At 44.4% G+C, this 72,089-nt stretch overlaps 2 protein-coding genes and 2 pseudogenes across 2 annotated transcripts; 3 read left to right on the top strand and 1 right to left on the bottom strand.

Moving 5' to 3' along the window:
* The window catches only part of LOC149328748 (uncharacterized), a 4,360-nt pseudogene extending 1,149 nt beyond the window's left edge, over positions 1 to 3,211 (bottom strand).
* A 32,520-nt stretch (positions 3,212 to 35,731) lies between these two features.
* Positions 35,732 to 38,325, top strand: LOC149328747 (uncharacterized). The gene is made up of 2 exons (XM_089559077.1): positions 35,732 to 35,814; positions 36,032 to 38,325. The coding sequence occupies exons 1-2, from the start codon at positions 35,732 to 35,734 to the stop codon at positions 38,229 to 38,231; spliced, it is 2,283 nt and encodes a 760-aa protein (XP_089415203.1). The 3' UTR covers positions 38,232 to 38,325.
* Positions 38,326 to 47,360: 9,035 nt separating this feature from the next.
* Positions 47,361 to 54,256, top strand: LOC149328746 (uncharacterized; annotated as a pseudogene).
* A 13,229-nt stretch (positions 54,257 to 67,485) lies between these two features.
* LOC149328745 (uncharacterized) lies at positions 67,486 to 71,849 on the top strand. The gene is made up of 5 exons (XM_089559076.1): positions 67,486 to 67,569; positions 68,951 to 69,123; positions 69,632 to 69,690; positions 70,181 to 70,246; positions 71,668 to 71,849. The coding sequence occupies exons 1-5, from the start codon at positions 67,486 to 67,488 to the stop codon at positions 71,847 to 71,849; spliced, it is 564 nt and encodes a 187-aa protein (XP_089415202.1).
* The last annotated feature ends 240 nt before the right edge of the window (positions 71,850 to 72,089 follow it).

Raw genomic sequence — 72,089 nt, 5'->3', positions numbered from 1 at the left:
TTATTATAAAAGACCTACCCGCAAGGGCGAAAACGAATTCTCGAAAGTTGCTCGTGCCTGTCACCCACTAAAGCAGTATAACAAATTCCTGGTTCTTTAGTTGACCATTTTAAGAGCTTTCGCATTACTGGCTGGAAAAGCTATAATGCATCACTGGGTAAAAAGCTTTTTTCTAAATTCAGCTTTCCTTCGAATCAGATATTCACGTGTTCTATGAAAAAAAAAAAGCTTCCGCGCTTTAAGGTTTGATTCTGTGCCGCTTTGGAGCATTCCTTAAAAAAAGTCAGAACTCCCACGACGCACTCACAGGTCTCTTCTTTATCTCTATATTCGTATCTGTTGACGTGCGCTGGCTGCCCAAGAACACTGCTCAAAAGAAAGTCCTAATGCCTGAATATCTTTCGTTCAAGGTGTACACTTGTCATGCGTAAGGCTAATATAATATTTTCGTACTTACTTATGTTAAGGTAGTATGCCAGACCATTGTATGGCTTAATGTACTCAGTAAAATACTCCTCCACATCTGAAATAGAAAAAAAGTAATTAAGGGCTGTAGTTATGCAGCGGTCACTTAATCTGCCAATACTTCGCTATTCTCACTAATTAATTTATATATATATATATGTCTAGAGCTTTTATCTTTGGTACTCTCAGCTCATAAGTGCTTGCTACATCACCCAGCAGAGCTTTTAGAGATCACGTTCATGAAACTTGGCAGGCGCCTGTGTGGAACCTGTTGGTCGCACATATTGCATAAAAAATCTGCCGCGCTTCATAGCACACCTCAAATTTGTGAACAGTGGCAAAATACAGCACAAAAGAAACTCTAACTGCGGCGTAAGAGAGTTAGAGTGGGCGCAGTTAGATATCTAAGAGCAGCGTTTCGAAAAAACTTTTCTGTTAACGAAGTTTCTAATTATAGATATTTGCCTCTGAACTTCACGCTAAGGTACCTTTGGACAAAAAACCGCTAATAGAAGCTTGGAATGCAGCTCCATTAACTTACCGGGGGATGATATTTTGATCGAAGACGTTTCCTCGTCGTATTCAAAAACAAATTTACCTCTGCAAAAAGAAATTAAAAAGTCAGTTTTTACCCCATTATGCTGATCACCCACGTCAATGCCGATGCTGGGATCAGAATTTTCAAGTCTGGGTGCTTGAAACAACAATGCACTCTTTAGGAAAGCAATGTTGAGACCGCTATGGGCATAACAATAAAGGTCTAAGAAGGGAATCATTCTGCAGTTCTTAGGTGATTGAGGTATAATATGTAGACCTATCCCTTGGGAACACAAGCAAAGAAAGCTACTATTGGAAGTATAATCAGTCTCGGTCACAAGTATATATTTTAGAATTTTCTCTCTGTGCCAGCACATATATGGTTCAGGTCAAGACGTTTCTTTGCCTAACATATGTATGCAGGAAGATGTGGACTCCGCTAGGTGGCTCATTTATTCCCGCAATGTCAGCCCGCAAAAAGTTTCAATGAACCGAGAAAGGTGTATCTTACATTCACCCGCATTGAGACCAGTAATATCAGAAGGCGTCTCCAGAGTTGAAAAACACTTACGTGGCATATTGATTCACTGTTCCGTTTGGTGCGTACCACGTCGTGGCGTTCGCTTTGTCGCTACTGGGATCTGTGCCGTCCCCAAAGAATTGTAAAATTCACCGTGCCCTCGGGTTCAAGAGTGACTCCAGTCCGGTAGCATTCATACGTCAAGACTGGTCTGAACTGTGATTCCTGCGTAGACAAAGGCGAACATTTCAGGGCACCCTGAGTTTGGGCCAGCAGGAAAACTTAAGAAAAGCCCAAATGAAATTCCTTTGTGTTTAATTGAGACCGAAAGGCTCATAGTCCTCCTGCGTTGTATTTTCTGCTGAGGAGCACAGTTCAGGCTTAAATTATGGCAATTAAGTGTTGTGGTTAAATACGCAACGTTAGTTTCATTTAGTGACCGTCAATAAATCCCCTTTGCTTCTCCTACGGCCATTTTGGCCATTATGTTGGTGACTTCGTCACTCACCGAGCAAGGGCTAAAAAATGTTTTTTTTTTTGCGATACACTGTAATCGCTTCGGAAATAGAAGATAATACTTCAAACCAATGTGCTTTGCTCAAAGGGCTGAAAGAACTGTAAACGAAAGTCCTTAGAAAAAAAGTACAAAAACCTTTTATTTTATGAGAAAACTATCAGTCTGGTTATGGTGGCGAGCAATGCTTTATTGCAAATAAAGTGCTGCATCAGCGCAAAGAAGAAATAGCAAGATGAGAACGTTTTCTTATTATACAACGATGGCCACTCCTGTGAAGGAGTCATGAGGTCATACTGTTGGTATTTAATACAAAGTAAATGTTCTATATCTGCACTTCGACGCGCTGTCAGCACGGACAGGATAAATGTATAAGTAGTCGGCCACAGAGGAGCGTAGACCCGAAAAATGCTGCTTTATGGAGGTCACACAGGCAGGTTCAGCGCCGAGCAAATGGCTCTTTATGTCACGGCCCGTATGTCGGCAAACTGAACCTTTGCGCCTGGCTTTTTTTGCGCCTTCATTGAGCAGCAGTGGCGCGTGGATTTACACTTCGTTTTCGCAACCTTTATCGCTGACATCACTCTGACAAAACATCAAGTCGAAGTTAGAAAAAATCTTCATTCCTTTCGCGAAAAAATTACGAGGTCGCTGGAACTGAGCGAATGGTCTCATGTTGTTTCCTTTCACTTTATTTCCCAGTTTTTTTCGTTGAAAAAAATTTACAAATTATTTCAATACTACCACAGACGATTTAGGCTTTTCCTATATCATTTCCAGTATTCTGACTAGTAATTTACCTCTAATTAAAAATCTGAGTAATTCAAATTTTATATCCAAATTCTAACGTTTTCAAAAGTTTAAAAACATGACACTTGGCAATATGGGAAATCCCGTGCTAATAACTACAGTGTAAATTCACCTTTGGTGTACGTACGATGTATGTGTGCCCGTGTGCGGAATTCTAAAGATACACAAATGACAAGAATACATTGACCTATGCTCGGACCAGCAAAAAATGAATATTGTGCACTGTAAAACACTACGGCGAACAGGCGAATGTGTAAAGTGAAAAAGCACGCGCTTCTTACATCGTAAAAATCCTTGGTGTACTGGTCACCAAGTGCGACTGCACACAGGAACACAAAGGCGACGAAGTCAGGCAGGCGAGTCATTGTATATTGGCTTCGTCCACAACAGCAACCTGTCTGCAATTTCACTGCAAGAAAAATAGATTTTTACCACCGTTACATTTCCCCTGTCTTTGAGCCTCCATACCGATGAAAAAGGCGATAGAACTTTCATTCTTCTGTCTAGGTTTTATTATAATTCCTGATTTACACTGCAAAAACAGCCGTTGCAAACGGCAACTAGATTCAAACTATGTGGCTGGCTCGTCACTCAGCGATAACAGCACCGGTACGAAACCCACCGCCGGCGCTTATGACTCTGCATCCATATCCGGCATGTTATCAGGCAGAACTACTTTGTTTTTTGGCCTGGATGTGCTTTCTTCCAAACAATTTATAGCACTCTCGGACCGCGGCCCCTCTCTAATGAGGATTTATTAGGATGTTATCAATCTGTTTGAATTTGTTTCTTTGCTTTTCGTTTGTTTGTGGGGTTTAACGTCCCGAATAACCTCAGGGTATGAGAGACGCCGTAGTGAGGGACGCCGGAAATTTCGACCATCTGGGGTTCTTTATCGTGCACGCGTAGTACACGGGCCTCTAGAATTTCGCCTCAATCGAAATTCAATCGCCGAGGCTGGGACCCAACCTGCGTCTTTCGAGTCAGCAGACGAGCACCATAACCACTGAACCACCGTGGCGGCTCAATCTGTTTGAGTTAACCGACACGTGCCGTGAAGTATAGCAATACACAACACAATCAAACAGTACGAAATGCTCCTCCTTTGGCGGCTGCATTGGTAAATAAGCTAAGAAACAGCGCCCGCGAGAAGCCTTGTCAAAGCTATTGTTTTTGGTGGCTGTAGGCTTAGTTAATGACTGCTTTATTGGTTTTTTCATCGCAAAGAGACTGCAGGTAAGAGGGACACTGTAGGAAAGCGCTTCGGGCAACTTCTACCACCCGGGGGTTTTTAACGTGCTAGGACATCGCAGAGTACAAGGGCTATGAGCGTTTGGCCCCCATAAAAATCTGACCGTCGCGGCTGGGCCCGAACCCGTGTTTTTTGGCTCAGCAGTAGAGCTCCATGAACAGTGAGGGTCTGTGGAAGCTCTGTTTAAATAACTGACAAAAATTGAGCCGACGCGCCTTCCTTCACCAGCGAACCATAACTGCCAGCTGCAACAATACCTGTATTTTGACGAGATGGGCACGGCTCTACATACGCTGCTAGAAGTGCTAAGATCAAGCTTGAGGGTAAAGAAGGCAGATGCATATTCGTCTGCTTCTATTGGTTGTTTGTGCGTTGAGCTGCAATATGTCAAGAATATAGACGTGTTCCCCATATGCTCAGTACTTGCTTCATTGCATTGTTATCTCCTTAAAAAACCGGCGATGCCCTGTGTTCTTAAAATAGAATGAGTTCGATCGGAAAATAGTTTAAGATTGAGGAGAATGCCCTTCAGGCGCACTTCAAGTTACCTTGAGAAGAAATCCCCACAGAACTTTTTTAGTGGCCTGCCTTTTGTAAGCTGGGCAAATTAAGGCCCGACTTCTGGAGCTTCCAATATTTTTCTTCTTGCCGAGTGAATAGGTACGGAATCGCGGTCGCGATTGTGCTTTATACGTTTGCGGTGCCTGCGGAACAAAATTATTTCCCGGGTTTTTTCGCTTTGCAACAAAGAGCACGCAAGGGGCACGCCACTAAAAGTTTGCACAAGTGCTCAAGCCTCTCCTGCTAGAGAATGTTGCGCATTCCGAGGATATTTTTTTTCATTGGAAGCAGCGCTTTAACGACAGTACGGGGAGTCCCTTTTGCAGAGATTTTGTTAAAATTAGTTATGTGATGTTGCTTTTTTTTCCCTCAAGCTGCGTTCCCGAGAAAGAGCCGTTACACAAGGTATCTTTTCATCTACATATGGTAAGGTCATACACGCATTTTTCAAACATTTTATGCAAGAGAAGCCTACAGCCGGCCTACACCAAAGGCCTTTACCTCAAGTTCCTCTGATGCAATGTAACTGCCACTTGGCTTGTAAATTAATTTCTTCAACAACAGCTTGCATACATCAACCTCTAAGTATGCAGATAAAAGGCACATGACTAACTCAGGTTGGAATAAAAGAAAGCAATTTTTCCTTTCTGTCTTAGTGCCGGCACTCGCAACTTATTTACTACATGTGGTCTATTGCTTCCATAACTGTTTTTAATAGGGATACAGGCTGCTTACTGTAGTTTTTTTATCAGGAGGGATGGAGTTCGGCCACCTCAAGAGAGAACCAGGCAGTACTTTGGAACCAGGCAGATTGGAATACCGAAACAGGCTTTCAACAAAAAAAAAAGAAATTTTCCTTTCCTCTCTTATTGCCTGCACTAGAAGCCTATTTACTATATGTGGTCTATTGCTTCCATAACTGTCTATAAGAGGGTTATAAGGTGGTTGCTATAGTTTTCTCATCTGGAAGGAGCGAGCTCGGCCACCCCAAGAGAGAACCAGCCGGTACTACCGAAATGATTTTCACACAGAATGTGTTTCTATCTCTGCGGTGACACACGACGTGCAGTATTATACAGATTTTTAAGGCAAAAGCAAGATGGTTTCGTTTTCAACAGGCGCTTACGTGAATAGTGAATCGCCCAGCAAAAGTTGTTGAAAACTGCGTTTCGTTCGACTTCCTCATTAATCTGTAGAAGTTTCAAAAATTTAGCAAGCCATATGATAAGGAATGTATATGAAGACACCTAGACGAGTATTTGATTTCATCCGTACAAGTTAGGCGATAATTTACTGAAAAAGCTCCGTGTCACACAGTTATGCTCCTTGTAGCTTTTCAAGGAGAATGTATGCAAATAGAGGCACTCACCTCGCTTTTTCTTGCCAACTTCAACAGAAGCAACCTGCTTAACTGAAAATCATCCAGCCTACCCCTTTATATATTTTCAAAGCGGAGCACATCTACATCACGTGACCTTATCCTGTCAACAGGTTGAAGGTCGCCTACTGCTCAGGGTCATTCTTTATTTTCTTCAGTGTTCCCTATCACCCGGTAGCTTAAAGTATAAAAAATACAATAGATACTGGCTTCATGTTTTCCCCTGTATAACCGGATATTGCCCTTGCTATTGGCACTGCGCTCATATAACTTTCTTTTTCATACATGATGACAGATGTTCAGCGCCATCGTCGAAGTACTTTACAGATGCTGGCAACAATAAGTTATTTTTTTCTGCAACAAAAAGAAAGAATTACAAGCCACCTTTCCGCAATACATGGAGGTGTACTGGTGAATTCACGAGCGAAGAAAATTCCTAGGAACAAGTATAGGAATTCAAATTCTTTATTTCTGCCTTGTAAAGATACAGACAGCGGAGGCGCAGAAAAAGCTGAGAGACAGCTTGACTAAGCCGCAGCCCCCTTTCGCTTGGCAGCAGCTTGACAGCAAGGCTTTTAATACAAAAGGCAGTTGCAAAGCGTGATAACAAGTATACAATAATGAGCAGGTACAAGAGAAAACGAAAGAACATTATACAATATTGACACAATATTCACATTGGGTAGACACAGGTAATGGGAGCAAAGAAAAAAAGAGACAGAAGAAAAAAAAACACAAAGCAAAAATCCTACATGCTAGCATACATGCTAGGAGGCAAAAGGAACCATGGAAGTGCACCAGAAAACAGTTCTACTAATGTAGCTTCCCTTGTGGAGAAATAATAAACGCAACACTGTTGTTTCTAGCAAACGCAGCGCAGCCGCGAATTTCAGATGCATCGTATGAAGTAAGAGCGTAACACGCTATTATTGAACATTTCTTTTCAAAGCTTTCGCCGACGAGTTTGCAAAGTTACGAAATCATGTGAGCCACAAAACCTATAGATGAATATGAATTAAAAAGATCACTCTATTACTTATTTGCCTGACCACAATCCCGATGACAATGCCGCCTAAGACACCAAAGACGCTGCCCCAGAGTAGAGGTTTTGCGCCTGAAGTGAAATTAACGCTACTCATTCTGTAGAGGAATATTTTATTGCGAAATCATTCATAAGCCCATTACGAGAAAAACCAACGGTGCGCGCGTATTGATGTGGTGGTGATGCAGAAAACCAGTTATCTACTACTAATTTTGTTGCAGAGACGTGACTGCAGTAAGGCCCTCTTGGCCCTTTCTTCTCACAATACTAGGTGGCGCCCCTATTCCTGGGCCCCATTTGAAAGCAATGCCACCCGCGTCCGTTGAGCCAAGGCACTTTGTGTCTTAAGGTCTTGACATCCCAGTAGGGCCGCCTCCCAGCCCTCTCTGGTGGGGTTGGTTGTAAAGTTGGGTTTCATTGGCACATCCATACCATGTGAAATATGTCAGCCACCTCCCCACAGAACTTGCCCGTGCCATCAAAGGATGGGTTGAAATGATTAAGCACCGCCGGACACAGTACAGTGTTATTGAGAATTTTTATGACGAGGCGCTCCTCAGCGCGGTCCAGAACTTTACAAGGGGCCAGGTAGCGCCGGTGCCCCTCCTTGTAGTAATCGATGATATGTTTGAAGGAAGGGCCAGATTCCTTTATTGGAAGTATGCGTGCAAGGACAGCAAGATATAGCCCGCGAAGAGAGTTTGCGGGAGGCCTGATCGGCATATTCTTCTCCCTAGAGTCCCTGGTGACCGGGGCCCAAACCAGGTTACGTCGAGTCGGATCTTATCATCGGCAGCCATGTTGTAGTCTGCGCCAGGCAACTGGGGACCCCATCCCAGCTCGTAGTTCCGACAGGCCTCTCGCGAGTCGATGATTATATGTTTCTACTTGGGATTAGTGAGAGCCAGAGCAACGGCAATCTCCTCCGCGTTTTTTGCGCTGTAGGCATTTGAAAGAGAGCCCGTAAACTGTGTTTGTGTTGTGTACAAGTGCGGCCGTGCACCACCCCCCTGGTATGGGCCGGCAACGTCCACGTAACGCACGTGCTGTTGGTTACCATAATATTGTGCCAACACATCCGCGCGCGCCAGGGGACGATGCTACGGTCTACTCCACGATTCTGACACTCTCTCCCTTTCCTAAATATCGTAGTCATGTTTGATGTGTAGCTGGTCCAGGAGGCAGCGACCGGACGTAGTCTGTGCAAGACGCCTGTATTGGTTGACTAAGTGGGCTTCTATAAGCTCCCGGACAATTTTCATCACGCCCAAGGCCAGAAATCTCCGGTTGGACGTGGCGACCAGGGAGATCGAGAGCCCGCGTAATGGCTTTCCGATAGATGACCTCCAGTTGGTCATCATCGCGTTTGCGCAAGTGCAAGTAAGTAGTTGAGTAGAGGATTCTACTATTTACGAAAGCATAGGCAAGCCGCAGTGCATTCTTTCTTCGTAATCCGTCTCGCTTGTGGAAACCCGGTGGACCATGCGGCCCACCTGGTCTGCCACAGTCCGAAGTTTCGCCAGGATGACGTCGGTCTTGCGTTGGTGGTGTATGAAGAGGCCAAGGACGCGGATCTGCTTGGCCTCCCGGATCGGTCCCGAAGGGAGACTGATGAGAAGCGGAGTTGTGTCCCGAGTGGAGAGACGTCCATAAATTCCGATTTAGCTGGGATGCACTGCTGTCCGCAGTAGGCCGCGTATTCGTCAACTAGGGTAGCCGCTGCTTGTAGGCCGGATTCCATGTGGCCCAGGTTAGCTTGCGTGGCCCAGAATGTAATGTCATCCGCATAAAGAGCGTGATGTATCCCGGACAGAGAAGGCAGTTTGAAGGGAAGATGAAGCATTGCCAAATTGAAGAGGAGTGGAAACAGAACCACACCTTGAGGTGTTCCTCTTGAGCCGGTAGTGTATGGTCCGTTTTTCTTGCATGCAATTATAGCCTTGGCGGTCTGTAAGAAATTGTCCGATGTAATGGATTGTTCTCTGGCCACAGTTCGTGGGACTGACGTGGTCCAGGATTGCTTATTGTTTGACGTTGTCGAATGCGCCTTTAAGATCCCAGGTCAGGACCTCCTTGCCGTTGAGGGGGTATTCGACAGGATCTAAGATGTCGCGGTGGAGCTGCAGAGGTACATTGTGTGCTCACTTGTGAGGGCGAAATCCGAACATGGTGTCCGCAAAGCTGTGCACCACCGAGGACCCACGGGGAGCGAAGAGAAGACAAAAAGGCGAAGAGAAGAGGTAGCTGGACACCCCGTCCTAGCTCCAAGACCTCCTCGTGGCCTTCAGCAAGGTGAAGCGGAGCACTGCTTTCCGGTGCGACAAGGTTACGGCCAGGCTCTTGGCCAACCTTCCCGACGCATCCTACGTCGCGCTTCTCAAATACATCAATAGCATTTGACACGGAGAGACTCCTCTCCCTCTCGACTGCTAGGCGGCTCTCGTAGCCTTCATACCGAAGGCCGGCAAACGTACTGATGTCAAGAACCTTCGCCCCATCCTACTCACGTCTCGTGTCGGCAAGCTAATGCAGACGATGGTGCGCAGTGGGCTCTCCGGTTTTCTCGAAACACAGCGCAAATTTCTGTGGGTACTAGCAGATGGTGTAGAAAATCCTAGCAATGGTAAGAAAAATAGGATGACGTCAACAAGTGTCCGTATGACGCACATATCAAGCCGAGCAGCGCCACATCAGAAAATCATGTTCAAGTCATTGTATATACTCCTCTCTGACCAACCTCAGTAGGGCGCGTTTTGTCCAGACAACATTCGTACAAATATTGTGGGGCGACTGCTCGATGTTCAACTATACCAGCGGTGCCATAGGACCTCTCGTTGCATAAAGGTTGCCTCAGCTAGTCACCTTTGAGGCTTGCTTGCGACAGAGATTGGAACCGAAGGTATATGCACCTTCAATTGTTGTCTTCCGGGAGTTAAAGCGTGGTTTCGGTTGCAATAAATCACGCCTTCAGCACCTTCTTTCTTTTCTGAGAAGAGTTGGCGTAAAATTCACAGAAACAAATTTTTCGAATATAGAGCCCAATTTCGGCTTCAATTTTGATGTAAATATTGAATTTCTTTAGTTATGTGATTTAGCTCCAAAGCGCTCGCCTTACATAGCGTCTGCCAGCGTGGAACCAGCGGTTTTGCCTTTCCTCTGTCGAAAAGCACTAGCCGCGAGCCAGAGTCAATTCCTCCTTACTGAAACCAGCACCACAACCACCAAGCCATTGAGGCACCATGACAAGTGCTTTTTGATTACAAGGACGCATCGGTACACTGTAAAGGAACACAAATTTATATCGAATTCATCCATGTATTTTTGGGCTCCACGTAGATATTTGCATGGCACGAAGGCCAATCTCATTAAAAATTTTAGCCAAGGCTTTCGAAGTTGTCAGATATTTCTACGCCTCAAACCTCAAAGAGATATCTAAACTGTTACCAAGAAAAAGATGCACGTGCTAAATGTTAAGGCACCCAATAGAAGGCTTTTGTGGGTTTTCGCGCGTTGAGTATTTGTGACAACCACGAGTCCAGGAAATGTTTGCAAGGCCCTTTTTATACATCGTCAACACAGAGTGTGCGGACTTTTCATTAAAATAAGCCCGTAGAGAAGTATACAAGTCAAAACCTTCAAAACTCATTTTACTCTTCCTTGCATAACTCGCTAGCTACGTGGACATGTTTTCTTTCAGAAGTTCTGTATCTTAAAAAAATCGGTGCTTCCGCCTGAACAGCGCTTTTTTCGCTGTAGCGTTCTCAGCGACGTCGCGCGTCAGAATTCAGCTATTACATGATATTTAGTATATTGTTTAACTATAATTGGTAGTACAATTTTTAACTGTTTACGTAAGTTTCTGCATTCAGAAGAGGCATGTAGCCCACCGTAAGTATTATGCATACCAATTTTAGAATTTATAAAATCCTGGTTATCTCCCGCGCTGTGCCCTCAAAAATTTCTATGATTTACGTTATCTGTAGAAATTGCTTTGCCGCCAAGCTTCACAAAAGCGCATGCAATTTCCACGCGATGTAGCCAAAATTTTATCGGCCACAGGGCCGATGGTAATTGCGTCTTCGAATATTATAAGAACTGACATGGACGCTCTTACGGCTCACTGCACGGCTCTCATTAAATAATTAGACAGAATATTAATTAAGACTTTCGAGAAGATTCGTTATCGAGCCCACCTTCTACCACGTCTTAGGTGGGCAGCGACGCACCAACCTATGCTGAAAAAAATCGTCCCTCTAATTTAAGGGGCTATTTTTGAAAATTGGATAACATCTTAGGGTAAACACCGTATATAAAGCTGTTCCTGGCGTAGTGAATTCTGATAATGGTCAGCTTCACTATGGTATATTTACGACGCACCAGTAATACCTCTATATAAAAAAGAAGCACAAAAATCTGTTATTTCCTAGGCATGAGGCTGCCCGAGATTTACTACTGATAGAATACATTCTTACCTAGAAACAAAATACAAACGTTTTCCTGTACCCTGCAAGGAATTATTGTTCCTAAAAGTTTGGAATATATTCGCACCTTGTGATGCATTCAAAGAAATTATTGATCTAAGGATCGTGTTGTCAGAGTATAGCTAATTTAAGCTTAATAAACGGCTTTTATTTCCAATGAAAAAGTAGTTAAGACATGCCGGCATTTCTTGTAATCAATTTCTTGCATTTTCAGCGAGCACATGTATTGTTTCGCCACCCGCTGAATAATGTCTTTATGCCACAGGACCTAAAAATATTTAGCATGCCCATCATGTAATTCACTTTCCGGTATTACTGAAAACGCCACCACCAAGAAATCTGTATGCAAAGACTGTATTTTTCCGCCTGACTCCGGCAGTAGACCGTCAAAACTATTAGCCGAGTAATTACTTTTTTGTTACATTTTGGCACCAGCCACACGCTCTGTTCCAAGAGAAGCATTCACAGCAAGAAAAAAAGTCTTGAACATTGTAGCCCTTATTTTCGTCAATCGCACCAATCGTCTCTCAAGCAATCCCTCGATGAGCTCAACGTGCAAGTTTGCTTCGATTTCGTAGGCCTAGAAAATAATCATTTTTCTGCGGTATGTACTGAGCACATGAAAACCAGGAGCATCAGTTCGCCGGAGGTCATGAGAACGGTTGCATAGTCTACGTGTTGGCTTATCGGGTTTCCGCTGTAGACCCGCGTGTATGTTTGTTTTTTCTTTTTAAGCTGAGGAGAAACGAAGGATGGGGTCATAAAAGTTGGTTATCCCTGGGTTACCGGCATGCGGTCGTAAATGCTTTTTTATGTGCGCGAAATATGAATTTCTCCATTGTTTTACCCGATGCTACTGTTTTCCTATGCAACGATGCTTCTGTGCTTGAAAAAATGCCGAGGTACAAACGCATGTTAAGTTCGTCAGCCATCTGTGCAGAGCGCATCACTTTGTATTTGCAGTTTTTTTTTAATATAACGCACAGTTTCAAAACAGCCGTAACATATGGCGTGCAGTGGGGTATTATCCCCATAAAAACGTTCTGCCAGAAGAGCTGCGTCATGGTGCTTCTCTATCTTTTGAAGGCGCGCGAAACTAAAGAACGCTAAAGGCATTCTGCATTACTTTAACACAAATGGCAATCGACGGTACCTTCCCATGCATGTCGTGAGAACAGTGACTGATGGTCTCTGTACTCTCATGAAAATTTTATCTATAATCACCTTCCTTTCGACTTCTTGACAGCAATCATCTCACCTCATCATCTCACCCCCCCCCACCAAAAAAAGGCTGAAGAAAATAATTAAGATCCTTAAATACACCACACACTGTAAAAGAATGACTTCACAATGAATAACATACATGCATATATATATATATATATATATATATATATATATATATATATATATATATATATATATATATATATATATATATATAGGAGAAGCCGACAGCCACAGAAACCAAGGGGCGCAGAGGATTTTTAATTAATTTATTTTTGTTGCGGTGTTGATCAATTTATAATATTACTGAATATATTATCGCTTAAAGCTAATTGCTTAGAAAAGCAGCAGAAAAAACAACCACATGCCGACGGTGGGATCCGGTGGGCTTCTCGTATTTATAACGAGCCCCTCATTCCCCTTTCCATATATATATTGTCACGTTGTGGTGACGGCAGTCCAGCGGTCAAGAAAACACCAACAAGACTTTGAAACGAAGCTCTGTATTTGGGCTGACTTGCGCCCGCAAATAAATTGATCACTCGGCGGCGGCGTAAGCAACAAATGTGCTCGTCAGTCGTTGAAGTACGAATGCCTGCTGCTCGCGGCATCGTTCAATTTAAAGCCGGCTAGGAAACTTCGAGATAACAGGTCGAGATCATCTAGAGTAATCTGGAAACACGCGGACGAAGCTGTTCATGGCTGTGAGCAATCGAGATTAGTCCGGTCGCTTCTCGCGTCAGGAACAAAAATGATAACACCCCTTTTCTGCGGCCTTGCGCGAACGAACGGACGCTACAATGATACGTCGCAATATATATATATATATATATATATATATAATTCACAAACACTATTTGTGGATATGTGCGTGTGTTTGAGCGTGTACGTGTTAAAATGGCCTGCCCACGGATAAACCCCCTTTTTCTGTAACACAATTTCACTCCTATAGCAGTAAAAACTACCTAGCACATTAATTTATGTACTATCTTTACCTGTACAGTTGATCCAAAGTCCATTGCGAATTGCACGCTTATCTTGCTTCATTTCACCCTTAAATTTATAATAATAATAATGATTTATTTCCTTAACCATACAGTATTGGAGGGGTTGGGAAAAAAAAAGCCGTTATCGCTTTACAAGGTTACCATCCCCTGTGCAGTAAGTGGGCAGTGGCAAGCGAGAGCACTTGTGAGAAAAAAATGCCCACAGACAAATACACAATAACCAGCGTGCACGTGTGATAATCAATACGAGTTGAAGCAATAACAATAAAAGCAACAATAAAACAGTGTTATAAAATTTATAACAACAAGAGCATTTCTACTTTGGTTTCTCAGCGCTGCAATCACGAGAGTCTTACTGCACCGCACTAGAGAACGGCCATTTTCCGCGCTGATATGTCTCTTCAGGTGACCTAGCGGAATCTGAACTTTTGTATTTTATATATAAAAAACTGCCGCTTTCGGCCGTTCATTACGCCATTGCCTCTGCATTTATTTTTGTGCCATGTACTATTTTGTGCTACACATTCCTTGTTTCTGCAACTGGGTTGACAGGCAAATATTTTGTGCTACTTTCGTTCGTGTTTGTTCTGTTCGGCTTAGTTTCGCTTCACTTATGTGCATTGTGTCTTTGTCTTTCATTGCTGAATCAGACATTGCAGCTGGGCCCACTTCTATCGAACCTGTGGGTCACGTTGACCAGGTTATTGTATAAGACGTTTGCTGTCAGTACACTTTCCAAAATACAGCAAACGATAAGGAGGAAGATGCGATCTCTATTCTTATAAAAAATTTCCTCCGGTTCCACATCTGCTTCTTCAAAAACAAATTAGTTGTGCAGCCATTTGGTACAACCAAGGCACTGGCTGCAAGCATGCTGCGTTGAATAAAGGTAGTAGCTAACTACATTTAAAGTTTTGACAGCACCCAATGGCAGCCAGCCAACTCACTTTCTTCTATATAAGATTCAAGGCAGTCGGGAAGTGGTCGCAATTTGAGTACTTTGCCTTCATATACGAATGACTGTACGTCCGCATCAATACCAGCAGACACCGGAAACAACGTATTTTCCAGCCAGTAGGACAACAATGCTATGTTTCCACAGTTTTCACCAGTTTGGACATGCGGATCTTCGACACCATTCTTTGTGATTCTCAGGTGCGTCAAACCTGTCATATGAAACTACTTCGCGATGCACTGTGCAATCCGCTTCGATGTTCAAGCCGAAACGTCGGCATCTGCCTTCCCAAAACTCAAGAGTATTGAAAGACGTGCTTCTTTGCATGTAATTAGCCGGCTAATTGGAAATGGCTGGATTCACTCTGGTTCTTTGTAGGCCCGACTTTTCCCTAACGCCTTTGCAATACGGGGCCTATTAGCTGTGCTGCTACACCTTCCGTGCCTAAATGATTCCGATGTGCGATGACTGGTCTTACATATTGCACACCGTAGCACAGGAGCATATTCTTTGTTGTCAGGGAAACAACCAGGTGGTGCACCATACCATGATTCATAGCGAGTAGATATTGGTCTATTCTTCGTGCGATGGTGGCGCTCAACGTGGCATTTGGCGAAGAAATTTGAAATCACTCTAATCTCATTGCAATCTCTCTTTAAGTTATACTTACGGACACACTTCTTGACTGAGGAAAAACCGTTGGTCATTGTCGAGGCGTCTGCATTCTGCCTGTAGATTACGATAGAACCCCAGAAACGACAACTGCTTATTGCTGCTATTTATGCACGTGCTATTAATTGTGTAATGCAACGCTTGCTGTGCTTTGCAGCAAGAAGAGCACCTACTGAAAAGCCTGCATCTTTTGTTCGCAGATGCGGTTAAACAGTTTATCCAAGATTCAATACGCCCAGAATTTACTGGTGCTTCCAATTTAGCCTTTAGTCGCTTCAAAGTTACTCGCACCACAGGTTTCAAAAAGTTGTGCGGCAGCACCGCCAGTCTGCCTCGCCATTAGAGGCAGTTCATGTGCAGCATTGGCATTATCTCCCTCGAAACTACTTGGTCGAGTGCATGCTCGACCGTCTGCTAGCCTCCCCTTCACCAAGAAATTGCAGCCATCTGTGCGCCAGACACGTTAGCGGCGGCCACCAGCAATAACTGCTTGAAAAATTTTCAGACAGGCAGTCAGAACGAAGATTTACTGTTAATAAACGCAGGAAATCATAGTTCACTCCAAAAAATAATTGCGTCTTTAGCACGCACTATTTACCACTGTGCGCCGAAATATTATCCATGAGGCTTGATTTCACCGGTAATGTGTACAAACTTGACACTAAGAACAGTTATCCATTTCATGCTTTGAAAAAATAGTTGCAACGATTTGCTTTGTACTTGGGTCATACATTCACTTACCTGTGCAAGGTTGCCACTATTTTCGTTTGCTCTAGCTCCTGTTGAGTTTGAGAGAGTGCAGACTCACGAAGAAGTTGTGCTGCATTAAATGGGCGCTTTTTGAAAACATGCTCGGATGTGTACCTAGCGTGCTGCACTGTCAAAAGGAATGCAGATGTGCTGTGCGTTTTGAACTGGTTCTTCAAGTGAAACGATATCGAAGAGAACTTTCCAGGCGGTGGGGGTTGAGGTCTAGGAGGGTAGGAGACACTCTTCTGTCCCTCGGCTTTGCGGAAGTGAATTTTTTTTCAGCAAAAATGATGGGCTATGATGGGTACTTTTGCGCTATTGTCGACTAGTGTGGCCTCATTCTTCATTGTGTCTGGGACGTACCAGCATTGGGCTTTTTACAATATGACTCTTTGTTCTCATTCATAACAAGCGACCATTAGTTGTGGGTGGGCCGGAGCCTATGCTTTTTATGAGGCGCCTTGTTTTTCCATGTTGTTCTCACGGATTGCTTATGGGCTTGTAATTCTTTTCATTTTTTTTTCTCTTTACTCTCTTCGCTGAAGAAGGCGGGCCTGTTCCTTTTTGGGCGGCCATTGGCAGCCTGTCTATTTTTTTGACCGTTGTGCCCTCAGTAGACAAATGTTGTTTACAGAGGATGCCCCAAGGTACCACTGGGCAGTTGAAGAGTGCTGTATAGCTTGCTGCACTCCAGGAGACGGATGAGTAAGTTGAGGCTTTCTTGCAGAGGCTAATAATGCGTGCTCTCCCGACTGCAGTGCTACGGGTGTGAACAAAAGCTAGCTTCCTGAAAAGCTATGCAGTGTGTAAGCTCTCTTTTTCATAGCAGCTTTTTTTTTTGTTGCGCAGAATCCTTCCATAAAAGTTGAAGTTTTGCTCCTCATATATATTTCTGTCTACACTACTTGTCTTTGTCAGCTTATTTGCGCTCAATCTATTACCATACGGGGCTCAGTACTTCAATAAAGTACCATGTATCACCTTTAATCTGGTGGTTTTTGCGTTGAAAATTTTGTCATATACAGTAGTGTACAAGACAAGTTTTTAATGCTGCTTCAAGTGGACAAGCTTTAAAGAATACTCAAGATACTCAGCCTCCGCGTAATTTAACATTAAGCACACACCCTGTGAAAACAAGAGCGCACTACTGTGAAGAGTTCCATAGAGAAATATAAAAAGAAAAGACGACATATTGTTACTGTGGGTATTGTGGTATATGCAAGGGTTATCCTGATACACAACTGTACAAAAAAGGTACCGAAAGCAACCCGCCTTCAGACTGCTTTGTAGCATTAGTCTCAAAAGCAGTGCAGCAGTAAGGAATAAATTTTGTGGTTCTTTAACGCATCAGATATTTAAAGGCATATTTATTTTTTTGAAGGGCGATATTGCTACCAATGTGGGCTTTATGTAATATGCGTGCCGTGCAGCACTCATGACACCGATTTAGTTCTACGCGACGTTTTGCTGAAGAGAGCCGCATTCGGGCATGACAAGCATTTTCCTGTGCCAAGCCCACAATCTGGCTGCATCTGTCTGTAATTACCCAACACGGGAAAAATGGGGGCAGCTGCAGATATGCGAGCAATCAACATCTGCCACAGCCGATATGTTGTATACCGGGGCTTCCGTTGAACAAGCCAATTTGGGCGTGACTTTTGATTTCTCAGCGTGGAGCCCGCAAATTTGCCTAGGCGGCCCCCCTTAAGCCTGTTTCTGGTGTAGTCTGCTTAGGAGAATGAGGGCTCGAGTTGCCCTTACAATGTCGATGTAGTACTCCTGTACCAGGAAGAGACATAGGCAAAACTAGGGCTTAAACACATATCCCTTCAGAGACCCGACGTAGTGAATGAGTGTTTGCCGCCCCTTTATTCATGGTGCCCTTAGGACCGACAGTGCGCGGCACTGTGTATTCCTTGGCAAACATAATGTGTACATGAGCATTTTTCCCAACCGTAAAAACGTCGTTCACTGTAAACATGGTAGTCTCCAGATAAGAACGGAGGTCGTCATTTCTTGGCACACGACAGAGCTTTTACGACCGGATAAACATAACCCGACTACAGTCAACTGCAAGCTACCTAACTTCACTTCAGATAAAATTATAAAAAAAAATTATACACGTAGATACTAGGCGCAAAGCCCGAAATGCCACCATATGCAGTTTGAAAAGGTCGTCATGAACGGAGGCGAACCCGCACTCCTGGCTTCAATGTCCTAAGTACTTGCTGCAGGAAAAAAAAAAGACATTTTCGGGTACTTGTCCTCAAAGCTAACTGCACGTGAGGAGAAAGCAGTTATCCATAGTTAGATGATGTGGCAGGAAAACATGATGCATTATTAGACGTGCTAGGGCTACAATCATATGGAATTCACCTACATGTATGTGCGTTTCTGGAGATGTAGAGTTTGCAGCTAAGGCAAAATTTGACAAAGCACAGGGAACAAAGCGACAATTTATGGTTGGTACCTTACCGAGATTAAAGATGGTAAATTGAAGGTTTTAAGAGGTACTTGTTTCCGGTGTCCTTTGCAGAAATAGCAACCGATGATATCTGAGGCGTAGATTTTAAACGTTGTTAGATCTATTTGCATCAGGAAATATTCTGGGGGTGGCGGAATTCAAATTACGGTACCCGAAAAATTAAGGTAAAGTGCTACCATGCTGTGCAGGCAGATTTGTACTTTTTATGAAAATAAAAGCAGTTGTTTATGTCAATATCACTTACACATATCTGGAGGTAACTTTTCTGAAGAGAAAATATCTATGTGAATCAATCTCGAACGGCTAATATACAGAGACCTAGGCACACCATCTAGACTTTTCTTGAAATCTATGGCGTTGCTAATCTGCAATTCTTATCTTAGTAAATGAAAGGGTTTTAGGCTTGATTCCGCCATAAGATTGTTCTCTAACTGAGATAGACCTGGAGATGTCTAGTAATTTCATAGAACATATTTTAGCTTTCCTTGGTAATCAACAGGTGTTTATGTGCGCTTTATATGCTTAGCTTATTGGAGGTGACAGTATATTTAGATCTAGTACGCCAATGTGACATTTGCTTTATACGTGAACAACCAATCAGACACGGTAGAGTGGGAATTTCTCATGAAGATACACGCTCTTATACATGGCTGCGAGCCCTCAGCAACGAAAGCTACTCAGAGTCAGTGTTCTCAATCAATGAAAATTACCTTGCGCAATTTTTTAGTCTCAGAGTGCTTGTAGATAATAAGCGCGTGGAAAACCAACCAAACACGAGTTAGCTTTCCCGACATGGCGCACTTTAATAGTTGTTTTTGGAAACGCTTATATATGTCTTTCTGTTTGATTTTGTAAAAAAGTCTAAGCACCACAAATAGTTTTGATGAAGTGTATATTGAGGGTAATACAATATTCAAGGTCATACTGAGGTGTAATCATTCCAGTCAAATATACCTTTATAGATACGATTTATGTTGAAGTTTTTGCTAGGTATTTTGTTGCGCTGCTCCAAGCAACAAGCACTCGCCGTAGCGGTTCAATTGCTTTACCATTAGGCTGCTTGTCACAATCTGGAGGAATGGACCCCCGGTGGCGGTGGTACAGTTTCGACACACGAACATGAAAACACGCCAGGGCCACGTGTCCACAGCGCTCACGGCCAAGAACAATACATGGTCTGAATTAACTCGGAGCCCTCTGTTATGGCTTCCGTCTTATCCTGCGCACCTACATGTCATTGCCCTCTCATGCCACAATATTAATCAATCAGATCACTGCATCACTGAGGCCGTATTGATCACAATGCCTGACAGGCACACAAGCGTTTCCCTACATGACTCGCGTCATGGTTTCACCCCAGCAGTAAGACAAATTTTAATTGAAGCTTTAGCTTTGAAGTGAACACGTAAGCCATATCCATCCTTCTCAAGGAATGGATTGTTTCAGATGAAAGCTAAGCCGAGTAGTTCCTTTATACTTCCATTCTTACCGTTAAAATTTTCGTAAAAAAAGACAGCATTGAATTCTTGCACAGTCGAAAACAATACGTGATTCATTTTCGAAGCTTAAGAATTGGATAAGAATTGTTTGTTCTTTCCTTTCAAAAGACAACTCTCAAGAGTTAAGCTGCAATGAACAGCGTTCTTTCTCAGACGACACGTTGAAATTTCTGGCGATTCAAAAAACTTTTCTCTCACCATGAATGGTATAAAAGATATTCTACGCCCTCCAAGCTTCCTTCGACACAGCCGGGGTCATGGGCCTTCCCATCTGAAAGATATAACATACGTAAACCTAGTAAGGCGCAAAATGGGAGATGAGTCACCATAACCCAGTAGCTATGACCTAATCAACTCAAAACTGTGCAGACAGGTTTATCCTTTCCACTCTCTTTCGCGATATTAGCGTCTGTCTTTTTCACGGTAAAGCCGGTTTACCAAGCCTACAAGCCCACCGGAAAACATTTAGACTATACAATCTAGCTTCGGTTACTACCTAGCACTGCACTCATCATGCAAATTCAGAAGTCATCTCCGCCAAGTGTCCGAACAACGACCAACCTCAAATGCTTTTTGAAAGGACTGCCATTGACTAGAACGATGTTCCTGTGACATATTCCTTCACTCTTAAGTGCAGCCGTTTCAAAACAGCCATCCAACGACGTTTCTGTTATATATCCCTAATCCACCCCTCAAGGAAACCTCCCACCCTTGGGGTGTCTTAGGTACAGGAAATAAAAAATAAAATAGGAATACCAAAACAGAAGAAAAGTGAAAATTTTAGCCCTTATTTAGCGCTAACTACGGCTCATCAAGAGCGATGTTGCTTAAACAAAGATGCATCACCAAAAGGTCGGAAATAACCTCAGCAGGCTTTTATCTACAGGATGTAAAGAGGTCAAAACAACATCGGCACTGGTCCACTACGAACCGAACCAAGGCCACCTTGGCGCGTCAGTAGGTAAGGAATGACGCAGATTTGGTGACCAGATTATTAGGGTTATGTCTGACAAAATGAAATCAATCTCCTCTATCAGTACACCGCACATTCGTTGGCTTTTCTTTCTAGTACGGTGTGCTTGCTGAGCACGCCGATATAAACACTTGAAGCTGCTACAGCTAACGCTCTTAAGTCGAACACTGCAGCAGCGTCGGCGGAAAATTTTCTCATAACTTCGCACAGCGCGATTCAGACGCTCATCAGATTTAGGCAGTTGAGTAGCTTTTCCTTTTTTTTAGATACATTTTTTTTTAAATGGCAGTGGCTTCGCTCAGCTTACATGATGGGCGTGCTAAACGTTTCTAGGAGAAGGCATAAGGACATTATTCTGCGGGTCGTGAAACGAAACATTCGCTCGCCAAAAATTCAACAGATTGATAATAAGCTTTGCCGGCAGGTGCGAAAAACTTTTTTTCGGTGAAAATAAAAATCTTTGCGTAGATCTGGGTACAGGCTAAAAATACCCGGATTAATTCGATGTACGTTTATTTTCGGTTAAGGTATACCGATGCGTAATTCCAGTCAAGAAGCACCTGCCATGGTGGCTCAATGGCTAGGCCGTTCTGGTGCTTGTACCACTCAGGCGTAATTGACTCTCGCTCGCAGCTGGTGCTTTTCTACAGAGGAAAAAGCAAAACCGCTAATTCCATCCTGAAAGACATAACATAGAGCGAAAGCGTTGGAATCTACCTGGAGAACTAGAGAAAGATGATGGAATGGACGCAGCTACGTACGGAAACGAGACAGAAGGCAGATGCGCTGGTGGTCAACTTGATTCACAAGGAGGTTGCCAGCGCATCGATCAAAGACGACTCCAGAATAGAAGTGAAAGAAGTAGACGAGACTCTAGCGGTGGCGGAGGCTTTCGGAGAAGGCTTTCGCTAGCAATTTTAAACTACTTTAAAATGGCTCGCTAGATTGTTAGGGGCAGACGGGAGTGCAAGGCCGCTAAGCGCATACTCCTTCAGACGACTTGTGATGGGATAGAAAGCACTCAGGGAGGCATCAGGTCTGCCCAGCACAGTATTTTATGGTTCGCGTGACATGCGAGGATGGTGGGAAAAATAAGAAACGGATCGGGTAGCTGGAGAAGAGGTATGGTATTGTGCGCCAGGGACATCCGGCTTCTAGCAACGCAGACCGGTACCTTGCGGGTACTTGGCTATCCTTTAAAATTTTAGTTCGAAGAGGCGGAGATACGCACTGCCACAAAAAGAACTAATTAAAGAAGAGGCGGGCATGTGGATAGTCTTCAAAGCAGGACGTACTCGAATATGTATGCTAGGAACTTAACTCACGCTATATCCGGGTGTATGCCATCGGTCTGGGGAAACAACCGTGATGCACCTTATAACATGGCCATGAAAATTATTCACTGCGTACAAATATTACAAAACCCTCGTGCGGAGCAGTGGAATGTAATACAGGCCAGCGACAGCTGTAAAGACCAGTGAGACCTTGTACAGAGTGCTCTAAGAGCTGGGAGAAGCAAGTGGAGCCCTGGAATGCGGGCACAAACCAGCACTCAAGGTTCCATGAGAAGAAGGAGCAACTGCTTAGAAGAATACTTTCTTACAGCAGTAAAGTTATTCAGCCACTGATTCACTCGACACGAGCTCTCAATTAACCCGGATCCCTCTACTTCGACGTCCGTTTTAGCATGTGTAGTTTTAGGACGCCAAACCCTGCATACAATATTTTATACCATACAAGAAGGAGCTACATTACTGTGTTCATGCTCGTCGCAATGCCCAAAAACGGCGTCACAAAAGGCCTTGCAAGACTCATAGGTGTACTTTGCGGCTACACCAAAGTAATATGAACAGAGGCCTTTTTTGTTGAAGTGAATGCGCAAGCTAAAACATCTAACTCAAGAAATAGTATATTAATTGCACAAAAAAATTCAAGCCTAATTTGTGTTATATAGCTTGCAACTTTGTTTTGGTTCACTTTGCACCCATTCTCCCAGAAAATAAATGAGCTACTGAAGAGGTGATTTACTGTTGGGACACATCGAACAACAGAGGCAGCAGTCAGGGCGCAGCGGGAGACAAAAAGGCAGCCGGAGGGAGCTGCTTCAGCCCGAGACTAGAGCTGTGGCGATCAGCAATGGCGATAGAGCGCGAGAGTGCTGTCGGGTCCTCGTCTTCTTCTTTACAGTATTTCAGATTTTCAAGCTAGAAAAGTAAACACGTGATTTATTTTGAAGGTTACGCCTTCACCCAAAGGCACATTGAAAGACATTCGTTTATTCCGGACGCAACCGACGGTTGCAAAGGGGCAAATCTGAACCTAGCGGCGGCGCATAGATTGTGGTCCAAACTTTCGAAAGCGCAGTGCTAAGGTAACGCAAAAAATGATAGGGGCTTCACGTAGTTAAACCGAGTAGGCCTTCGAAAGAAAGTGTTCATTGTTCAATTGGAGGGGAACTTAAACTCCGCCTTATGGGGGTGGCATGATATCTTTAGCGGGTTAATGCCCATGTATGCTTAATGGGTAATTCCTACTTAAGATTCACATTTGGTGGTGAATCCTCATATACACTACCAGCCCAGTGGCGCAGCGGTTAAGCGATGCTCCACTGCACTTGCAGTTGGCTGTTCCTATCCCAGAAACCCGTCGGAATTTTGCGAACCATGTTGCTCTTCCCGAGCAACTTCTCGCATAGATGGCACGACGCTCGTCCGAACTTACCCGAGCTTACCCGACTAACTCGTGCAAGCTCGGGTAGTAACTCGGTTTGCTAGGCAACGACACAAGATAGTACGTGCCGTTATTGCCAATAGGATTGTGGTGTTAGCTGGTGGTTAAGCGTTTGGTTTAGCTCGTGCCGACTCTCTGGCCAGCACGATGTTGTCATGAGCTGTGAAATCCAGCGCCTGTGCTAGGGTGGTGCCCTCTGGGTGTGTAGGCGACAGGCGGTTGTAGGAGCGCAGCTGAAGCGGTTGCTAGGCAACGGCGACTCAAGGTCGTTTGGTAGCCGCACCGCCACGAGCATACGCGACGAGCCGAGCTGGGCTCCAGTAGTGTTGCTTTGGCAAGAAAATGGGCGCTGACATCTGAGGGAGGGAGGACAATACACCGACGCGCCAATGGGATGAACCGACGCATATAAGGGCACGTAACTGTACATGAAGCCTAGCTGCTCGAGTACCATCCTCTCACGCCAAAACAACAGCTATTCCACATTAGGAAATGCAGCATGCAAGTGCTTCCATCTTCTATCTTTTCTCTTCTCTCTTTCAGTTCACTAAACACTTCACTTAGTGAGGAATTAATAGTTTGCCATGCATGTTACATATAAGACCTCGAAAGGAAATCAAATTCGATCATCGACTCAGTAGGCAGCTATTTAAAATGCTGCAATGAAAACTCATTGATTCAGCGACCGCGGACGAAATATGAATGCAGCAGGCCTTCCGCGGCTATCACTGGATCGCCGTGCTAGAGCCTGATTTGAATGCCGTGCTACCCGTCGTACAGCAGAACAGCGAAATGCTGCCGTTTTTAAGCCTTATCCTTCTCCACCAAGATGGGTTCAAACAGCATTTCAGTGATTTAGTGCTTAGATCATGACAGAATATTGGCGGTCCCCTTTCTTGCTAAACCTAGATTACGACACAGGAATCATGCGTGCGTGCCGCCCTTTCTTTTGCTTACATGCATATAAGAACAGAAACGTGAAAAGAAACGTACAGCAGTTAACTTGAAAATCGAGTGTTCCAAATATATCTGAAAATGGCTTCTACGTTGCCGCGTTTTTTCTCATTTCTACCAGCCTTGATGATTTTCCTCGTGACACATTTTAGAGGTCCACTGAGGATTTCGATGCAAATTGTGGTCTCCGCTCGTTGAAAAATATTTTTCGGGAGAGCACTTGCGTCAAAACCGCGCGAAACGCATTGAAATGTCACTCGGGATAAAAACCCAAAATGATTGGATGACTCGGTTTCCTGGCGTATGCGCAGTGCAGCTGCAGCACTTGTAACGGAGACGCTCGAATAGACTGAGCACATAGGTCGTATTTGAAAAGTTCGAAGGTGCGTGCTTGCAGATACAACGCAGGGGCATAGGATTAAAACAAAAGACACACAGAAATAAACGAATACATCAAATTTATTTATATTGAGCCTGCGGTGTTCCGCATTTTTCTGCAGTATCATGCAACAGTGGAAGAATGCCCAACACTGTTATAAACTTCAGGTGCTGATAACCTTCAGTGTGCGCTGTATGTACCGTGATCAACCATACAGTATTTTTTTTTCACCGAAGTTGTATTCTCTGCACTATAGACCTCTTGTAAGCTATTGCTATGGTGGGACTAATAACAAAATGAAAAAAAGTGTCCTGGCACGTGCCACTCAGTACAACAGGCTCAGTCGAATACCAATTATAAAAATGACCAATAATAAAAAAGAATTTTGCAAAGTAGGAAAGAAAAATAAAAAAAAAATCTTTTGAACTTTTGAAGCTGAAGGCATTGGAACGGCTGTTAAGGAGGCTTATTGTAGGATGAAGGAAAAAAAAAACTTTTTCTTTTGCTGGGAAGGCTTACCTGTGAAAATTAGGAGATATAATTAGCAAGATAAGAAGGCCGGACTTCGGTATGTTCGCTCCTGATGGGCAGATGAGAAAGAGTTTCAAAAAGATGAAAGAAAAATGAAAGTTGAGAATCTTTGGTCTTGCTTCCGTCTGTTGTGGCAATCAGGATATATGACAGGTGGCTGATCTGAAATGCAAATTTAAGGAAATAATCACTCTCCCTCCTTGTAATGATGGGTGCTTTCAATGCTAGGTTTTGGCTGGGAATTATGTACGAGTAAGCTTTGTAACGTGAATTATTGTCTCTCTGGGTCCTTGTAGTTTTGAGAAAGGTCAGAAGCTACGTTTGTGAAGTAGAAGGATTAGCCCAAGGTGGCCTAAGCGTTTGGAGCTGATTTCGGTTGATAAATGTGACAATAGTCTAGTGTTGTGTCCTATATGAAAACGAGGATAGTTTGATGGTTTAGTTTAAGTTATGGTGTTTGATATTTGTGATGCGTGTCATTTGTAAGAGGGTTTTAGATATATGACGTCTTAATTTAAGAATGAATGTGAAGCGAGATAAACGAGCCATTCACGTTGGACTTCGGAACAACTGGAGAAGTAAGGATAGTGCTTAAATGATTGTGCTACGGAGTTTTTGCTGTTGTAGGAGTCAAATGCGGTCACTGACAAAGGGGGCTTTATTCATGGGCAAGACGCTTTAACATGCGCACGAGCAAACACGCACACGCTCAAACACACGCTCATACACACACATTGTGGTCGTGAAATATATATGTATATTCATTGTGAAGTGATTGTTTTAATGTGTGTGATGTTTATTTAAGTATTTTGCTTATTTTCATCACCTTTTTTTTTTTGGCGGGGTGGGGGGAGGTGAAATGATGGGAAGCATGAAAACGAAAGGAAGATTACTATAGATACAATTTTGAGGAGGGTATAGGGACCATCAGCCACTGTTCCCCCGGTGTGTTTCGGAATTTACCCTTGTTTGCCATTGGTGTTAAAGCAATGCAGTACGCCGTTAGCGTTCTTTAGTTTCGCGGGCTTTGAAAGGCTAGTCAGAGAAGCAGCATGATGCAGCTCTTCTGGCAGAATATTTTTATGGGGATAATACCCCATTGCACGCCAGATATTACGGCTGTTTTCAAAACTGTACGTTATATTTAAAAAACTGCAAATACAAAGTGATGCGCTTTGCACAGATGGCTGACGAACTTAACATACGTGTGTATCTCGGCTTTTATTACAAGCATGGAAGCATCGTTCGATAGAAAAACAGTAGCATCAGGTAAAAGAATGGAAAAATTCATATTTCGCGCACATAAGATAGCATTTACGACTGCATGCTGGTAACCCGGGGACAAGCATCTTTTATTACCCCAGCCTTCGTTTCTCCTCAGCTTAAGAAGAAAAAAAAAACATACACGCGGATTTACTGCTGACACCCGATAAGCCACCATGCAGACTATGGAAGCTCTCTCATAACCTCAGGCGTACTGATGCTCCTGGCTTCCATGTGCGCAGCATTTTGCGAAGAAAAAGGGTGATTATTAGGTCTATAAAATCGAAGCAGACTACCTCGTTCAGCTCAACGAGGGCTTGCTTCTGAGCGATTGGGCGGAGCAGTTTGGTGTACTTGTCGATTACGAGGGCTATATTGTTCAAGAATTTTTTTCCTTCTCTGAACATTTCTGTAAACACAGTGTAATGCTAGTGCAAAAATGTTAGAAACACAAGTGACACTACTAATACTTCTTGAGGGTCTCCCAAAGGAAGTACGCGGCAGAATACAAGTATTGCATACCGGCTTGTTTATGCTGGCGTTTTCAGTAACCGCGAAAATTGAATTACATGATGGGCGTGCTAAATAGTTCTAGATCTTGCAGCATGAAGATATTATTCTGCTTTTGGCGAAAGAAAGCTTCTGCTCGCAGAAACTACAATAAACTGATTACAAGCTATTCCGACTTGTCTGAACTTTTTTTTTTCAGTGGAAATAAAAGCCATTGATTGCGCGAAAATTAGCTATTGTCAGCCACGACCATCCTTTGAAGAATAATGTTTTTGAAGACGTCGAAAGCTGGAAATATATTTCGAATTTTTCAGAACAGTAATCTCTTGCAGAGTACAGGAAAACGTGCGGACTTTGTTGCTTGGTAAGAATGCATTTTATCAGTGGTAAATCTCGGGCTACCTCATGACTCGGGAATAAAAGGTTTAGTACTCCTCTTTTCGTATGGAGGGCTGACAGGTGCACTGTATATAAACCATAGTGAAACTGACCATTATTCAGATCCAGTACCCAGTAACAGCTTTATACAGGGTGTTTCGCCTTAGATGTTCTCAAATATTTGAAAATAGGCTTTTTGATTTAGGAGTGCTTTTTTTTGGCGTGCAATTGCTAGATAGTTCATCATCATTATCATCATCAGCCTGATTGCGCCCACTGCAGGGCAAAGGCCTCTCCCATATCTCTCCAATTAACCCTGTGCTTTGCCAGTTGCGGCCACCGTATCCGCGCAAACTTCTTGATCTCATCCTCCCACCTAACTTTCTGCAGTCCCCTGCTACGTTTGCCTTCTCTTGGAATGCACTCCGTTACTCTTAAGGACCAGCGGAGTAATAATTTTGTTGAATAACTAACATTCTGTTGCAACTTTTTAAAGTATTACTCTCTCTCCTATATTGAGAGGCGTGTAGTCAGCCGTAAGTAGTGTCCATGTCAGTTTTTAGATTTTTCGAGAACGCAGTTACCCTCCCCCTGTGGCCGAAGAAGTTTTGGCTACGTCGCATCGAAATTGCATATGCTTTTCAGAATCTTGCAGGCAAATCAGCGTCTAGAGATCAAGGAGTTATAGATGTTAGCAAAATATCTTGGGCCACAGCGCCGAGGTTAACTTGATTTTATAAATTCTAGAACTGATATGTACAATACTTACACTGGGCTACATGCATTTTCTGAGCGCAGAAACGTACCTAAATTGCTGAAAAATTTACTACTCAGTATAATTGACCTACACACTAATTAGCATGTCTTAGCTGCAATATGATGTACTAAGTCGCTTACAATGTTACACCGGAAAAAGCGCTGCTCTGATTGAAGGCGCCTAGTTCTATAAAACTTACACAACTTCTTAGATGAAACATACCTTCGTAGATAATGATTTATACTTCGAAGATTGGAAATGACTTTTGTATGTGCATATTTGCATACATGTCTACGGGCTTATTGCAAAGAAAACTCCTCACACACTGTGCTTACGATGTATACAAAGGCCTTGGAAATTTTTCCTGGACCCGTGGTTACCTGAAATACTGAACGCGCACAAACTCAGAAAAATCTTGAATTGGCTGCCAGATTTCTAGCACGAGCATCATTTTCTCGATGATTGTTTGGATATCTCCCTTACCATGCATGGATTCAGGACGTTAAAGAGTGCATACGATAACATAGCATTCAACGAGCAACTAGATCAAGCGGGTTGCATGCTGGTCGCAATGCCCAAAAAGGGGCCGTAAAAGGCCTTGTAAGAATCACTGATAGATTTTTCATCGGCACTGAAATAATATTAACTGAGGCCGCGTTTTTTTTAACTGAAGGAGCAAGCTATAACTAACTCAAGAAATAGAATGCTTCGCATAAGAAGAAATCAAGCCGAATTTGTGGTATGTATTCGTGAAATTTGTTTTAATTGTCAAATTTGTTTTTGTGAATTTATAATTTATAATTGTCAAATTTGTTTTTGTGAATTTTACGCTCACTCTTCGCAGAAGAGAAAGAAAGGACTGAAGCGGCGATGTATTGACGAAGCACATCGGCCAAATTAGGCAGCAGTCAAGGCACCGCGGGAGAGAACACACAGCCGGGGAGAGTTGCTTCTGCCCTAGATTAGAGCTCTGGTGATTAGCGATGGCGATAGAGCTCAAAATCACTGACTGATCCTGATCTTATTTACATTACTTAGGTTTTTCAAGCCGAAAAAGTAAACACATGAGTTATTTTGAAGGATTCGTCTTCACCAAGTCAGAGTAAAAAAATATCGGTTTATACCGGACGAAACCAACGATTTCAAAGGGGCACATGATAGAACCCAGCAGCGGAGCATGGCCTACAGTCGAGACCCGCGAGGGCTAAATGATAAGGCAACAATGAACCGGGCGCTAACATCTCAGGGCGGCAGAACAAAAGTACACTGAAGCTCGAATGGGATCAACCGACGCAGATCAGGGCAAGAAACGGTACATGAAACCAAGCTGCTCGCGTAGCAGCCACTCACGGAAAACAGCTATTCCGTCTTCGCTCATGTGACTTCCATATGCTTCGATCTTTTCTCTTAATGCTGGAAAAGGTGCTAGCCGGTGAGAGTGTGACCGCACCAGAGCAGCGCTGCCGCCGGACTTTTTTGGCGCCCTTCTTTTATCAAGTCACCAAGGCGGTAACATGCAACATCTAACGGGCGGCAGTTCGGCCGTGCGCAGACGTGCTGCACCCGCAATGGAGCGCACGCGCAGTTTAAATGGCTAAAAAGGGGCTGTAGTGCCCCCCAATTTCGAACCTTAAGAAATGGTGAAATTCTGGCTCTCCTCTGTGATAGAGAACCATTAACCTGGGGTTCAACTTCAAAACCAATCGATCTGAAACACAGCAGAAGTACAAAAACAACCAATATCAGCAGCAATATATTGCTAAATGAAAGATGGAGCAATCAAAGGTCGAAATCATTTCAGCGCGTTTTCACCTCCGTGATGTGAATAGTTGACATCACTAGCGGTCATTCTATTCTCCAACCCACTAAGTTTGGAATGATGCACATGTCATCTAGGAAGAAGTGCAGTGCCCTTTTCTTAAACTCTCCTCCCAGGCCATTGTTATTTGATCTGTTTTCTTCTTAGTACGTACGCTGCATACGCTATATAGTCCCACTATGCACCTCCTGTGAAGTGCCCAGATTTTGGCTCAGCGGGATAAGGTTCTTGCGCAGCCCGCTAACGGGATATATTTAATTTTAATTCACAACCGTCACGCCAAAGCCGAAACATGCGATATTTTTATTCTTCATAACGGATTATTTCGACAAACATCAGCCCCAATCCGCGCGCAATATGATCCCGAAAGCACAGAAAACTTTGTCGGAATCTTCCGAACTATTGTTTTTTTTTTATTCGAGCTGTTTGCCCTTCGGCATAATGAAAAAGGAAAGAAAGTTATAAAAAGGAGTGCAAACAAGCCTCGCTTAAAAAGCGGCAAAAGTTCGCGATAAAGCGATTATCTTGAGTCCACTTGCGATAGTCGTCTGCAACGTCCCATCGCAGGCCAACCTTTCTTAGGAAACGTCTTCTCACGGAAGCTGTAGCCGGGCAAGTCCACAGCAAGTGTTTTTCATCACACTGGTCGGGCGCAGCACCACAATGGGGACACTTGTCTGTCACTTCGTAACGTTTGTCACGCCACCGATGACGCACAGAAGGAGTCAGAGCTGCTCGTACCCGAATCCGGCGCACAGATACCTCCTCCTCCCGAGTGAGACTCCAGGGGAGAGGGTACGAACACGGAGGAATTAGAGCGCGTGTTCGCTGCCGCAAAGACTGTTTCTCGGAAACATGGGACAGGAACGGATCTGAGGGAAGAGGGGAAGTGGCGGGATATCGGATGTGTCAAGGTGTGTCATTGCATCCACATGAATATTATGCGGATCCTGGGCGTGCCCGCGAATCCAATGTATACGCACAGGACAGGGGTATTTTATGCAAAGTTGGTGAATGGATTCTGTAACTTGGAATGTGCGCCGGACAGCCTTAAGCTGCTTAAAGGCGGCAAGGGAGTCGGTGTAAATGTGAACAATATTGAAAGTAGGTACGAGTGGAAGGGAAGAAATGGCATTGTGTATCGCCTGAAGCTCCAAGGCAAGAGGGGAGAGTATCCGCGCTATATGCAGCGCGGGAGTTGAGATGAAGATGGGAGTGACTGTAAACTGCAGGAACTCCCTGCACTGCTGTGTGTGATGCATCGGTGTATATTATGCAGCCTGAAGGAAGATGGGCGGCTGATATCGGCGTCGAAGCAGAGGGGCGATTGTCTGTGAGCTGACAGTATGACCATGGAGGAAGAGTCTGTAAACGATGAAGCTGAAGCGACATCTTGCGTGCTCTGTTTGCTTCACGCTGGTCGATACGTTCACTCAATGTATTAAGTTGAGCGTACTCTTGCAGAATGGGTATGGGTGGGATACGAGGAAGATACGTTATGGCGCGCATAGCCTCCCGATTGACTGATTCAAGGGAGTCCCACTGTCGGCGGGTGAGGCGATGAAATTGCGCCTGGTACACTATCTGCGGCTGAAGGATGTAGCGCATGAGCTGACGGGCAGTATCAAAACGCGCTCCTCCAGAGCGCATAGCTATGCGTCGAATCAGACCGAGAGTAGCGTGAGCCGACTTACGGGTCGCGTTTAGCCACGGAGTCCCAGTCCCAGATGTATGAAGTAGAAGACCTAGAACACGCACACTTTCTACTTGAGGAATTGGAGAATTATCTACCCTGAAGGTAAAAGGTGCTGCTTTCCGTAAGCTACTTCTGTTTCCAATGCGAATGAAAGAAGATTTATTACCCGAGAGGGTCAGACCCAAAGGGGGTAGTCGGGATGTTAAGGCATCAAGCGCTGGCTGGAGCGCCGACTGTGGCACAGACGCATCTGGATGACAAGACCACAAGGTTATGTCGTCGGCGTACGCAAGGACGCGTACAGAAGGAATTTTCTCTAGGGCTCGGACAAGAGGTATAAAAGTTACATTAAATAATGTGGGGGCGAGGACGGAGCCCTGGTGTACACCGCGGTTGGAGGTAAAGTGACCAAAGGGCTTCCCATGGACACGTACACTGAAGTTTCTGTTTGTTAAAAATGAGTGAATTGAAAGGAGAAAGCGATGCGGGAGACCGATATCTTGAAGGGTGCCAAGAATAGAAGAGTGTAGGACGTAGTCATATGCCTTTGTGATGTCAGTAGCGATCACCGTACGAACAAGATGACTATTGGGAGAATGGTTCAGTACGTCCGCAGCCAAAACAGCCAGACCGTCTTCTGTTCCAATGTGAGGGCGGAACCAAATTTTAGATTCTGGATAACAATCATTCGATTCCAGCCACCACGACAAGCGAGCTGCTAGAATGTGTTCATAAAGGTTGCAGATAGTAGGCGTAAGTGAAGTAGGGCGGAGGGCCGAAAGAGAAACCGGCGGCTGACCTGATTTGGGGATTGGGACAACGATGGAATGTTTCCACTCTGCAGGAATAACTCCAGAATGCCACACGTCATTTAATGTATCAAGGAGGGAATGTAGACCAGGTCCTTTCAAGTTGCGAAAAAACGCGTTAGGTACACCTCCCGTCAAATAACCAGGAAAAAATGTTACAAAAATGTTTACCTATGATTCCAATCGGAGCGGGCGCCGGTGATCACAAAACTAATTTATTTTCCTACACTGAGAACACCTCGACCTTCGCTTGAGAGAGAGAGAGAGAGGGAAAGGCAGGGATGTTAACCAGAAAGGATTCCGGTTGGCTACCCTGCACAGGGGAAGGGAAAGAGGGGAATTAAAGAGGAAAGAGAGAAGTAAAGGGAAATAATCACAGTCTGTCAATCAAGGCAGTCGCTCTCAAAAAGCGAAAGAGTGCCTTGTAAGCCTTGATGGCAGTTGACTGTTGTGGCCACGGACCGAGGATCTTGGCCTCTGTGAAAGGGCGAGGTTCCAGGCGGTCCAGAGCACATCGCAGCTTATGTCTTTCGGCTACAAAGGCAGGGCACTCACACAAGATATGGGTGATTGTCTCATCACAGGCGCAGTTCACACAAGAAGGGCTGTCGGCCATCGCGATCCGGAAAGCATACTTATTCGTGAAGGCAACACCGAGCCATAAACGACACAGGAGTGTTGCTTCCAGAAGAGGGCAAATACGGGCTGGTTGGTACATGTTTTACGAATTGGAAAAACAGCGCAATCAAAGACGAGACACAAGAGAAGGACAAAACACCAGCGCTGACTAACAACCAAATGGTTTATTGCTTCAGGCAAGGCAGCATATATATGAAATGGCACGAGTAAAAACACAAAATAAGCATGAGAGAAAGATACCGCACAACCACACAACTTGACTAAAAAAAGGCACGTCACTGATTAAGATACGCAAGTTCCTTTGAGAGTAGATTTATGGATGGGCTGCTGATACAGGTGTTACCGAGCTTTCTGATATGGCAAGCCTCCGAAATGAGCCTTGTGGTCTCATCTTTATAACGGGCGATGATAGTGGTCCGATTGAGGTGCGCTTCGCAATCTTCACACTCAGCACAGTGCACAGCAAGGTGGTTTCTGCGAGACTTGTTCTCTATATCTTTTGCATGTTCACGCAGTCTATCGTTGATGCATCGTCCCGTCTCACCGATGTAGAAGCTGCCGCAAGAGGTCGGGATCTTGTAAACGACACCAACACGACACTGAACGAACTTCCGCTTATGCTTCTTCTGGCAGCCTTTTTTGCTTCCATCCTCATTAACACGCTTGCACAATCCGCTAAGTTTATTCCTGGCTGAAAAAACCAGTCTAATGCCTCCTTTGCTCACTATCTTTTTTAGATTGTGCGAAACTTTGTGCACATACGGGATGCACACTGTTCTTTTTCTTTCTGCCAGACCCGCATCGGTGTCCTTGATCTTTCGCAGACTACATTCTGCAAGCAGGGACTCAGCAACATTTGACACCATCTTCGTGGGGTATCCTGCTGCAGATAGCCTGTTCACCTGTGCGTGAAAGCTGCCTTTTGTCTGATGCAGACATGATCTTTGCAGTGCGGCTCTTAGGCATGCCTTAGCGATACCGCGCTTAATAATCTTCGAGTGAGCTGACCGGAAAGGGAGAAGGCTCTTCCTGGACCGCGGCGAGTATGCCCAACAAATATGGTTGCTAGAAATTGTCATTTCCATGTCTAAAAACCTGAGCCTATTATTAGAGGGGAGCTCTGAAGTCAATTGGAGGTCATTAAGTTCATAACAGAACGTGTCAAAAATCTCTGCAGCCGTTTGCTGTGCGTCATTAGTGCGATATAAAATTAGAAAGTCATCAACATATCGCATTATCTTAACAATGGGCGCGTCATCGAGCTTAGTTCGAAGACGCCTGTCATAACTTGCTAGAAGTAGATCGCTTAGTACAGGAGCGATGCTCGAGCCAATGCAGACTCCTTGTTTTTGGATAAAAAATTTGCTGTCTATAGTGACAAAGGTTGATTTCATGTAAAAGCTCAGCAATTCTAAAAACCTGCTAACGTCCATTCCACATGCGTTTTGGAATTTTGTTACGCCAAAGCGGTCGATGCAAAGGCTGACTTCCGCGGTCACAGAGCGCTGAGGCAAGGAATAGTAAAGGTCCTTCACATCAATCGAAAAAGCGCTTACATGTGGTGGGCACTCTTCCCGAAGGAAGTCTGAAACAGTCTCGGGCTTCCTGATGAGGAATGGGTCGTCCACCTCCAGGTGAGAAAGGCACTTCTGCAAGAAAACAGCGACTTCACGTTGCCACGTGCCTCTTTCAGACACGATAGCGCGGAATGGGCACTGATCCTTGTGTGTCTTCGCACTGAAGAACATTGAAAGGCAGGTTCCTTTCGATGCCTTTACAGACGAAGCCAGCCTCGAGAGGCCGGCTTGTTCACAAAGCTGGACCGCTTTTTCTTGCACCTTGGCAGGTTTGACGGACTTTAATTCTCTGAAGTTGGCTTGGACTGCTTCTTGAGCCTTTTCTTTGTACAGGCCATTAGACACGATGACAAAGCCACCTTCCTTGTCGGACTGTAGCAGCTTCACCTTTGCATCTCTGAGGGCTTCTGCAGCGGAGGTGAGAAGACGCGTGTTTCCCTTCTTGACGTCTTTTGGGAGGCACTCAACTCCTTCCAAGATGCACCTGTTGGCGTCATCTATGGTGGCCCTTTTTGCAGCCGTCCGCACAAGAGAAAGTAGCTCAGTTTTGTCCAGACGCGGATGTTCACAGAACTTCGGTCCCTGCTTGAGAAGGCTGTTGACTTTCGTAGGGATGTTGACGTCGCCAAGCACAACCACTTCCTGTTGGACGCGCTGTTTTTCCAATTCGTAAAACATGTACCAACCAGCCCGTATTTGCCCTCTTCTGGAATTCATTTCTTCTACATCGGGCACTTTTCTACCCTCTTTATGCCTCCGCTCTTCAGTTATATGTGTCAATCTTTTGGCCGCAACCACATGCCGGGCTCGTCTTCTCACGTTTTCAATCAAGAACTCTTATCTGCCTCCTGATGTTCTCAGCTTATTTGGGGGACTCGCACCCTCAGATGGTCACGCCAAGCGAGTCTGCCGCATTCTGCGATCCGAGACCTGGAGGCAAGCCAGGTTCTACACCGAGTGCCTGAGCTTCGCGTGCAGAAGCGAGGTATCTACACAAGCAGGGAACAAAAGATTCGGACAAGACCTCCGTTTGGCATCCAATACAGCAGAATTCATGTGGCGCCAGATAGTTCCTTGGCTTCCGCGGAAAAGGAGACCTCCAGGGCCCGTCCAACAGGAAGTGGTTGTGCTTGGCGACGTCAACATCCCTACGAAAGTCAACAGCCTTCTCAAGCAGGGACCGAAGTTCTGTGAACATCCGCGTCTGGACAAAACTGAGCTACTTTCTCTTGTGCGGACGGCTGCAAAAAGGGCCACCATAGATGACGCCAACAGGTGCATCTTGGAAGGAGTTGAGTGCCTCCCAAAAGACGTCAAGAAGGGAAACACGCGTCTTCTCACCTCCGCTGCAGAAGCCCTCAGAGATGCAAAGGTGAAGCTGCTACAGTCCGACAAGGAAGGTGGCTTTGTCATCGTGTCTAATGGCCTGTACAAAGAAAAGGCTCAAGAAGCAGTCCAAGCCAACTTCAGAGAATTAAAGTCCGTCAAACCTGCCAAGGTGCAAGAAAAAGCGGTCCAGCTTTGTGAACAAGCCGGCCTCTCGAGGCTGGCTTCGTCTGTAAAGGCATCGAAAGGAACCTGCCTTTCAATGTTCTTCAGTGCGAAGACACACAAGGATCAGTGCCCATTCCGCGCTATCGTGTCTGAAAGAGGCACGTGGCAACGTGAAGTCGCTGTTTTCTTGCAGAAGTGCCTTTCTCACCTGGAGGTGGACGACCCATTCCTCATCAGGAAGCCCGAGACTGTTTCAGACTTCCTTCGGGAAGAGTGCCCACCACATGTAAGCGCTTTTTCGATTGATGTGAAGGACCTTTACTATTCCTTGCCTCAGCGCTCTGTGACCGCGGAAGTCAGCCTTTGCATCGACCGCTTTGGCGTAACAAAATTCCAAAACGCATGTGGAATGGACGTTAGCAGGTTTTTAGAATTGCTGAGCTTTTACATGAAATCAACCTTTGTCACTATAGACAGCAAATTTTTTATCCAAAAACAAGGAGTCTGCATTGGCTCGAGCATCGCTCCTGTACTAAGCGATCTACTTCTAGCAAGTTATGACAGGCGTCTTCGAACTAAGCTCGATGACGCGCCCATTGTTAAGATAATGCGATATGTTGATGACTTTCTAATTTTATATCGCACTAATGACGCACAGCAAACGGCTGCAGAGATTTTTGACACGTTCTGTTATGAACTTAATGACCTCCAATTGACTTCAGAGCTCCCCTCTAATAATAGGCTCAGGTTTTTAGACATGGAAATGACAATTTCTAGCAACCATATTTGTTGGGCATACTCGCCGCGGTCCAGGAAGAGCCTTCTCCCTTTCCGGTCAGCTCACTCGAAGATTATTAAGCGCGGTATCGCTAAGGCATGCCTAAGAGCCGCACTGCAAAGATCATGTCTGCATCAGACAAAAGGCAGCTTTCACGCACAGGTGAACAGGCTATCTGCAGCAGGATACCCCACGAAGATGGTGTCAAATGTTGCTGAGTCCCTGCTTGCAGAATGTAGTCTGCGAAAGATCAAGGACACCGATGCGGGTCTGGCAGAAAGAAAAAGAACAGTGTGCATCCCGTATGTGCACAAAGTTTCGCACAATCTAAAAAAGATAGTGAGCAAAGGAGGCATTAGACTGGTTTTTTCAGCCAGGAATAAACTTAGCGGATTGTGCAAGCGTGTTAATGAGGATGGAAGCAAAAAAGGCTGCCAGAAGAAGCATAAGCGGAAGTTCGTTCAGTGTCGTGTTGGTGTCGTTTACAAGATCCCGACCTCTTGCGGCAGCTTCTACATCGGTGAGACGGGACGATGCATCAACGATAGACTGCGTGAACATGCAAAAGATATAGAGAACAAGTCTCGCAGAAACCACCTTGCTGTGCACTGTGCTGAGTGTGAAGATTGCGAAGCGCACCTCAATCGGACCACTATCATCGCCCGTTATAAAGATGAGACCACAAGGCTCATTTCGGAGGCTTGCCATATCAGAAAGCTCGGTAACACCTGTATCAGCAGCCCATCCATAAATCTACTCTCAAAGGAACTTGCGTATCTTAATCAGTGACGTGCCTTTTTTTAGTCAAGTTGTGTGGTTGTGCGGTATCTTTCTCTCATGCTTATTTTGTGTTTTTACTCGTGCCATTTCATATATATGCTGCCTTGCCTGAAGCAATAAACCATTTGGTTGTTAGTCAGCGCTGGTGTTTTGTCCTTCTCTTGTGTCTCGTCTTTGATTGCGCTGTTTTTCCAATTCGTAAAAAAGAGTGTTGCTTCACGACGCGCTATATTACACGGAAGACGGAGGCGCAGTCCAGGGTCCAATGTCCTGAGCCGACGGTTGCACAACTCTCCAGAGTTCCACGCTGAAAGTATGAGCTCCAGCCTCAAGGAACGAAGCCCACACGCTGCGTCAGCTCTCCTTACGGTGATATTAACGGGGATTCCGTCATTGTGGGCAGAACAGGCAGCTTCGTCAGCCTGGTGATTGCCATGAATGCCGCAGTGGCCCGGCAGCCACTGGAAAATTATGTCATGTCCTTTCAATGTGGCGTCATGGTACAGCTTGCGGATTTCGGCAACGAGTTGTTCGTGTGACCCACGGCGTAGTGCAGTTTTCAGGCCTTGAAGGGCTGCTTTTGAGTCGGTGAAAACTGTCCAGTCAAGTGCAGATTCCTGACTAATGAACTGAACTGCAGCCCGTAGGGCAGCTAGTTCTGCACCACTTGAAGAGGTGAGATAGGTAGTCCTCTCCTTCATTAAAATAGACCTGGCCGGTATCACCACAGACCCAGCAGAGCTTGTTTAAGTCACTGAGCCATCTGTGTAGACATGTATGCGGTGTTTATGGTTAAAATTCAAATAATGCAGTGTCAGTTGCTTGAGAGCAGGCAATGATAAATCAGATTTCTTATTAATTCCAGGAATAGATAGTATTTTACTTTAATGTAATATGATACTTATTAGTCAAATTTCGTTTCACCTTGATTAACAATTCGCAATGCTGGAGCGCCGCTAATATGGGCAGCGGCGGTGATGCGAAGAGGCTGAAGCTAGGAGCATGAGGTTGAAGACGAGGGCCAGAACTGACTCGGAATCTGCCAGTTCAGCAGCATCTTCGGTAGGCTCTGCTGGCACACCGAGGACCGCTACCGGACAATTTGAACAAACAGAGACGGTCAGCATCCCCCACCGGCTTTCGACATTTATTTATTTATTTATACATACTGCAGCCCTATTGGGCTATTGCAGGGGTGGGTGTGAACAACAGTTTAGGAAAACATGGAGCACAACAATGGCAAACATCCGAAACAGTACGAGTGAAAACAAGAAAAACGAAAAAACTATTCAATAGCCGCTAAAAACAGCTCTAAAGGAAGAGAGCGATTAGAACCGGGTAAACAATTCCAATATTCGATTGCACGCGGAAAAAAACTGTATTTAAATGTGTCCGTGCGGGCAAAATAAGGCGTGATGTTTAGGCTGTGGTGACTTCTAGATTTAGATGGTATAGCAGGGGTTAGGTAATCATTTGCAGAGGTCCGGCAGAAAGAGTTAATAATGCAATACAAAAATTTTAAAGACTCAGTCCTTCGTCGAGATGAGAGTGGTTGCAGGCCCAGTGATGAAAGTGCTGTGGAAGGCGAAAAATCTCTACCAAACCTGTGACATATGAAGCGAACGGCTTTCTTCTGCACTGCCTCGATTTGGTTAATTTCGCGTTGTTTGTGCGGGTTCCATACAGGGGAGGCGTATTCAAGTAGTGGACGGATTAGCGATTTAAACATCAGTAGTTTCGTATCTCTAGGAGCAGCTTTTATTGTGCGACGGAGGTATCCTAACTTTTTAAGTGCCTTTGAGGTTATGAAATCTATATGTTTGGACCATGACATACTTGGTGTGAAAATAAGACCAAGGTATTTGTATTGACTCACACTCTGGATGGGGGTATTGCTAATTGTGTAATTAAACACGGAAGGTGTCGTTCTATTAGTGAAAGTCATAACAACGGTTTTGCGGATGTTAATAGTCATTTGCCATGTAGCACACCAAGAGCTAAATTCTGAAAATGATTTCTGAAGGTATAAGTGATCATCAAGGCAGGAAATTTTGTGATACAACACGCAGTCATCAGCATACAAACGTAGGTTACAGGTGATGTTACAAGGTAAGTCATTTATAAAAATCAAAAAAAGCAATGGGCCCAATACAGAACCCTGTGGAACTCCTGAGGGCACGTCTGCTACCCTAGAATTAGTTCGGTTGAAGGACACAAATTGAGAACGGTTGGAAAGAAAACTTGAAATCCAATTGAGAAGGCGGGGGTTATTGAGGATCATGTCAAGTTTATACATAAGTTTTGAGTGAATCACTGTATCGAATGCCTTCGAAAAATCAATGAATATTGCGTCTATCTGATTGCCTGCATCAAGGTTACTGCAAATGTCGTGAGTAAATTCGTTAATCATCCGCCTCACTCTATAATGGTAATAATAATAAATTATGTATTTGAAAAATTACACAGTACAAATACGAGCCTATGTTTATATATGTTTATATATAGCCTATGTTTATATAAATATGTTTGAGAAGTTCTACCAGAGACATTTAAAACGACACAAAAGTCTTACAATAACAAAGATAGATTAACTAGGGAAATTAGCGAAGCATTTCATATTCATAAAAACCACGACACATGCGTAGGCACTCCATCCGTCCTTGTTCATGACTGTCAGATATCGTTTCTTGAAGATCATGGCTGATTGTAACATCTAATCAGTGTTGTTGGCGTCGATCATGCGTCCTCCTGGTTGTTTGTAGAGTATTATGCGAAGCATACTAAAATAGCCCAACCCAGCTCCTCGAGCGCGGCGGTGTCGTTACCATTGACCTTTCGTGACCTCCATGCCATACCACGTGATGCGTGCCGTCACAGCAGATGAAAAACGGGGGCCAAACTCGCGCCGTCGCGCGAGGCGTCGTGACCAAGGATGACCACGTTATGCGTGACGTCACAGCAGATGAGAAACGGGGGCCCAGCTCGCGCCGTCGCGCGAGGCGTCGCGACCAAGGAGGACCACGTGATGCGTGACGTAACGACATAGGAGAAACGGGGCTCCAGCTCGCGCCGTCGCGCGAGCGTCGCGACCAATGTGTTTCCTGCTTCTGCCGCTCGGTGCGCTGTAGTGAACGCGTGATGCTGGAGCGGCGGTATACAAGGGGGTGCGCCTGCCTCTGCTAGGCGTACACGGGATAGAGATGCCTCCTGGAGACAGGGCTGCTCGTTGGAATGAGAAGCAAAAGTTGCGGCGTGCTACAGAGACTGATGAAGAGCGTGAAGAACGTCTAGCCAAGCGGCGTGCTCGATATGCAACTCGGCGACAATATGCTTCGCATCTGACTAGGCTTAACCTAAGCTAAGCCTCAGCCATTTTTATTTTTTCGTGTTCCGTGCAATAAACCTTCAGTTGCTAGTCAGCCCCTTTCCCGTCGTCTTCTTTTCTTGTGTCCCTGTTCCTGCGCTGTTTTTTGTCTCAAGATGTACCAACTCGCTCAACTCGCCGTTTTACACGCACTATCTTTTCAATACGTTTCACTGCGATTGTGGATGTTTTCTCGCACAGCGGTGCTCTTGGGAGGCGCACTAGCTTATGTTGCACCTGCACATTCCACAGGAGTGATGGGAGGCTGCACGGAGCAGTTCACTACTGGAGCTACAGCTTCGCATCATGGGCTGCATCTTGATGGTCGCCGCGGACCAAGAGTGTCCGGTCATCTAGGGCTACTCAAGAGCACTTCACCTTCCTGATCACTCCCCTTCACGCACCGACAACTGATCAGCCGAGCTCGCTCCAATAAAGTTGTTATTAAGGAAGCATTGATGCAGACTCCCACAGTTATGACCAGTAAATGTAACTCTTTTGTCAACTCATCTGAGCACAATAAAACGATTGTAAACTGTTGCGTCAATGTCACACGTTTGCCCACGCTGGCTTTTCTGCGCAGAAAAACGCTAGATCATCAACTAATTTTTTGTTCAATAATTTCACTTGACGCCCTGCTTAAGAACATTTCGGATGGTGGTTCTGTGTGAAATGCTCATAAATAAATGTTCGAAGTAAAGTGCACTAAGAAGCGGCATTGCGAGATGCCTTCCCTGATGGTAGAAAAGATGAACGTGATCATAGAACCGCTGCATAAGAATCGGGTATAGTAGTTATCGTAGAAAAGTTCGGTCACATTGTTGACATCTGAGCCAGCATGAGCTCATTCTAAAAAGAAAATAGCATAGTGTTGCGATTCATTATAAATGACCCCACGAGGTAGACTTTTATCAGTGCAAGCAAGCCTATAAGACGTTTTGAAAAATAGGCAGGTTGGTTTTAATGGAATGGTTCCTCAAGCCAAATGAATGGTGGATTACATTGAGTGTGGCCATTACAAACTACCGCCGATTTCTAAAAATTTGTGCGGAAATGTGATATCTCACAATAAATTCGGGAGTGAGGCGAGCGCTCGAGTTTTTTATAACTGCATTTCTTGAACACAATAGGACTAAATGTGTCCGAATTTTGAGAAGATTGGGCGCTAATCAACGACATGGTGTAATTCAACTACACCTAAAGGAACACCATTTGCAGTAGTTCTTCCTTTTGGTTGCGGCAAAAAAAATAATTTATTCTTGCCAGCATTATTAATATGCCACGTGCGCCAAAATACTTCGACGATGGCTTTTGACATCTGTCATCATCTATGATGAATTGGTTATATGAACGTAGTAGCAACAATAGGAGCAGTATCCGGTTGTGCACCCCGAAACATGAAACGGGTATGTATTTTCTTTTTTCGATACTGCAGGCTACCGTCTCTGAGAGTGAACACTGAAGAACATAAAAAATAACCCTGATTCGAAACCGACCTTCAACCTGTTGACTGGACGAGGTCGCATGATGTACAGGTGCTCCACTTTGATAGTACATAAAGGGGTCGGATGGATGAATTTCAGTTAAGCAGGTGCTTCTTTTGAAGTTAGGAGAAAAAGCTAGGTGAGTGCTTTATTTGTATATATTCTCCTTCCAAAGCTTAAAGATGCACACTTCTGTGATACGGTGCTTTTTCAGTAAATTATGGCCTAACTTGAAGGCACTAAATCAAATATTATTCTAGGTGTCGTCTTAGACATTCCTTAACCTACGCCTTCCTAAAGTTTTGAAACTTCCACAGATTAATGAAGAACTTGCATAAAACTTGCAGTTTTTCATGAAATTAATTGAAAACATGAGGATCTTGCTTTTGTTTTACAAATCTGAATAGTATTGCACGCCATGTGCCACCCCAGAGATAGAAACACTTTCTGTGTCAAAATCATCACCGTAGTACTGCCTAGTTTCTCTTGAGGCGGCCGAGCTCGCTGTCTCCAGGTGAGAAAAATACGGTAACCACCTTATAAAGCTATCAATAAGAGAGTTATGGCAGCAATAGCCCCCATCTAATAAAGTGGTTGGCAATAAGACTGGAAGAAAAGTTGGTTTCTTTTTTGTTTTAAAACCCTTGTTCGATATTTAATCCAATTTAGACCTGTGCCTGACACCTGCATGTTTGCACGTCGATGTAATCAAGCTGTTTTAGGAGAAATTAATTTCGAAGGCAAGTGGCAGACACATTGCCCTCAGAGGAACACGCGTGTAAGATCTGACATCATGTAGTAAGACGGCTCCGCAGTGAGGCCTATGTCGCAGGCCGGTGGTTGGCTTCTGTTACACTTGTTTAAACCATGTGTGTATGAACCTAACGTATGTAGAAGAAAAGATGTCTTCTGTCATGGCGCTTTTTGGGTAAAACTGCCTGAGCAGAAAAAAAACAACTTCACAATATTGATTTTGAACTTAATCTCTGAAAAATGACGTTTCGGTACATCGCATACGTTCGTAAAAATGCAATATGAAATGAAGAAAATATCAGTGAAATACAAAACGTCCGCATCAAGAAAGGCTTGAGCAAACATAGAAACATTCACTGGCGGAGGAGGAACGATTGGTTACCCAGATATCCGGATGTTCTTGCGTGCCCGTTGTTCTCAGGCAAAAAAGCACCGGAAGTAACTTTGTTCCACAGGCACCATAAATGTGCAAAACCCAGTCGCGTCCATGATGTCCTTCATGTTCTCAAGCAAACAGAAAAATATTGTAAGTTTCAAAAGGAGGGCCACAATTTGCCCATCTTCCAAAAAGCGGGCAAGTAAAAAGTGCCGTGGGGAGAAGTTCCTTGCGATTTCTTCTCCGGAATTTTCAAAGCGCGCCTGCAGGACATTCTACTGAATCTTAAAATATTTTACGATTGAAATTCAACTGATTCCATGTGAAGAATACTGAGCATTGCAAGTTTTTCTAAGGGGACCACATTGCAATCAAGCAAGTTCTGAGTGAAACTGGAACCCGTCTTACTGTTCACATATTCCAGCTCAACGCAGAAACGTCTCAATAGAAGTAAACAAACATGCCTCTCTTTTCTTCACCTTCAAGCTTGTCGTTAGCACTACTGCCTTGTATGTAGAGAGTCGAGCCCATCTGGTGAAAGTAAATGTATTGTTGCCGCTGCCTCTTATGGTTCACAGATGAAGAAAGATGCCCCGGGTCAGTTTTTTTAGTCGCTATTTTATTCCGAGCCGCCGCGGTCCCTCACTGGTGATGGCGTTCTGCTGCTGACCCGAAAGACACGAGTTCGGTCCCAGCCGCGACGGTCAGATTTTGATGGAGGCAAAATGCTAAAGGTCCTTGTACTCTGTAATGTCCTAGCACGTTAAAAACCTCCAGTTGGTAGAAATCGTCCGAAACTCTCCACTAAAGGGTCCCTCGTAACCGAACTCTCTTTGAGACTTTAAAACCTATACACAAATTATTATATTAGGTCTAAAGGCGCCCCAATCAATAGCATGCTCCAGGTTTTTCGCAGGCGCTTCTTTTCAGCCTATTTACCAAATGCAGCCCGTACAGTTAACAATGGCAGGCCCCCCCACCCTCACCAAGATTTTCTAAAATATTACATTCAAAGTGTCGGCTTAGCATAATTTCACTGTTGCAATCTGTTTGTATGTACTTTTTACACGTGTCTTCAAACCCTGTAAATAGTTGCCTGTGCTGTCAAGGGTGAGATGGCCTCGTCAGGCGGGAAACAGCCTTTAACCTACTCACACAGGACAGAATTTTTTGTAAATTTTGTCCCAAATAAAAAACTTACTTACTTAGTGTGAGGAAATAATTTAGAGCGGAGTTTACGTGTGCAATAAGGCAGCTCGAGCCGGGTTTGCTTCTTTTTTTTTATTTTCAGCTCATATCTACCTTTGGATATGTTCAAATTTTTGTCGCATTTTATAATGCTTCGTTGCTTATTACTTTGTTTAGGATGCTTTCTGAGGCATGTTCTCTCCCATCTTATCTTAATAAGTTGTAGGACGTTCGGCAAGTCATACATGCGTTTTATGCCAAAAATTATCGGCTTTATAAATTTTTACGTGCTCTTGGTTTGGTTATCTCTTCTAGGTAAGCTCATGTATGAAGAAAACGGATCCTCGGGGAATTAGTACGATATTTTCTTGAAAAACAACGCGAACGTGGGCAAGGACTCAAGGAAAAGACACAGATGGGCGCTGTTCTGTAAGACACACAGCGCCCGCCTGTGTCTCTTCCTTCAGTCCGCGTCGATGGTCGTGCTTTTCTTTTATTGCGAAAGCAATACTACTTGCACTTTCACGCCTTTGCCGTGCCGCGGCCGGTGACCACCACTGACCTTCATTTGACCTTTATTGCATTACATTGGATTAGATTGGCTTAGATTGGATTGTATTGGACTAGACTGGATTAGATTACATTAGATTAGATTACATTTGATTGGATTGGATAGGAGTGGATTGGATTGCATTGGAGTGGATTGGATTAGATTGAAGTGGATTGAATTGGATTGGAGATTCGATTACTTTGGATTGGATTGGATTGGATAGGAGTGGATTGGATTGCATTGGAGTGGATTGGATTAGATTGGAGTGAACTGAATTGGATTGGAATGGATTGGATGGGATTGGTTTGGATTCGAGTTGATTCAATTGGATTGGAATGGATTGCATTGGATTGGTTTGGATTGCATTGGATTGGATTGCATTGGATTGAATTGGATTGTATAACCGATGCATCACCACAAGTCTAACCACAAGCACCACCACCAGCTACACTACCAGCTGTACCATGGTGTACGTACTGATATTGCTTTCGCAATCACCGGGCTTAACCAAGCTAAGCCACAGATTTTTATGCCCATGTATCAATTTTCAGGTACCGTCGTCCATAAGTAGCGTTTGAAGCCTTGTGCCTGTACATTCTGCAGTTGGCGAATAAGCCTTCTTGTGTTGGTTTCTCTTTCCTGCAAAGGCAATGAGCCGTTGCAAGCGAAAATTTTCTTCTTTTTACTATATGCGGGAAAGAAACATCGTGCACATGGTGTACTACTGCAGAGTAGAAAGCGCTACAGCCCAGTTCAACATACCAACCAAAAGGCAACTTCTTCTAAATGGCTACCTCGGGCCAATGCCACTGACCTATTGTCATTATGTTGCAGTAACGGCCCTGCGCCTGCCGGCATTCTGGAATGGCACAAATAAAGGGCAATTTTATTCACCGCGATGTAGGCGCCGAAGTTAGGCGACTTTTTTGGTGAGCGATGTGCTTTGAGGTGCATTTCATACTGCTGGTTTTGGTTGTATATTGCTATAATACACTGCACATCTCGGTCTGCTGAAACAGATTGTTAATAGCCTAGAAATTTCTCAGCAGGTTGCAGCAGCTGTCCGAAAGTGCTAAAATGCACGTCATAAAAACACAAAAGAGTTCTGTCTCAAAATATGCTGGCTGTTTTCGTTGAGTAATAAGCGCGGGCAGGGGATTTCACACCAATGCTGCTGTCAATGAGTCACGAGCCAGCCACTTCGTTTGAAGCTAGTTGCCGTTTGCAACTAGCTGTTTTTGCAGACTAAATCAGGAAAAATAATAAAACCTAGATAGAGGAATGAAAGTTATATATAGTGGAGAGAATCTTGTTTTAAGTAAAATGAACAGCTTTTTCATGGGTACGAACACTGAACGACAAGGGAAATCTATGGGTGGTAAGAAATGTTCTCTTCTTGCAATTACATTGCAGACAGGTTCCTGTTGTGGACAAAGCCAATATAATATGACTCGCCTGCCTGAGTTCGTCGCCTTTGTGCTCCTGTGTGCAGTCGCACTTGCTGACCAGTACACCAAGGATTTTTACGATGTAAGAAGCACGTGCTTTTCCACTGTACATATTCGCCTGTTCGCCGTAGTGTTTTACAGTGCACTAAATCGATTGGTCGGTGGTCCGAGCTCAGGAAAGCATATTTTTGTTCAATTGTTTACGTTGAGAATTCGGCACAGGCGCATATATACAAGGTACGAACAACAAAAGTGAATTTACGCTGGAGTTAATAGCGCAGGATGTCCCTTATTGCCAATTGTCAGTTTTTTAAGCTATTACAAACAGTACAATTTAGCTTCAAAAATTTTTATGATCCAGATTTTGCAATTAGGGCTAAATTTCTGGTCAGAATTCTGCGAATGGACCTCAGAATAGACAAAATCACCTGCTTTATTTTTTATTTACTTCATAAATTATTTTCAAAAAATGGTGAAACAAAACGTAAGAAAAGGAGATGTGACCATTCGTCTGTTCCAACTACAACGTCATTCTTCTCAAAAGGATTGAACAATTATTCTTCTAGCTACCTCTTGAGATCTTGCCGGAGTGATGACAGCGATGCAGGTTATTATAGCGAACTCTAAATTCACGCGCCGCTGCTGCTCGATGAAGGCGCATAAAAAAGTCTGGCGCAACGGTTCTTTTTTGCGGACATACAGGACGCGGCATAAAGGAGCCTTTACTCGGCGCTGAACCTGCATGTGTGACCGCCATAAGGCATGCATAATTCAAACCTATAAAAATTTGTGCCCGACTACTTAGACATTTACCCTGTCCGTGCAAGCAACGCCTCTGAGCGCAGATACAGATGGCACTTTTCCTCTCTAATAAATACGAACATTATGACCTTATGACTCATTCACAGCAGTGGCCTTTGTTGTAGAATAAGAAACCGATTTCCTGTTGCTATTCGTCCTTTGGGCTCTTGCAGTACTTTATTTGCAATAAAGGATTGCTCACCACCATAACCACACTGAAACTTTTCTCATAAGATAAAAGGTTTTTGTACTTACTTCTCAGGTCTTCTGTTTAGAGTTATTTTTGGCCCTGTGAGAACAGGAAATTGGTTTCAAGTATTATCTGCTATTTCCGAAGCGTTTAGAGTGGATTGCAAAAAACACATTTTTAAGCCTTTGTTTGGCGAATAACACTGTCACCAACATAATGGCCAAGAAGCCGATCAGAGATCCAAAGGGTCTGGATTGACGGTCAGTAAATGAAACTAACGCTGCTTTGTTAATTACCAGACATTCTTCCTGCACCGGTCGACAATAGTGGTTTAAATATTGCCATAATATAAGCCTTTACACTGTTCATAAGCAGAAAAATAAGGGCAGCAGGATTATGAGACGTTTAAGACTCAATTAAAAAAGAAAAGAAGTAAGTTTGCGCTCTTTTTGTGTTTTCCTGGTGGTCCCAACTCAGGGTGTCCTGAAAAGTTTACCTTTGACTACGCAGGAATCTCAGTTCAGGCCAGTTTTGATGTATGAATGCTACCGGACTGGAGTCACTCTTGAACCCGACGTCACGGTGAACTTTACCATTCTTTGGGACGGCACTGATCCCAGTAGTGACAAGGCTAATGGCACGACGTGGTATGCACCAAACGGAACAGTGAACCAATATTCCACATAAGTGTTTTTGAACTCTGGAGACGCCTTCTCGTAATGCTGCTCTCAATGCGGGTGAATATCAGGTACACCTTTCTCGGTTCATTGAAAGTTTTAGAGGGCTGACAATACGGTATATATTAACCACTAATAGGAATCCAGCTGTTCCAGCGTACATATGCTAGGTGAAGAAACGGCTTAACCTGAACTATATATATGCCTGCACAAAGAAAAAATTCTAAAATATATACCTGCCATCGAGGCTGATTACACTTCCCATAGTTGTTTTCTATGAATGTGTTCTCTAGAGATAGGTTTACATATTTTACCTCAAGCACCTCAGCACTGCAGAATTATTCCCTTGTTAGACCTGTATTGTGATGCTCATACGTGTCCGCAACGTTCATTTCCTTAATCGTGAATTGTTGTTTCAAGCACTCAGGCCTGACAATTCTGTTCCCAGCATCGGCATCGACGTGGGTGGTAAGAATGGTGGGGTGAAATGTCAAGTTGCTTTGAAATGTCAAGCCAGTGAACTCTCTAGATAAGGGGAATCTATGTTCCTTTAATGCGAACTGATAATGACCGAAGTTGGAAGCGTGGCTTGAGGTTGCTTTATAATTCTTTTTTGCAGAGGAAAATTTGTTTCTGAATACGACGAGCAAACGTCTTCGATCCAAATAAGCTCACCCGGTATGTAGACGCAGTTCTATTCCGAGCTTCTGTGAGCTGTTTTTTTTTGTAGAAAGTTGTCATGGCGTAATGTTCAGAGACAGATGTTTATAATTACAAACTTAGTTTACTGAAAAGGTCTTTAAAAGGTCTCAGTTGCATATGTATCTTTTCTACTGCGTGGTAATGTGCCACTGTTTGCGATTTTGTTGTGCGTTATGAACTGCGAGTGATCTTTTACCTAAGACGTGCCACGAACAGGTTCCACAAAGGCCCCTGCCAAATTTTACAGATATGATCTCTAAAAACACTGGTTGGAGATGTGATAAGCATTTATGAGCTGAGAGAAACAAGGCTAAATGCTGACTTCAAATATTTGAGGTGAATTGGTGTAATATGTCTCCGACTATTCGCTATTATCACCAAATCTGTCAAGCATTATTTCCCTGTTTTTTCGAGTGAACCCACTAGATAAGGAAAGCGTGAGCTATAGTATAACCAGATGTGCAGGAGAGGAGACACCCTTTATCACTGGTGAAGAAAACAACACTAAACTGCATGATAAAACAAAGCTACCGGTGCGACGGCATAGCCATACAGGGCACAATTCAGCGGTACTCCAAACTACCCTCGAGTACTCTTTGCTGCAACAGAGCAGCTATCGCAGTGGTTTTACAAGTTACGCAGTTCTGTGCTAGCCGCCATACAAGAGACAGCACTGTTCACTGTGCAGGCTGCACACGCGCGGGCTAAATGTGCAATGATCCTGAGGAGACTCCCGCAAAAAAAACCGCTCTATACCCGTACGGTCCGACTAAACAGTAAGACGGTATTCTAACTGAATGCTGCCCCAATGGCGGGGCTGCTGATGCCGTAGCGATTAACTCCGCGTACAGCTACTAGGCGATAGATAAAACGCTGTTTTTCAGTTCGAAAGGCGGCGCTCCTGGAAGACACACTCCATGAATATTCCGGCTGGTTGTGTGCGCCACCTGAACAGCAACATGCTCGTACATGCTCCGACTCCGAAACATGCGCCGACTCAGCACCTCCTCCGGTGCCATTCGCACAGCCGTTATTTAGCCGCCTCCGAGATAACGCATTTTTTCACCGCCCTCTCTCAACTTAGAACTGTGCCTGGCATAAACAGATGCGTTGTACCCGGGTGCACCCTCTCACAACTCTCGATGGCAATGGCGATGTCTCATGACAGGCAAGATTAGTGCTTGAGTAGTGGGCCCGTCAATTATAATGGGGAATAAAGAATACATATTAATATATATGCGGCAACTTACTCACACTGTTCAATAGACTATACGACTTGACTTGAGGAATTCTATTTCAATAAATTTATAGTTTCTACCAGTAGCTGCGAGGGCGCATAGTGCAAGTACAGCACTAATAAAAGACAAACAATACACACCTAAAGAAGGGAGAAATCGATAAGGGAGGATTGTGGTGTTCTCAATGCGGATGTGGCGCCTGAGAACGGCAATTTTCATCACCTGGGCCAGCGTTCCGTAGGCGACAGTAGTTTTTAGCTACTAAAGAAAAAAAATATTTTCTACACCTCAAACTGACTTATTTAAACGTCTTCCGAATTTTGCGCGCACGGACAAAAAGGAAGCTGAACGCATCGTCCCACCAGCGTGTATAAAGATCGAGAAAATGATTGAACCATAGCGTGATTGAAAAGGTTAAGAACGCGATCATTATAAATTTTATTCGTTTTCGCATGTTAATAGCTTGGGAATGAACTGTGTGGATAAAAAAGTTCGCTGGTGATTGCACCCGTTGCAATGCGAATGATCTGTGGTAGATGTTTCACATTCTGCTTTTGAAATTCCAGCATTTGCTGTTGATGCGGCCGCCAGGTGTCGGTGTGCAAGTGTGTGTATTTGTCTTGAAAGGGTACAAGTGCTTTAAAAATATATTTGCACACATATGAATGTTTTGTAGTTGAACGAGTTCGCGGTTAGTGACCACAGGGCTTTTCGTTGGGTGCGACCGGCCACATATTTCGGCTTTCGCCTCCAGAATACGAGCACGCTTGACTGAAAAGCGTACCACATCGGCGGCTTCCATGCACTCCCGTTTCGTTCAATCGTTCAATATATGCCATATCGTCACTGATGGTTTGATTATATGCGCGGTAGCAGCAAGTGAGCAGACACACGGGTTGGCGCTTTATTCAGCCAATCCAGATATTTTCCTCGGTAACGTTTGGGGTCACTTCGCATCATTTTGTTCCACAACGTGAAACTGATCATCGTGACGTGTGGGATTGGAAACTGTGCTATTAATATTAGGTCGCTACATGTGCATGCAATCTAATACCACGATTTGTCGAGTGAATGGCAAAGCAGTACACTTGACTTGTCCTTAATCACGTTGGCGATTTTCTGTAATGTTTCGTTCTGAGATATAATAAACAAATCACAGAAATGCTCTGTAACGTTGAAGGGGAAATTGTGTAGCACTTCAAAAAAGCTTAAACCAAATGGGACTTGTTATACGGAAAGAAAGAAGTGTCTCCATTACTGATTGTGTAAGTAAGGGCGAGGAATTTCTAGAATACACAGTCAACAATGGGAATGGAAAAGAATAAAATCTATATTGGCCAGAAGCGTAACAAACGTCGAGATTATCAGCAACCTGATCTTCATCATAATCGAATGTATCAAAATTAGAGGGGTAATTTAATCCCTGCCTTGAGGGTATGACGCGCCAGCGTTGATTGGTTGATTCACATATATATGTGGAATTGGCCATTGTTTTACGGGTCACACCTCACACAGCGAATATATAATGAATATATACTACATAGCGCATACATAATTACAAAGCGAGTGCAGCGAAGTAGTGGGAGATTAAGTGACCACTGCATAACCAATTTAAACTACTTTCCTTCGTTTTCAGATGTGGAGGAGCATTTTATTGAGTACATTAAGCCGTACAATGGTTTGGCATACTACCTGAACATAAGTAAGTACCAACTATTATAGTAGCCTTGAGCATAATAAGTGCACATCCCAAGCGAATTAGGGCATAAGGGCTTGCTCTTGAGCTGTGTTCTTGACCATCCAGGGCACACAAGCAGCTACGATTATACAGATAAGGAAGACACATGTGAGCACGTAATAAGATTTTTTGTTGCTCTGGTAATGCTCCAAAGACGCACAAACTCAAACATTGACGCGCTGAAGCTTTTCTTCTTCGCAAAAAATGTGAACTTGAGCTTCGAAAGAGAACTGAATTTAGCAAAATGTTTTTTACCTAATAATAACTATTTTAGCTTAGCCGTGGATACGAAAGCTATTAAAATCGTCACCTAAAGAAACTCCAATTTATAACACTGATCTGAGGGTGACAGGCAATATCACTATGTGTGAATTGGTTTTCGCCCTTGCGGGTAGGTCTCATAAAATAAACCACTTCGCTTGGTGAAATCTCCCTTTTACGTCCGAGCAGCTCATGTCTCTGGAGGGCAGAATGGGAGGGACAGCCAGTGGTTTCATGAGTCTATGCCTTAATGCAGTCTCATGAGTGAGTGAATTAATTAAAATGCGTGTGGCGTCACAAGATGACGTTGTCGATTACCGCTTCTAGTTGGTACTAGAGTGAAGCACGCAGTAACTCGAGAGTTGTCCACGACAAACGTGGCTATTTGTCGCGTCGACACCGAATGGTCAGGAAACGGGTATGCTGAGACGAAGTTGTCCACTTCCCTGCGGCCCCAGCTATAAATTTTGAGCTAGCCGGCAGATGGGCGGCGAGCGTTAATCAAGTGGTAGACGGCGAAAATGGTACGTCACCAACGATTTACCTTTTCAAGAAAATATAGTATTATTTTATGCGTAATATTTTTCAACTGAAAAGGAGCCTTGTGTTGAAAAATGAGATGAGCCTTACTACTTTGTATTTTGCAGAAGTGAATTAAGGTTAAGGGCAGCATTTCTATCTCTGCGAGATTTGCAATGTAATCCTCCGGCAAAAGCCTCAGTTCATTGGAAATCTTCCGCGGATATACACCACGGCCCCTGTCATAATCCGTGGGCGCCATCGAGAAGTTAAACCCCACCTACCATGATCCCTACATAAGCATTTTCAGGAATCCGCGAAAATAACTGAAAGAAAAAGCGGTATTAAGATTCAGGATGAACATTTCTCCTGCATCTGTCGATTGTTATTTGAGTGCAAACATATAGGTTTTATGTATGGCCGAGCACAATTCCTTCAAAATCTATCTGTAAGCATATAAACATAAAAAGGAGAGATTTCAAGGAAACTCCTAAAAGGCCGCTCGTAACCGGGAAAGTATAGCCCTGATACCGGTAAATAAAGTTCCACTTTCTCTTTCGCAGCCATCTCAAGCCAAAACGACCGCGTTGTCTACAAGCTGTACGACGTAGATCCTACCTGCGGCAACGCCGCAGCAGTGCTTCCTCAGTTGGACCCGCAGGGAGAAGTGGGATTCATCTTTTCCAGGGACGTTCCTGAGCCGACTGAAAGCTGCGAGAAAGAATCGCTCTGCGCGCCACAGTAGAGATGAGCTGCGCGGGCATCAGAGGAACTCTTGCTTTGGAAATAAAATTTGAATGCTCCTCGACAAGGCTTGTTTTGGCTGCTTTTTGGAAACTGAGTATAATATGATTCGAATACCTTTTATGTCAACTCAAAAGCAATCATGTAGGGATTCAAGAATTTCCACTTGTGTCGTAACCGCTGCAAATACATTTCGAATACTTTGGAAATCATTATATTTCAGTACGTCTACTTAAAAAATAGAGACCAGTATTAGAGAAAAATTGCCCATTTGGGAATGCAAATAACAGTTAAAAGAAGATACTACTGTCGCAGAAATAATAGAAATTAGAACTTCATGTTTATTGACGACAAGAAGTAAAATGCTTGTTGATTTAGAAATGAACATGCTTGTTGACTTACACTATCTTATTTCAAGCTATTCTGCATCAGTGATCTAGGCGGGGTCTTATTATTTTTCGGCATCTGGTGGGTGGCCTCAAATTACAGAATGCAATTAGAGGAGAGTTTTTAGAAGCCAGTCACGACTGTTAAAAAAATAGGCTTGGGCGGAACAAAGGTGCGGACAGTAAAGCGATACCTCAGAAAACGCATGTCAACATCCACTGAGTTCGTCAGTGAGTTTACATTTTAATCAGGCGCCGTGAAGTACACACCTTCACTTCTTCATATCCATGCACTCCTTGCAATAAAGTCCAAGGCAACCAGAATATTGAGCTATATCTCTACATAAGTGTGAAAGGCATAAAAAATTATGAAGCAGGAGTTTGAAGGAGTTTATGAATTATGAAGGAGTTTGTTCCGTTAACACAAATCTTGAACGGCATGGTTTGGAGAGTCGATTACTGGACACGTTCGGCTCTTGCGATTCATGCGGCCGCAGATGAGGCACCAAGAGCGTGGACTCAATGTATTCTCTTTTACTGTAGAATCAAATATTAAAATTACAACGCGCTGGCATATGCATAAGAGTTGCTTGGATGAAGGGCACATGCGAAGTAGTAGCTCCTGTTTGTTTTGGTTTCTGTGTCAGGACGTGCATAAAATAGTCAATATATGAGCCTTGCAATTCTTTCAGGTACTTGCGGGACCGGAAATTCTTTTACCGCGCGTAGTTTTGACCTTGAAACAATTTGAAGTTCCTTCCCTTTGTACGTAAATGCGTGGAATTTACCGTAGAAGGTAAGTTTAAAACACACAACTCTCCTTCAGAATTAATGCGCTATAATTTTTAAAGGCAAATGCACGACGAAAAGATGGGAAACTGAATGAATTTTTGGTGCAACATGATTGAGTTTGGAACGTACAGCATGGAGACAACGTCGAAGTTGTACGAGCCATAACATAACTATGACGGCTAGCAGAGTAAGATTTTTAGGAAAACATTTCCTGAGGCATCGTTGAGAGTAGAACAAGAAAAAAAAAGGCAGGTTACTTCAAGCCTACCATAAAAAAATTAACCCTATGCTTGCCCCGAATTTATCTTACAATAAAGTTTTCTGTATTTTCAACTCGATCGCCAATGAACGCAATGAACGTCGACGGCCTATTGCCTAAGCGCCGCGTTTCTGTGCACAACCGTGTAAATGCCTTCAGCTTAAATCTTTCTCTCACCTCTCTTACGTACCGACCCGGGCTATGCGACGAGGCGAAACCCACACTAGTATTGCTAACGCAATAAAAGAAACATATGTGGCGTGATGCCTGGCAAAGTTAAGAACAAGAGAAATGCATGATAACGTCACCTTCCGGTTGGATGCCTCCAGCAAGAATCTATTGGTTATTATAGTCGGCTACAGCATCAAATGGAGCTAGTTCAGTAATCCCGCCGCCATGGCTCTGTGGTTATGGCGCTCGGCTGCTGACCCACAAGAAACCCGGCCGTGGTCGAACTTCGATGAAGGCGAAATTGTAGAGGCCTGTGTACTGCGCGATCTCAGTGCCTGTCAAAGAGCCCCAGGTAAATTGGTAAATTTGTTTTTGAGGGAGGGAAATGGCTCAGTATTTGTCTCACATATCTCGGCGGACACCTGAACCGCACCGTCAGAGAAGAAAGGAAGGTGGGAGTGAAAGAAGAACGAGAGAAAGAGGTGCTATAGGTGAGGTCTCCGGAATAATTTCAACCACCTGGGGTTCTTGAACGGGCGGTGACATTGCACAGCGTACGGATGCCTTTGCGTTCCGCCTCCATGGAAACGCGGCTGCCGCGGCCTGGTATGAACAGGAGTACTCCGGCTGAGTAGTGCGCTTTGACCACTGAGCCACCACGGCGAGCTAACGACCCTCAGGTGGTCGAAGTTTCCGCAGCGCTTCACTACGGTGTCCCTCAGAGCCTGAGTCTCTTTAAGATGTTAAACCACCATAAACCTAAACCTAAGCATCGTGACGGACGTAGGATGCGCCTCACAGCTAATATGCACGCATAGTAGCGCATATGCACGCGTGTGTTCTTCGCGCTGTGATGTGGGAAAAAACCATGCGAACATCGCCGTCATAGTGTCGAAGCACATTTGGAAACCCCACTGAACGCCATCGTCCTTTCATCGTCACGTCATGCGCCTGGCTTCCCAAAATATTTCCCGTCACAATTTTTCGTTACGGCTCCATCGAAACGAGGCCGCTGCTGAGATGTATAAGCAGGAGAGATGGATAAAAAACAGATGTCCTTATTAGGAAATGTATTAGGAAGGCACTAGGCCTACCGATGGGAACCTCGACGGAGTGACTGCTTGGGTTATGGGTACATAACAAAAGGATAGAACTAGTGGAGGGCTGACGTGGTGTCTCAGTGGTTATGGCGCTCGCCTGCTGACCCGAAATTTCCTGGTTTTGTCCCGGCCGTGGCGGTCGAATTTCGACAGAAGTGAAACTATAGAGGCCCGTATACTGCGTGGTATCAGAAATTAGGCACAATATTTTTTACTGACAGTGCTGAGCGTCTGACAAGGCAAAAAAAAACTATCCAATTAGTCTGGACGCGTTTCTGCAGGGGAGCTGCACCACTAGAGGAGCATACACATCAAAATTCTTTGATAAGGTTGACTAAACAGTTTGGCAGACACATTTAGGACTGCTTGCGTGCAGGCAATGCGAAAGCATTATTGAACGGGCGTGAACTGACACACACACGCACACACACACACACGCACACGCACACGCACACACACACACACACACACGCACGCACGCACGCACGCACACACGCACACACGCACACACGCACATGCACACGCGCACACGCGCACACGCGCACGCACGCACACACACACACACACACACACACACGCGCGCGCGCGCACGCACACGCACACGCACACGCACACGCACGCACGCACGCACGCACACACGCACACACGCACACGCACTTGCACACGCGTACACGCACACACGCACGCACGCACACACACACACACACACACACACACACGTGTGTCACACCACCGCGTCACACAACCGTGTCACATCACCACCGCGCGTGTCACACCACCTCTAACGCTGTGCGACAAACGGTGGTGCAATTTTTATTCAGGGTGTTTCAAGTAAGAATTTACACCATTTTCGAAATAGGCTTTTTGAGTTACAAGGGTGGTTCCATTGGCATAGTACTGCTAGCGGTGTAGCACATAAGAACACAGCTGAGACGTGCGCTAGCAGGCTGGTTAACTAATACAGAATAGTTAACTTTTTAATCTAACTGTTAGATTCCTTAGTTTTGAGGGCGCGTAGCCCGCTGTAAGTAATATCTTCTGTTTCAGGAATTTTGAAAACGCGGTTCCGTCGGCGCTGTGGACTAACAAGTTTTGGCTATTTTGAGAGTTGCGTGCGCTGGAGAGTTTGCTTTAGCAGCAAGCTTCCCGAAAGAGCATGGGTTTTGCGAGATGAAGCCAGAATTTCTCGGCCCGCAACACTCAAGGTAACCGCGTTTTTGAAATTCTAAAAACTAATACGGATATTACTTGCGCGGTTTACCCTCTTGTCAATAACTAAGGATCCTAACAGTAATAGTTGGAAATTTAAGTATTGAGTATTAGCTAACGAGCCTACCAGTTAGCACATGTTAGGTGCATTCTGATGTACTACACCTCTGAGAGTCCGATGCAGAAAAAGGCGCTCTTCTAACTCCAATAGCGTATTTGTAAAAAATTGTTTAAGTAAGGTTAAACTCCCTGCAAGGTACATGCACTCAGGGCACTATTGCTTTTCCATTTCCACTCGTAATATTTAGGCGGTGCCCTAGCTCGGGATTATACCTGCCGAAAAGGGTGCACTGATTCTGCGCTCTACCCACAGTCTACACATATTGTAACCCGCATACAGACACTCCGTCTAAATAGGCGTCTCTACCTCCATAACCTAAACAATTTTTCCCAGAGGACTCCTACCATCTACGACGCATCCAAATAATTTTCCCCAATTTCCAGAGCCTACACCACATTCACCCAACATTATACGCAAGTGCATGTCCTTGGCGTGGTGATATTCCCACATTCACACACATTACAAGGACGTGTTCCGGTTAAACGAATCACTTAAAGCCATACAACGCGGTGCTGAAGCAGTGGGAGGTGACGCTGGCCTGCAGCACACTGAAGACCAGAATGCTCCAGTCGTCATCGCCAAAGCTTCGGCGGAAGCCACTGGGGTCACAGACTGAGGAGCCACCCAGAATCAGCTGCGGTCTCCTTGTGCGTAATAAATGTTGACTCTCTGTTCTTAGATTTTTTCGCAAAAATTAGATTTTCAAGAAAGAAGATTGCGCAGTAGTTGCATCAAATCTGGATAGGCTCCTGAACCGCGTCTTAAGGGAGGAAAGAGGTAGAGAGCCTGGCAAGGCACACAACTGAAGGTGAAAATATCATCGGCTCGAAAACCTGTCTCAAGCTAGCCCCATATTGACTAGCACATGTAGCTTTATGCAAAGAGAAAAAATATCAAACCACCCTGAACGCTGTGCGCCCACAGGTTGCATCACAATTTTGAGAAGAATGCTGTCAGGAGAACTGGTATGTATAGAATGTATAGTATGTATAGTATGTATAGAAGACATGCATGTGACTATCTGAAGTGGTGATGCTTGGGTTGGTTTGTGCGCCATACGGCTGGTTGGTGACGTCATTCTGTTTTATTGTCATCGCTTGAATTTTCTACACATGAACACACGGGCTTTGCTATCTTTGGTTGCAATGGGACTGTTATTCTTTTAGCATTAAATTAATAACCGTCACACGAGATATTCATTATTGTGTGCATGTACACGCGTGTCTGCACGGTGAAAATAGAGGGGGGGGGGGGGGGGGGGGTGCAGCGCCAACAAAGACATTCACTACGCCAGCACTCAAGAATTCACTACGCCAGGAACAGCTTTATATACGGTGTTTACCCTAAGATGTTATCCAATTTTCAAAAATAGCCCCTTAAATTAGAGGGACGATTTTTTTCAGCATAGGTTGGTGCGTCGCTGCCCACCTAAGACGTGGTAGAAGGTGGGCTCGATAACGAATCTTCTCGAAAATCTTAATTAATATTCTGTCTAATTATTTAATGAGAGCCGTGCAGTGAGCCGTAAGAGCGTCCATGTCAGTTCTTATAATATTCGAAGACGCAATTACCATCGGCCCTGTGGCCGATAAAATTTTGGCTACATCGCGTGGAAATTGCATGCGCTTTTGTGAAGCTTGGCGGCAAAGCAATTTCTACAGATAACGTAAATCATAGAAATTTTTGAGGGCACAGCGCCGGAGATAACCAGGATTTTATAAATTCTAAAATTGGTATGCATAATACTTACGGTGGGCTACATGCCTCTTCTGAATGCAGAAACTTACGTAAACAGTTAAAAATTGTACTACCAATTATAGTTAAACAATATACTAAATATCATGTAATAGCTGAATTCTGACGCGCGACGTCGCTGAGAACGCTACAGCCAAAAAAGCGCTGTTCAGGCGGAAGCACCTATTTTTTTAAGATACAGAACTTCTGAAAGAAAACATGTCCACGTAGCTAGCGAGTTATGCAAGGAAGAGTAAAATGAGTTTTGAAGGTTTTGACTTGTATACTTCTCTACGGGCTTATTTTAATGAAAAGTCCGCACACTCTGTGTTGACGATGTATAAAAAGGGCCTTGCAAACATTTCCTGGACTCGTGGTTGTCACAAATACTCAACGCGCGAAAACCCACAAAAGCCTTCTATTGGGTGCCTTAACATTTAGCACGTGCATCTTTTTCTTGGTAACAGTTTAGATATCTCTTTGAGGTTTGAGGCGTAGAAATATCTGACAACTTCGAAAGCCTTGGCTAAAATTTTTAATGAGATTGGCCTTCGTGCCATGCAAATTTCTACGTGGAGCCCAAAAATACATGGATGAATTCGATATAAATTTGTGTTCCTTTACAGTGTACCGATGCGTCCTTGTAATCAAAAAGCACTTGTCGTGGTGCCTCAATGGCTTGGTGGTTGTGGTGCTGGTTTCAGTAAGGAGGAATTGACTCTGGCTCGCGGCTAGTGCTTTTCGACAGAGGAAAGGCAAAACCGCTGGTTCCACGCTGGCAGACGCTATGTAAGGCGAGCGCTTTGGAGCTAAATCACATAACTAAAGAAATTCAATATTTACATCAAAATTGAAGCCGAAATTGTGCTCTATATTCGAAAAATTTGTTTCTGTGAATTTTACGCCAACTCTTCTCAGAAAAGAAAGAAGGTGCTGAAGGCGTGATTTATTGCAACCGAAACCACGCTTTAACTCCCGGAAGACAACAATTGAAGGTGCATATACCTTCGGTTCCAATCTCTGTCGCAAGCAAGCCTCAAAGGTGACTAGCTGAGGCAACCTTTATGCAACGAGAGGTCCTATGGCACCGCTGGTATAGTTGAACATCGAGCAGTCGCCCCACAATATTTGTACGAATGTTGTCTGGACAAAACGCGCCCTACTGAGGTTGGTCAGTGAGGAGTATATACAATGACTTGAACATGATTTTCTGATGTGGCGCTGCTCGGCTTGATATGTGCGTCATACGGACACTTGTTGACGTCATCCTATTTTTCTTACCCTTGCTAGGATTTTCTACACCATCTGCTAGTACCCACAGAAATTAGCGCTGTGTTTCGAGAAAACCGGAGAGCCCACTGCGCACCATCGTCTGCATTAGCTTGCCGACACGAGACGTGAGTAGGATGGGGCGAAGGTTCTTGACATCAGTACGTTTGCCGGCCTTCGGTATGAAGGCTACGAGAGCCGCCTAGCAGTCGAGAGGGAGAGGAGTCTCTCCGTGTCAAATGCTATTGATGTATTTGAGAAGCGCGACGTAGGATGCGTCGGGAAGGTTGGCAAAGAGCCTGGCCGTAACCTTGTCGCACCAGAAAGCAGTGCTCCGCTTCACCTTGCTTAAGGCCACGAGGAGGTCTTGGAGCTAGGACGGGGTGTCCAGCTACCTCTTCGCTTCGCCTTTTTGTCTTCTCTTCGCTCCCCGTAGGTCCTCGGTGGTGCACAGCTTTGCGGACGCCATGTTCGGATTTCGCCCTCACAAGTGAGCACACAATATACCTCTGCAGCTCCACCGCGACATCTTAGATCCTGTCGAATACCCCCTCAACGGCAAGGAGGTCCTGACCTTGGATCTTAAAGGCGCATTCGACAACGTCAAACAATAAGCAATCCTGGACCACGTCAGTCCCACGAACTGTGGCCAGAGAACAATCCATTACATCGGACAATTTCTTACAGACCGCCAAGGCTATAATTGCATGCAAGAAAAACGGACCATACACTACCGGCTCAAGAGGAACATCTCAAGGTGTGGTTCTGTCTCCACTCCTCTTCAATTTGGCAATGCTTCATCTTCCCTTCAAACTGTCTTCTCTGTCCGGGATACATCACGCTCTTTATGCGGATCACATTATATTCTGGGCCACGCAAGCTAACCTGGGCCACATGGAATCCGGCCTACAAGCAGCGGCTACCCTAGTTGACGAATACGCGGCCTACTGCGGACAGCAGTGCACCCCAGCTAAATCGGAATTTATGGACGTCTCTCCACTCGGGACACAACTCCGCTTCTCATCAGTATCCCTTCGGGACCGATCCGGGAGGCCAAGCAGATCCGCGTCCTTGGCCTCTTCATACACCACCAACGCAAGACCGACGTCATCCTGGCGAAACTTCGGACTGTGGCAGACCAGGTGGGCCGCATGGTCCACCGGGTTTCCACAAGCGAGACGGATTACGAAGAAAGAATGCACTGCGGCTTGCCTATGCTTTCGTAAATAGTAGAATCCTCTATTCAACTACTTACTTGCACTTGCGCAAACGCGATGATGACCAACTGGAGGTCATCCATCGGAAAGTCATTACGCGGGCTCTCGATCTCCCTGGTCGCCACGTCCAACCGGAGATTTCTGGCCTTGGGCGTGATGAAAATTGTCCGGGAGCTTATAGAAGCCCACTTAGTCAACCAATACAGGCGTCTTGCACAGACTACGTCCGGTCGCTGCCTCCTGGACCAGCTACACATCAAACATGACTACGATATTTGGAAAGGGAGAGAGTGTCAGAATCGTGGAGTAGACCATAGCATCGTCCCCTGGCGCGCGCGGATGTGTTGGCACAATATTATGGTAACCAACAGCACGTGCGTTACGTGGACGTTGCCGGCCCACACCAGGGGGGGTGGTGCACGGCCGCACTTGTACACAACACAAACACAGTTTACGGGCTCTCTTTCAAATGCCTACAGCGCAAAAAACGCGGAGGAGATTGCCATTGCTCTGACTCTCACTAATCCCAAGTAGAAACATATAATCATCGACTTTCGAGAGGCCTGTCGGAACGACGAGCTGGGATGGGGTCCCCAGTTGCCTGGCGCAGACTACAACATGGCTGCCGATGATAAGATCCCACTCGACGTAACCTGGTTTGGGCCCCGGTCACCAGGGACTCTAGGGAGAAGAATATGCCGATCAGGCCACCCGCAAACTCTCTTCGCGGGCTATATCTTGCTGTCCTTGGACGCATACTTCCAATCAAGGAATCTGGCCCTTCCTTCAAACATATCATCGATTACTACAAGGAGGGGCACCGGCGCTACCTGGCCCCTTGTAAAGTTCTGGACCGCGCTGCGGAGCGCCTCGTCATAAAAATTCTCAATAACACTGTACTGTGTCCGGCGGTGCTTAATCATTTCAACCCATCCTTTGATGGCCCGGGCAAGTTCTGTGGGGAGGTGTCTGACATATTTCACATGGTATGGATGTGCCAATGAAACCCAACTTTACAACCAACCCCACCAGAGAGGGCTGGGAGGCGGCCCTACTGGGATGTCAAGACTTTAAGACACAAAGGGCCTTGGCTCAACGGACGCGGGTGGCGTTGCTTTCAAATGGGGCCCAGGAATAGGGGCTCCACCTAGTATTGTGAGAAGAAAGGGCCAAGAGGGCCTTACTGCAGTCACGTCTCTGCAACAAAATTAGTAGTAGATAACTGGTTTTCTGCATCACCACCACATCAATACGCGCGCACCGTTGGTTTTTCTCGTAATGGGCTTATGAATGATTTCGCAATAAAATATTCCTCTACAGAATGAGTAGCGTTAATTTCACTTCAGGCGCAAAACCTCTACTCTGGGGCAGCGTCTTTGGTGTCTTAGGTGGCATTGTCATCGGGATTGTGGTCAGGCAAATAAGTAATAGAGTGATCTTTTTAATTTATATTCATCTATAGGTTATGTGGCTCACATGATTTCGTAACTTTGCAAACTAGTCGGCGAAAGCTTTGAAAATAAATGTTCAATAATAGCGTGTTACGCTCTCACTTCATACGATGCATCTGAAATTCGCGGCTGCGCTGCGTTTGCTAGAAACAACAGTGTTGCGTTTATTATTTCTCCACAAGGGAAGCTACATTAGTAGAACTGTTTTCTGGTGCACTTCCATGGTTCCTTTTGCCTCCTATACTTGTTCCTAGGAATTTTCTTCGTTCGTGAATTCACCAGTACACCTCCATGTATTTGCGGAAAGGTGGCTTGTAATTCTTTCTTTTTGTTGCAGAAAAAAATAACTTATTGTTGCCAGCATTTCTAAAGTACTTCGACGATGGCGCTGAACATCTGTCATCATGTATGAAAAAGAAAGTTATATGAGCGCAGTGCCAATAGCAAGGGCAGTATCCGGTTATACAGGGGAAAACATGAAGCCAGTATCTATTGTATTTTTTATACTTTAAGCTACCGGGTGATAGGGAACACTGAAGAAAATAAAGAATGACCCTGAGCAGTAGGCGACCTTCAACCTGTTGACAGGATAAGGTCACGTGATGTACATGTGCTCCGCTTTGAAAATATATAAAGGGGTAGGCTGGATGATTTTCAGTTAAGCAGGTTGCCTCTGTTGAAGTTGGCAAGAAAAAGCGAGGTGAGTGCCTCTATTTGCATACATTCTCCTTGAAAAGCTACAAGGAGCATAACTGTGTTGTGACACGGAGCTTTTTCAGTAAATTATCGCCTAACTTGTACGGATGAAATCAAATACTCGTCTAGGTGTCTTCATATACATTCCTTATCATATGGCTTGCTAAAGTTTTGAAACTTCTACAGATTAATGAGGAAGTCGAACGAAACGCAGTTTTTCAAAAACTTTTGCTGGGCGATTCACTATTCACGTAAGCGCCTGTTGAAAACGAAACCATCTTGCTTTTGCCTTAAAAATCTGTATAATACTGCACGTCGTGTGTCACCGCAGAGATAGAAACACATTCTGTGTGAAAATCATTTCGGTAGTACCGGCTGGTTCTCTCTTGGGGTGGCCGAGCTCGCTCCTTCCAGATGAGAAAACTATAGCAACCACCTTATAACCCTCGTATAGACAGTTATGGAAGCGATAGACCACATATAGTAAATAGGCTTCTAGTGCAGGCAATAAGAGAGGAAAGAAAAATTTCTTTTTTTTTGTTGAAAGCCTGTTTCGGTATTCCAATCTGCCTGGTTCCAAAGTACTGCCTGGTTCTCTCTTGAGGTGGCCGAACTCCATCCCTCCTGATAAAAAAACTACAGTAAGCAGCCTGTATCCCTATTAAAAACAGTTATGGAAGCAATAGACCACATGTAGTAAATAAGTTGCGAGTGCCGGCACTAAGACAGGAAGGAAAAATTGCTTTCTTTTATTGCAACCTGAGTTAGTCATGTGCCTTTTATCTGCATGCTTAGAGGTTGATGTATGCAAGCTGTTGTTGAAGAAATTAATTTACAAGCCAAGTGGCAGTTACATTGCATCAGAGGAACTTGAGGAGCAGGCCTTTGGTGTAGGCCGGCTGTAGGCTTCTCTTGCATAAAATGTTTGAAAAATGCGTGTATGACCTTCCAATATGTAGATGAAAAGATACCTTGTGTAACGGCTCTTTCTCGGCAACGCAGCTTGAGGGAAAAAAAAGCAACATCACATAACTAATTTTAACAAAATCTCTGCAAAAAGGACTCCCCGTACTGTCGTTAAAGCGCTGCTTCCAATGAAAAAAAATATCCTCGGAATGCGCAACATTCTCTAGCAGGAGAGGCTTGAGCACTTGTGCAAACTTTTAGTGGCGTGCCCCTTGCGTGCTCTTTGTTGCCAAGCGAAAAAACCCGGGAAATAATTTTGTTCCGCAGGCCCCGCAAACGTATAAAGCACAATTGCGACCGCGATTCCGTACCTATTCACTCGGCAAGAAGAAAAATATTGGAAGCTCCAGAAGTCGGGCCTTAATTTGCCCAGCTTACAAAAGGCAGGCCACTAAAAAAGTTCTGTGGGGATTTCTTCTCAAGGTAATTTGAAGTGCGCCTGAAGGGCATTCTCCTCAATCTTAAAATATTTTCCGATCGAACTCATTCTATTTTAAGAACACAGGGCATCGCCGGTTTTTTAAGGAGATAACAATGCAATGAAGCAAGTACTGAGCATATGGGGAACATGTCTAAATTCTTGACATATTGCAGCTCAACGCACAAACAACCAATAGAAGCAGACGAATATGCATCTGCCTTCTTTACCCTCAAGCTTGATGTTAGCACTTCTAGCAGCGTATGTAGAGCCGTGTCCATCTCGTCAAAATACAGGTATTGTTGCAGCTGGCAGTTATGGTTCTCTGGTGAAGGAAGGCGCGTCGGCTCAATTTTTGTCAGTTATTTAAACAGAGCTTCCACAGACCCTCACTGTTCATGGAGCTCTACTGCTGAGCCAAAAATCACGGGTTCGGGCCCAGCCGCGACGGTCAGAGTTTTATGGGGGCCAAACGCTCAGAGCCCTTGTACTCTGCGATGTCCTAGCACGTTAAAAACTCCCGGGTGGTAGAAGTTGCCCGAAGCGCTTGCCTACAGTGTCCCTCTTACCTGCAGTCTCTTCGCGATGAAAAAACCAATAAAGCAGTCATTAACTAAGCCTACAGCCACCAAAAACAATAGCTTTGACAAGGCTTCTCGCGGGCGCTGTTTCTTAGCTTATTTACCAATGTAGCCGCCAAAGGAGGAGCATTTCGTACTGTTTGATTGTGTTGTGTATTGCTATACTTCACGGCACGTGTCGGTTAATTCAAACAGATTGAGCCGCCACGGTGGTTCAGTGGTTATGGTGCTCGTCTGCTGACTCGAAAGACGCAGGTTCGGTCCCAGCCTCGGCGATTGAATTTCGATTGAGGCGAAATTCTAGAGGCCCGTGTACTACGCGGGCACGATAAAGAACCCCAGATGGTCGAAATTTCCGGAGTCCCTCACTACGGCGTCTCTCATACCCTGAGGTTATTCGGGACGTTAAACCCCACAAACAAACGAAAAGCAAAGAAACAAATTCAAACAGATTGATAACATCCTAATAAATCCTCATTAGAGAGGGGCCGCGGTCCGAGAGTGCTATAAATTGTTTGGAAGAAAGCACATCCAGGCTATAAAAACAAAGTAGTTCTGCCTCATAACATGCCGGATATGGATGCAGAGTCATAAGCGCGGGTGGTGGGTTTCGTACCGGTGCTGTTATCGCTGAGTGACGAGCCAGCCACATAGTTTGAATCTAGTTGCCGTTTGCAACGGCTGTTTTTGGAGTGTAAATCAGGAATTATAATAAAACCTAGACAGTAGAATGAAAGTTCTATCGCCTTTTTCATCGGTATGGAGGCTCAAAGACAGGGGAAATGTAACGGTGGTAAAAATCTATTTTTCTTGCAGTTAAATTGCAGACAGGTTGCTGTTGTGGACAAAGCCAATATACAATGACTCGCCTGCCTGACTTCGTCACCTTTGTGTTCCTGTGTGCAGTCGCACTTGGTGACCAGTACACCAAGGATTTTTACGATGTAAGAAGCGCGTGCTTTTTCACTTTACACATTCGCCTGTTCGCCGTAGTGTTTTACAGTGCACAATATTCATTGGTTGGTGGTCCGAGCATAGGTAAATGTATTCTTGTCATTTGTGTATCTTTAGAATTCGGCACACGGGCACACATACATCGTACGTACAGCAAAGGTGAATTTACACTGTGGTTATTAGCACAGGATTTCCCATATTGCCAAGTGTCATGTTTTTAAACTTTTGAAAACGTTAGAATTTGGATATAAAATTTGAATTACTCAGATTTTTATTAGAGCTAAATTACTAGTCAGTATACTGGAAATGATATAGGAAAAGCCTAAATCGTCTGTGCTAGTATTGAAATAATTCATAAATTTTTTTCAACGAAAAAAACTATGAAATAAAGTGAAAGGAAACAACATGAGACCATTCGCTCAGTTCCAGCGACCTCGTAATTTTTTCGCGAAAGGAATGAAGATTTTTTCTAACTCCGACTTGATGTTTTGTCAGAGTGATGTCAGCAATAAAGGTTGCGAAAACGAAGTGTAAATCCACGCGCCACTGCTGCTCAATGAAGGCGCAAAAAAAAGCCAGGCGCAAAGGTTCAGTTTGCCGACATACGGGCCGTGACATAAAGAGCCATTTGCTCGGCGCTGAACCTGCCTGTGTGACCTCCATAAAGCAGCATTTTTCGGGTCTACGCTCGTCTGTGCCCGACTACTTATACATTTATCCTGTCCGTGCTGACAGCGCGTCGAAGTGCAGATATAGAACATTTACTTTGTATTAAATACCAACAGCATGACCTCATGACTCCTTCACAGGAGTGGCCATCGTTGTATAATAAGAAAACGTTCTCATCTTGCCATTTCTTCTTTGCGCTGATGCAGTACTTTATTTGCAATAAAGCATTGCTCGCCACCATAACCACACTGATAGTTTTCTCATAAAATAAAAGGTTTTTGTACTTGATTTCTAAGGACTTTCGTTTACAGTTCTTCCAGCCCTTTGAGCAAAGCACATTGGTTTGAAGTATTATCTTCTATTTCCGAAGCGATTACAGTGTATCGCAAAAAAAAAAAACATTTTTTAGCCCTTGCTCGGTGAGTGACGAAGTCACCAACATAATGGCCAAAATGGCCGTAGGAGAGGCAAAGGGGATTTATTGACGGTCACTAAATGAAACTAACGCTGCGTCCTTAACCACAACACTTAATTGCCATAATTTAAGCCTGAACTGTGCTCCTCAGCAGAAAATACAACGCAGCAGGACTATGAGCCTTTCGGTCTCAATTAAACACAAAGGAATTTCATTTGGGCTTTTCTTAAGTTTTCCTGCTGGCCCAAACTCAGGGTGCCCTGAAATGTTCGCCTTTGTCTACGCAGGAATCACAGTTCAGACCAGTCTTGACGTATGAATGCTACCGGACTGGAGTGACTCTTGAACCCGAGGGCACGGTGAATTTTACAATTCTTTGGGACGGCACAGATCCCAGTAGCGACAAAGCGAACGCCACGACGTGGTACGCACCAAACGGAACAGTGAATCAATATGCCACGTAAGTGTTTTTCAACTCTGGAGACGCCTTCTGATATTACTGGTCTCAATGCGGGTGAATGTAAGATACACCTTTCTCGGTTCATTGAAACTTTTTGCGGGCTGACATTGCGGGAATAAATGAGCCACCTAGCGGAGTCCACATCTTCCTGCATACATATGTTAGGCAAAGAAACGTCTTGACCTGAACCATATATGTGCTGGCTCAAAGAGAAAATTCTAAAATATATACTTGTGACCGAGACTGATTATACTTCCAAAAGTAGCTTTCTTTGCTTGTGTTCCCAAGGGATAGGTCTACTTATTATGCCTCAATCACCTAAGAACTGCAGAATGATTCCCTTCTTAGACCTTTATTGTTATGCCCATAGCGGTCTCAACATTGCTTTCCTAAAGAGTGCATTGTTGTTTCAAGCACCCAGACTTGAAAACTCTGTTCCCGGCATCGGCATTGACGTGGGTAATCAGCATAATGGGGTCAAAACTGACTTTTTAATTTCTTTTTGCAGAGGTAAATTTGTTTTTGAATACGACGAGGAAACGTCTTCGATCAAAATATCATCCCCCGGTAAGTTAATGGAGCTGCATTCCGAGCTTCTATTAGCGGTTTTTTGTCCAAAGGTACCTTAGCGTGAAGTTCAGAGGCAAATATCTATAATTAGAAACTTCGTTAAAAGAAAATTTTTTTCTAAACTCTGCTCTTAGATATCTAACTGCGCCCACTCTCTCTTACGCCGCAGTTAGAGTTTCTTTTTTGCTTGTATTTTGCCACTGTTCACAAATTTGAGGTGTGCTATGAAGCGCGCCAGATTTTTTACGCAATATGTGCGACCAACAGGTTCCACACAGGCGTCTCCAAGTTTCATGAACGTGATCTCTAAAAGCTCTGGTGGGTGATGTAGCAAGCACTTATGAGCTGAGAGTACCAAAGATAAAAGCTCTAGACATATATATATATATATATATATATATAAATTAGTTAGTGAGAATAGCGAAGTATTGGCAGATTAAATGACCGCTGCATAACTACAGCCCTTAATTACTTTTTTCTATTTCAGATGTGGAGGAGTATTTTACTGAGTACATTAAGCCATACAATGGTCTGGCATACTACCTTAACATAAGTAAGTACGAAAATATTATATTAGCCTTACGCATAACAAGAGTACACCTTGAACGAAAGATATTCAGGCATTAGGACTTTCTTTTGAGCAGTGTTCTTGGGCAGCCAGCGCACGTCAACAGATACGAATATAGAGATAAAGAAGAGACCTGTGAGTGCGTCATGGGAGTTCTGACTTTTTTTAAGGAATGCTCCAAAGCGGCACAGAATCAAACCTTAAAGCGCGGAAGCTTTTTTTCTTCATAGAACACGTGAATATCTGATTCGAAGGAAAGCTGAATTTAGAAAAAAGCTTTTTACCCAGTGATGAATTAGAGCTTTTCCAGCCATTAATGCGAAAGCTCTTAAAATGGTCAACTAAAGAACCAGGAATTTGTTATACTGCTTTAGTGGGTGACAGGCACGAGCAACTTTCGAGAACTGGTTTTCGCCCTTGCGGGTAGGTCTTTTATAATAAACCACTCAGCGTGGTGAAATCTCCCGCTTACGTCGGAGCAGCTCATGTCTCTGGCAAGGTAATATGGGAGGAACAGCCAGTGGTTTCATGAGTCTGTGGCTTAATGCAGTGTCATAAATTGTTGCTTTCATGCCGAAGCATGTGGCACCACACGATGACGGGGCCGAGGATGGCTTCTACTTGGTACGAGACAGAAGCGCGCCCTAATTTTAAGTTGTCCACGACGAACTTACCTATTTGTCTCGTCGGCGCCGCTTCGTCAGAAAAGCGGTATGCTGAGTGGAGGTTGTACCAGTACCCTGCGGCACCAGCTTGAAATTTTGAGCTAGCGGACGGAAGTGCGGTGAGCATTATATGTTGCGGTACAGAATTTATGCCTTCCGAAATGGTGCGTCACCAGCTATTAGGCTTTTCAACAAAATATATTGTCATTTTACGCGTATTATTTTTGAGCAGAAAAGGATTTTTGTGTTGGCAAACTTGATGAGCCTTACTACTCTATTTTGCGCAAGGGAATACAGAGGACGGATGCAGCGTTTCCACCTATGCTAAAAGTGCGATGTATACTTGCGGCAAAAACCACAGGTTAGCGAAATCCTTCCGCGGCTGTCAAATGCGGCCCCTGTTAAAATCTGTGTGTGCCATCGGAACGTTATAGCTCACCTACCATTATCTCTACATAAGCATTTTTAAGAGTCAGCCGAAATCACTGAAAGAAAATGCGATGTTCGGATTCAAGATGTGGATTTCTCCTGCATCTGTCGATTGTTATTCCGGTGCAAACATGTAGGTCTTAAGTGATGCCAAACACAGTTGCATGCAGTAAGCTATCTCTAAGCATGTAAACGTGCAAAAGATAGAAATTACATAGAAATTACATGAAAGCCCCTAAAAGGCCGCTCTTAAGCGGGAAAGGAAGTATAGCCTTCATACCAGTAAATGCGATTCCACTTTCTCTTTCGCAGCCATCTCCAGCCAGAACGACCGCGTCGTCTACAAGCTGTACGACGTAGATCCTACCTGCGGCAACGCCGCAGCAGTGCTTCGTCAGCTGGACCCGCAGGGAGAAGTGGGATTCGTCTTTTCCAGGGACGTTCCTGAGCCGTCCCAAATCTGCGAGAAAGAATCGCTCTGCGCGCCACAGTAGAGGCGAACTGCGCCGGCATCAGAGGAACTCTTGCATTGAAAATAAAGTTTAAATGTTCCTCGATAAGGCTTGTTACGACCACTTTTTTGGAAACTCAGTAGAATATGAATAAAAAAGCTTTAGTGTTAAGTCAAAAGGAATCTTGTAGTAATTCAAGAATTTTCAGTTGTGGCAGGGCCGCAGCAAAAAGATTTCTAGTACTTTGAAACTCATTTTTTCAAGTAAGTGCACTTATAGAAA

Source organism: Amblyomma mixtum, chromosome 9 (genome assembly GCF_055824585.1).
Source record: "Amblyomma mixtum isolate Tamu chromosome 9, ASM5582458v1, whole genome shotgun sequence".
Lineage (NCBI taxonomy): Eukaryota > Metazoa > Arthropoda > Arachnida > Ixodida > Ixodidae > Amblyomma > Amblyomma mixtum.
This window is presented reverse-complemented; position numbering and strand designations above follow the sequence as displayed.

Excerpts from the sequence above, each read along its gene's own strand:
- LOC149328747 (XM_089559077.1), top strand. The coding sequence starts at position 35,732 with ATGTTCACAGAACTTCGGTCCCTGCTTGAGAAGGCTGTTGACTTTCGT. Across the intron at positions 35,815-36,031 it reads GCCAAGCACAACCACTTCCT|CTTATTTGGGGGACTCGCAC; the intron begins GTTGGACGCGCT and ends TGATGTTCTCAG.
- LOC149328745 (XM_089559076.1), top strand. The coding sequence starts at position 67,486 with ATGACTCGCCTGCCTGACTTCGTCACCTTTGTGTTCCTGTGTGCAGTC. Across the intron at positions 69,124-69,631 it reads ACAGTGAATCAATATGCCAC|AGGTAAATTTGTTTTTGAAT; the intron begins GTAAGTGTTTTT and ends TTCTTTTTGCAG. Across the intron at positions 69,691-70,180 it reads GATCAAAATATCATCCCCCG|ATGTGGAGGAGTATTTTACT; the intron begins GTAAGTTAATGG and ends TTTCTATTTCAG.